General features: G+C 36.5%; 3 protein-coding genes across 3 annotated transcripts in view; all 3 read right to left on the bottom strand.

Moving 5' to 3' along the window:
* Nucleotides 1–8,970, bottom strand: part of atrn (attractin) — a 132,033-nt gene extending 123,063 nt beyond the window's left edge. Inside the window, exon 1 of the mRNA XM_056471480.1 lies at nt 8,524–8,970. Coding sequence (XP_056327455.1) covers nt 8,524–8,786 — 263 coding nt within the window. The 5' untranslated portion in view covers nt 8,787–8,970. The remainder of the gene's footprint in view (nt 1–8,523) is intronic.
* A 1,839-nt stretch (nt 8,971–10,809) lies between these two features.
* Nucleotides 10,810–66,357, bottom strand: eif2ak3 (eukaryotic translation initiation factor 2-alpha kinase 3). The gene is made up of 17 exons (XM_056470655.1): nt 65,877–66,357; nt 43,961–44,090; nt 29,133–29,327; nt 28,864–28,994; nt 28,358–28,655; nt 28,114–28,279; nt 26,926–27,066; nt 26,717–26,839; nt 26,397–26,623; nt 26,166–26,278; nt 22,687–22,809; nt 22,453–22,602; nt 18,034–18,721; nt 17,770–17,943; nt 16,178–16,279; nt 15,462–15,524; nt 10,810–12,754 (listed from the first exon to the last, which is right to left on the bottom strand). The coding sequence occupies exons 1-17, from the start codon at nt 66,170–66,172 to the stop codon at nt 12,575–12,577; spliced, it is 3,300 nt and encodes a 1,099-aa protein (XP_056326630.1). The 5' UTR covers nt 66,173–66,357; the 3' UTR covers nt 10,810–12,574.
* A 2,698-nt stretch (nt 66,358–69,055) lies between these two features.
* Nucleotides 69,056–71,390, bottom strand: part of rpia (ribose 5-phosphate isomerase A (ribose 5-phosphate epimerase)) — an 11,932-nt gene continuing 9,597 nt past the window's right edge. Inside the window, exon 9 of the mRNA XM_056471112.1 lies at nt 69,056–69,656. Within this exon, the coding sequence (XP_056327087.1) occupies nt 69,559–69,656 (98 nt within the window). The 3' untranslated portion in view covers nt 69,056–69,558. The remainder of the gene's footprint in view (nt 69,657–71,390) is intronic.

Below are 71,390 nucleotides of genomic sequence, written 5' to 3'. Positions count from 1 at the left end.
TTATCAAGTCATTAATAAAGGTCTATTATAAAGTCATAAAACAGATATTATAAAACATTCAGTAGGTGAAGACTACTATAAAAGCAATGCATATTATAAAATATCTACTGATATCCAGCTTGCCTGTGTGGCGATAATCCACAGTATATAAACTGAATACAATCTCCAGGAGCTTTGTTAACATTAAAAAACGCAGTTCAATAACACACCCACAATCCTGTGGGATGTGCATGAACACACTCCAGCAGACAGTTGTGGCAAACACACACCACTGAAACACCATTCTCCAAAGAGAATTGCAGTCTTCCACCCAGTCGATTAGATCATCGCTCAACAACGTCCCATCAGAATCAGTAACAATTAAAATCACATTGTGTATTTCCTCAAATAAAGCACAAGCACTCGATAATGGGCAAAAGATTGCTGAGCAATTGAGCTGTTGTGCTTTCTCCTGTCAGTTGGGCAGTTGTCTCCATTCAGCCTTTATGATGATGGATGACAGAAATGCCCATCTGCCATAAGTGATTTCAAACCTGGCTGTGCTGAGAATTAGACTTGCTAAGTGCAGACGGAGCTGCTGAGAGACGAAGCACTTAACGTGTGTTAACAGAACAACCCAATGTTCAGCAGAAACGCAGCGTCCGGTTTAAGAAGGCAATTTGGGACAGCAATGGATGCTTCATGTGTTTGTGGTTGCTGTTAAGGAAACAGACAGGCTTCTGTACTTCAAATGATCCACTAAAAAGAGACCATTTACTGAGGCAGATCCTGTTGCTGATAATTATGTTATGGAATTATGAATGGGCCAGCAAATTAGAAAACACGCAGCACACAACATTAAAGCTTTCATGCAGCATACAAATCCTCTCTTTTTGCCTTTTCAGACACAGGACTGGATTCTATTAATAGATACCCATTTATAGATTCCTGTTAATGAAAGAAAAAAAAAACAGCATGTTCCAAGACAAAGTTGAATCTTCCATAGTGGATCTTACAAATACTGTACACATTTTCAGGCTAGACTTATACAATGTTATACAATGCATACTTGTACATGAAAACGTACTGAGTTATAATATAATAACTATATAGGTTCAGGGGTATGTTTATGGTATAGTAGTTATTATTACCCATTTGTAAGTATTACGTACATAAAGCAGGAAAACGGCAACAAATTTTCTTACTTAAAAGTGTATTGTTAAGTAAATGAGTGGTATCATCACGTACTACTACCTGTCACAAATCCCAGCCTCTCTCATGGTGGATTTATCAACCAACAAAAAAGTGGCATATCTTCCAGTGCAGAGTGCCCAAACTCACTTACTCGTTTCATTCACTCCTTCAAGTGGACTATATTAATAGTGCACTAATGTAGAGAACAGAGAATGAGGGTATTGGGGGTGAATTTGAATACAGCACTGGTCCTCATAGCCAATCAATCTGCATGTTTTACATGTCTCTCTTATTTAGCACACCTAATTTAGATAACCAGCTCGTTAGAAGAGCTCCCTGCTTGAACTGTGCTCTTATTAAAGCATTTACAGAGCAGCATTGCCTGCAGTGTCTTCTTACTAAAGTCAAAGTGTGACATAATATACCTTCGCCATTCGTTAGCAAAAATAACTATTTAACATCCAGCAGAATTAGTTTTATGTAAGTAGTTGTCCATAAGCTGTGCTAACCCTCTCCTTCCTTTGTATTCAGGGTCAGATAAGGGCGAGTTGCTAGCGGTCAATGCGAAAGAACGAGAAGCCCCATAATGACAGGTAGCTTAATGCTCGTAAGGTTTACTCAAGTCTGGAAACATAATTTAGCTCCAACAAATAAATATATTTTTTGTTGTGTTCAGTGTTTGAATACGATTCTATTAAAGCACTTCAGTTTTCCACTAATTATTACATTTTTTAATTTTAAAGCAAATATCTTCAAAACAGTCAGTCTGTAGCGTATAGGGTGTGTTTCTGAATCTTCAGGTTAAAGTTAGTTCATGTTCCAGTTCATTTTGTTCATCTGCTTTGAATGTTTTTATTATTTATTTAAAGAACAGCAAATAACATTTTACAACACAAAAAATAAACATGCCAGGGGGTAATTATAAATAAAATACAAATATACAAATTGTACATATGTAATAATTAAATAAATACATTACAGAGTTCACAATTCTTTTAAAGTGGGTAGGCTTCCTTGTTTAAAGAGTCTCTGATGCTGCTAATATACAAGCATATTTCAGTGATCAATACCTTAAAACTTGGTTGCTTATTAGTAAATTAGACAGTAAAGCCAAAAAGTACATTTTCCCACAATGATAAAAGAGGTTTTGAACACTGAAAATTGTTAATAATCTTTTGCACCTCTTCCTTTTGACTGAGTATGTACAATGCCAAAATAAGTGTAAAAAAGTCTCCTTGTATTCATTACAAAAATACAATTAACATCAATTCCACTTTTTTGTGAATTTTTGTGAATAATGTTTTGCCGGATAAAGTCTGTGGAGAAGTTTATAGGATATTTCTTTAATTTTGTTTCTAACCTGATATTTCTGTGGTAACAGCCACACTTTTTTTCAGCAAATCAAGTCACCCTTTAATAAAGACATCCAATAAAACTTTATATAAGGAACAGTAGTGATTTATTTTTGGAAAAGAGTTCGAAAACCTCTATTATTACTCTTGGTATTTACTGTAAAACAAGTTTTGATAACATAAGATTTAGTAAAATCAAAAGACGATGGTCTTGATTAATACCACTAAATAACATATGGGGTCTCTAAAAAAAAAAAAAGAACCAATAACAGTTGAAAACTTGCAGGGTTATTGAGATACTGTAATAAGAAAGGAATTCATTGTAAGAAAAGTATACCATCTTTATTATAAAACTGACTAACCAAATTAATTTTGTTGTGAAAAAAAATAGCATTTGTATTAGTTGTCTATTATTCCAATGTGGGGGAAATTATGCTTGTATATTAATGACCTTGATAGAAGCACTTGTTTGTGGAAGGCAGATAACTTAACTGGAATTTTGTCTATATTATAATTTCACATCAAAATCAAACTAAGACCACCAATATTTGATAAAACATAATGATCTCCGCTTTGAGGTGCATACTGCACATGAGCGTACTCTGGCATATAACTTGAAACGAAGGACATTCATTCCGTCTAATTAATTTCACCCATGATTTCCTCTGTCCTTTGTCTTTTCATGGAAATTGAGGTAAGGATGTCGTTTTTTTTTTTAAGCTGGAGCAGCCAGGAACGCTGCAATAACAGCGATGAGACGACTCTGTCATTCTATCATACTCCGTTGCATTGGAACCGGATGTTGTGATACGCTGTTTCGCTTACCGGAACCAGGAAGTGTGAAAAAGGCCTATTCATAGATTTTGAAAACTAGTATGCGAGAAGTGCCTGGATGACCTACTACTTCCAGTGTGATTCTGTAGTGTGCATCGGATGGACGCTTTGCTATCTCATGATTCACCGCGAGAGAATTCATGAATGGGGGTAAAGCATGGTAGGTTACGTATTGCTGACAAAATGGCCAATGTAGTATATGTCCGAGTTCCATTAGATTTAAATTCAGTTTGTAGTAGATTTTAATTAAAAAATTGGAGACGCAGCCCGTGATTGAGAAATGCAGCTGTAAATCAATCAGTGTTCAGCAGCGAGCCTGGCTCGACTCTTTAGGTACCTTTACAAAGGGTTTCAAAAAAAGTGGTATTGTACAGTTTATTATTTTGACACAATATTTTTGGTAGCTTCTAAGGATGTCCAGATCCGATCACATTGTTTCTGACTCGATCGGAATCGGACATTACCTCCCAATCAATACTCGAAAATAAACATATATTTAGATATATTCTCATTATTTTTTAACACATCAATAGTTATGCGGTGGCACAGAGTTAGACCTCTTTCTTGACTTCACACAGAAGACAGCAACGTGTGCGGCAGGACATTGCTTTGTTGCAGAGACGCTATTGGTTAAATGCCGGCAAAGTAGAACAGAGAAGCAGCTTGAAGCAGTAAGCACAAGTATGTCTGCGGTCTGGAGGTATTATAAAGTTGATGACAATAAAATTGTCATAGCAAACTGTGAGATATGTAAAATTGGGATTTCCTGCCGGGTATTTTAAGTTGAGGTGCTCTTTATTTATTTATTTTTTATATTTATTGTTGCACTAAAGTCCAAAAGTGAAGAATTGATGTTATTTATTACTGGATTGTTCAAGCTACCTCACAGAAGTACTCTGTTTGTTAACAGAGTTGTTGAATGTTAAAATAACGTGAATTAAATAAAAATATAAGGAGCAACCTGGATCTGATTCTGTTTTCTCTTCTATATTCTTTTTTTATGTATTAGAAGTATCGATTGGATTTTGGTATCTGTAAATACTCAAAATCAAATGACTCAGACTCGAGGCCAAAAAAACCTGATCGGGACATCCCTAGTAACTTCTGATGGTGGAAAGTGCCTATACCGCACTGTACTGAACTGAAACATCCCACTCATTAGAAACAAGTCAATGATTAACATATATATAGTTACACAGTTATACTTAAGATATGAACACTTTTACAAATCATTGTACTTCAAATTACATAAAGAAATATGATTTCATCATGGCAAACACGCAGATCATACTTAGTGATGCCTAACCAGTTTCACTATTAACCGCGATTTAATTTGTCATGTTAATTAATAGTAAAGGCTTCTCAACACCGCGTTTCTGCACAGAACAAAACTGCTGCAACTAAACAAAGTTAAACTGTGCGCTAGTTTAAAGTTCCAAGCTTGTACGCAGAGGCTAATACCCACGCACACTGGATTAAATATGGCTGAGGCTATTAACTAAGGTCTGTTAACATGTTGCGTCTTCATGCTTTCCAGGTACACCTAGTTGAAAGAATGGCGCAAGTGCACCGTGAGTCACATGACAAAAACTGACCGGTCAGCTTCATACTTTGTATGGAATGTACACATTTCTGCTCCTAAGAGAAAAAATATAAAAGGAAAAGGAGGTTTAGCAGCCTTTGTCTTACATTTGTTCTCTTTAAAAGGGAAATACTTCGCTAATATGTAGCTTAGATTTATATTAGACAAATACTATTTTATATTTGTTCTTTTGATTTATTTATTGTTCTGTTATTTATGTTCAGTGTAAAATTATTACTTATGTTTAAATGTTAAAAACTATTTCCAACTATTTTTAAATCTAAAGACAAATGGACTATTGTTTGTTTTTATTATTTTGTGCTGTATTATTTAGTTACTGAGCAGCAATAAACAACACTTTAAAATATAAGAAGTTTTCATGTGATTTACTAAACTAGTAGTGTTTTGAAATTATTGAATGCATGATAATCGTGAAACCATGATTATTCCTCAGACTATAATCGTACTACCAAAATATATAATCATTGTATCCCTAATGATACCTAATGCTACTGGAACCAACATTAAGATAGCTAGCTTAATTTGAAAGCATCATGTAATCAAAGTCTCATAATATCATTTTATAAACGATTATAGTATTTATTATTAGCTTTCGAATTAGATATTTTAATTTTAATTTCAGTTTTAATAACTTGGTGTGATTTTATACATCTATTCATTTATTTTGCTTTATTTCAATTCCTGATTTTCCTAATTACATTTAGTTTTAATTAAGACTTGTTTACACCTGATATTAAGATGCATTTCTGTGGATCTGATCTCAAAAATAGGGGCCACTTTCAACCACTTCAAGTGTCAAAACAGACTGCATTCACTGCGAAAACGCTAACACAGCATTAGAAACCTACAGAGATTTGAGGATGTAGGAGTAGAAACAAAAGTTACTGCTTTCTATATTTCCAGGTGTCTCCTTTCATGTTCACAATATGTACTCTACATTAAAAAACGCACACACTTGTAAATATTACAGACTTTTGTCTCAAAGAAATCAGAAAAGTGGTCAAAGTAAACAAAAGAAACAGATTAAATCACCAGGTGTAAACAAGTCCCTCGTCTACTTGTGATCCGATTAACCAAAGTACATTTTAAAACCAGTGCAAACTGGGGCTTGTTTGTCAATGACAGCATTGGCTCTTTTTTGCGGTCCAACATTCATCCTTATTATACGTCACATCAGAAAGTCAATCTTATTATATTTTTATGATTATATATTGATATGTCCAAAAAGTAACATTAATTTGATTTGCATTAATAACAGCACTTTCAATTGAGACCATTTCGTTGATTTATAGCCATGGTCAAAAGGACGACAGGAACATTCCTGAACTCAAATACATTGGAGGATTTGTCTCTGCCTCCAGCGTGGCTTTTAGATTCATGATTGACATCGCATGATCCTTTGCCTTCAGTCTGCCGGTCTCTTCTCAGCCATTTGGAGCCTGATTCACCCCACATGACCCAAAGCCTCCAATGTAACCAGTGTCTCTGCTAGACTTTGCTCATCAGTGAGTCGCATCCCATGATAAAGCAGCATGAGGGGGACGTCATGAGTCAACCAAACCTTATACTACTGTTCAAACACCACGCTCATCTAATCTGATTTACGCCACTGTTGAAGAGTTACCAAAAACACTGAAAGCAGGGGTTGAACTAAAAGTACAACATAAGGATAAAACAAAAGACTTCTAAGGTCCGAAAAGAAGAGTTGACATTTTCAAGGCCAAATGGCTTGAGAAACCCAGTCTTTAATTTGCAAATTTACATTCATTAATTTTCCTTCGGCTTAGTGCCTTTAATCATCAAGGATTGCAACAGTGCAATGAACCGCCAACTTATCCAGCATGTTTTACACAGCGGATGCCCTTCCAGCTGCAACCCAATACTGGGAAACATCCATACACTCTCATGCACACTCATACACTACGGCCAATTTAGTTTATTCACCTGTAGTGAATAAACTGCTGGACTGTGGGGGAAACCGAAGCACCCCGAGGAAACCCATGCGAACACAAGGAGAACATGTAAACTCCACACAGAAATGCCAACTGACCCAACTGGGAGTTGAACCAGCAACCTTCTTGCTGTAAGGCGACAGTGCTAACCACTGAGCCACCGTGTCACCTGCAAATTTACATGAAACTATAAATAACTATAATACTTACTAATAATTGTTTGTGAACCAAATTTGTTTCTAAATTTAAGTCCACAATTAAGTGATAAATCATAATAATAACTGTATTACTACAACCCAATAATAAAAATGATAGTAAATTTCTTCATGAGAATCTATTCATCTATTAAATCGATTCACTATATAAAAAAAAAGTCTGTTAAAGTTTGTGTGAAACATAACATACAGACACTTTTAAGTTTGTTGACATACTCCAACTGAAACCAAATATTGAGCAGGGGGCGGGGTTTCCTATAAACTGACATCAACAGAGAAGGACCGCCACTCCAAATGTATAAGTAAATGGTCAAACTTTGATTGAAGATTACCAAAATATCTTTTTCCCCCAGTGGATTACCTTGCATAGATTAATAGTTCACCTAAAGAGTACCAATGTGCGCTAGCAAAATAAATATTTCCATTTTTGATTTGACTTTAAAGCACGATACAAGCTATAAAGCATCCCAAATAGCTACATGTTCAATCCCAACATTACACATTTGAATTTGAAGCAAAGTACTTTGTATAGAGAGCAGACTGTTATTCTTTTGATAAGCATTATTTCTTTGGGTTGTGCAGTTTAATTCACAGAATTTCTACAATGTTGTAGACTGTAAACTCGCAGACTTTTTTGGTCACATCCATAACGCATGCTCATTTTCCTCATTTCAAATGTAAAAATGATTGATCTTTTTCTGATCTCATAACTCGGTTAATTGTTTTAGGAATTAATAGACAGATGTTTCAATATAATGTTAACATATACTTTCTATGTGAATTTACGCTTTCAGTTTGTACTGCAAATGTCACATTCATAACACTGGAATTGCTCATATCACATTTTTGCTTTAGACAGACACATTTAAGCTTTGTTCTTTTTGCTTTTAAAAGTTTACTTTCATTTTTTTATAATTTCACTGATAATAACTATTATATTTAAGCACTATAAGTACTTCGTTACTAATAGAAATACACAGCCTACGGGAGAATAAACCAAAAACAAGCATTACAAAAAGCATTAACAGATGATTCTGTAACCACAAATACTGTAAGTTTAGGGCAGCTGTGGTGGTCTATCAAATCTGTCAAGCACTGTATACATGAAGTCTGCCTCAGACTTAAACTCTCCTGAATTAATCATATTTGGGGCCATCTTCTCACAGACAGTATTACACAATAATAAACAGAATAGGCTACACCTGACAGCGCAGGTCGTTTAAATCTTCAGAAATCCTCAACATGAGCCTTCCTTAACACACTGGCAACAACACACTCATAAACCGAGCTCCGACAACACTTCCAGCGTGTTGTGCGCGGAGCTCACCCATTACACACGGGCTCCAGTCAATGTCATGAGCCTAAGTTGTGAATCCCAGCCGGGAGCGTCTCACCTGAAGCGGCCGCCGCAGTGCTGGCATTGCTCCCCGACCCATCCCGCCTCGCACACACACGCGCCGCTGGTTGCGCTGCACTGGCCATTCAGACACGGCTTATCGCACTCCTTCGCCTCGGTTGCCGCGGGCAGACGCAGCAGTCCGCTGAGGGCTGTGATGAAGAGCAGAGATCGCAGTGCGGTGCCGTGAAGGCCTACATGAGCAAGGCCGACAGTCAGACTCCAGCCCCGGCCGAGGGCCCTCCGAACCTCCGCGGCCATTCGCGCACAAACAGCTGACGGTCGGCGGCGAATCCGCTGCTGGTGACGGGCGGATGGCGAGGCTAAAAGGGTGGCAGTATCGTGAGTTCTTGTCAGCGGTCCGCAGTTCCTTCGGTGGCGATTTTTTTTATCTTCACGTCTCGTTCACATCTTACCGATGCTTATCGCTGCAGCACCGAGTCTCATATTGACACCCGGAAGTGACGAAATTTCGGCGAGATGCGGAAGTGCGCATTGATTGATAAGGAGCGCGGAATTTGATTAATTTATTAAATAGCTATAATCAAATGCCATAATCACAGCTTGATCCTTGTGAATGTGAATGTTAAAGTAACTTTATTAAATCAATGTGACCTAAAGCAATAAAATGCGTTTTATTCAGTGCATGATATGTATTAGTTTGAAAATTAAAGACATAATAATAGATAAAAGTAAACGTAATAATCTGTAGCTCGTCCTAAAGGCCCAATCGTATTAATGTAAATGGTTTGACGATCGCGATAAGGCTCTTTATTCCAGATTCTACAATAGATTCTACATCAGTGTTGATAATCAGCTTAACAGCGCCCCCATCTGGATCTCATGTGCTGTAAAATACTGTTTTGGTTCGAAGACTTGTAATACATTATCCAGATTATTTAGACTAGAGTTTGTCGTGCAACACGAAACTGCTAAAAGCTGAACTTAATTCATTACATCCAGAGCCTAAAAAACATTTTGCCAGCGGACTTAAGATGATATGCTGGTTATAAATATTCAACCCCAAGAAATGAAGTTAGAAGTATTTTTATTTAAAGCAGACAAAATATATAGGTGAAACAGGTCTAAATAATACAACTAATGTAATTATCATTAATGCTACTTGTACTACGATTTATGCCACTAATTATAATTGTAAACTGTAAAGTAGTATTTTACAATAAACTGAAGTGGTACATAACTGTATTTATTAAAAATATCAAATAATACTACCAATTCCAATAAAGAATATTACTATAGAACTGTAAATTATAGGGGAGGAGGAGGGGGGTGTAGGGGTGGGAAAGTCTATTTTGTAATGATATAAAAATTGATTTCCTGTAATGTTCATGGGAGTTTTGTAACAAAAAATTAATAAAAAACAAAAATAAAAAAAAAAGAACTAAATTATTACATAATTTTAATTAGGTAGGCAAATAGAAAGTACTGATTAGAAATATATAATTTTAATTAGCTGATGTTATACTTATTAGCTGAGGATATACTTATTATTATTGTTGTAGTTGTTGTTATTATAATGGTTATTAGTATTATTATTACTACTACTATTTTATTAATATTGTTATTATTATTATTATTATTATTATTATTATTGTTGTTGTTAGTTATTATTATTATTTATTATTGTTAATATTATTGTTAGTATTATTATTATTGTTATTATTTTTTATTATTAATAATAATAGCTTACATAAAAAAGAATCATCACTAATACCACTAAACTGTTACTAATTATATTAGTAATTAGTGGTAGTAGTCATATAATATTACTATTATAATTTAACAACGGCGACACGGTGGCTCAGTGGTTAGCACTGTCGCCTCACAGCAAAAAGGTTGCTGGTTCGAGTCCCGGCTGGGTAAATTAGCAATTGTGTGTGGAGTTTGCATGTTCTCCCTGTTTTTGCGTGGGTTTCCTCAGGGTGCTCTGGTTTCCCCCAAAGACATGCAGTATTGGTGAATTGAATAAACTAAATTGGCCATAGTGTATGTGTGTGTAAATGAGTGTGCATGGGTGCATCCCAGTACTGGGTTGCAGCTGGAAAGGCATCTGCTGGATAAGTTGGCGGTTCATTCCGGTGTGGCGACCCCTGATGAATAAACGCACTAAGACGAAGGAAAATGAATGAATTGTTTGACAGGAGTTAGAGTTCTAAAATTATAAATACTATTTATAAAATGAAGTTATATATAATTTTTTAAATAAGCTTCAGATTTTTTTTTTTTTTTTTTTACATACAGAGAGGGAAAAAACAAAGAACACTTTTACAAACATCATAGAACGTTTATTAAATTCTGACTTGTAAGAAGTCACAATATTTCAATGCACTCCACTGGATGAAGCGCATTAATATACCTTATTTAAACCTCAACCAATCCAACGGACTGATTATTGTACTCAACATAAATAAAAAACAAATCAACATATTTACACAGACGGCAGGAGACTGGCTGGGCTAGAGAACATGAACATGGGATTTCAACAGAAAAAAAAAACCCCCTCCGAAGGACACTGAAGAATCTGAATGTCAAAACCAAAACGCTACAATAACAAAAGCATGAATACAGTGGATTTAAAAGCAAAAAGACAGAGCAGGGAAAAACCTGATGGAAGGATTTGCCACAGTGATCTTGAACAAAGAGGATCTTCACCGGGACGCTTCACAGATACAGCTTACGAGGTGAAGACTCGCAAAGTGGTCCCTGACGTGGATTACAGAGTGATTTTAAGGATTGCAGGTCATAATCTCATGTCCGTTCTGCAGCAGAAATCACACACACATACATACATACACAAACTGCTCTTTAACACCACCACAGATCCACCCCGTCACACCGGAAAGATCCACTCTCTCAAACAACTCTTAGGGAAAAAAAATACATCCAAAGAAGTTGAAAAACGTCATAAAAAGCAGTTACTATACAGAAAATTCCATCATATACAAAAGGAAATTCAGTCCTTCTAATCAAAACTGGTAAGAAAACAAAGTCATACAATCAGTAATTACCTGATATGTTACAATTAAGAGTGTGTGCTGAATATTTGGTCGAGGCGATTCCTCCAGAATCCTTATTCTCGTTGTGTGATTAGTCGAAGCACTTCTCATTCAGGTTGACTATTAATAGTATTATTCTTTTTGGTCACACTTATTTGCAATAAGCTTTCATTAGTTAATGTATTTACAAACAGTACCAGCATTTAATAATCATAATTCAACATTTACTAATGATTCAAATCTAATGTTAAATTCCCTTGACCAATGTTAACAACAGATAAATGAATTATAAATTAATAAATGAATTATAAATACTGTAATAAATGTACAGTTCATTGTTTGTTCATGCTAGTAAATACATTAACTAATACAACCTTACTGTAAAACGTGTTCACATTTTGTGTGCATGTGTGTGTTCAGTAAACGATTGAAAAATACAGTAAACTACCATTCTGGGTGCTAATGACGTGAAGTATTTTACAGAATGATTATTTATTTATTTATTCATTTTAAAGTCTCCGTCGGTTTTCTAAATCTCATACTGACCATCATTACAAACGTGTCTCGAAGTCCAGCTTAAAGGCAGTTTGAAGATTTCCCACACCGATTCCTCAAGTGATGCGCACGCGAGCCACTAACACTGGACGCAGCGAGTGGCTGAAATTGCCTCAGAACTTGTGCGTTCGGTCTTGAACGAGCACCTTTAAAGCCCCTCTCTTGCTCCGTATTGAAGCGTATTTACATTTGAGAAGAACAAAATAACGTGTACAATTTCACCCATTCAGAAAGCTCACGTCCTGTTTAAGACATGCCCAACGACGTCCAAAAGGCAGGTCATTCATCAGCAAAAAAAAAAACAAAAAACATCAAGTCTCCTTCAATGGTTGTTGTTGGGCGTTAGAATAAGCGCCAGCGGGACTTCCTTTGTGTCTCTGTTTATCTGTGTGTGGTTTCTGTTAGAGGTGGTGACTGGTTGTGTTTGTCATCCCGCAGACGAGGCACAGTATGCTTGTGTGTGTGTGTTTTTGAGCTCTAGTTTGAAGAGGATATCTGTCGCGAGGGTCGTCCCGCAGAAGAGGCGCTGTATGTTCGAGTGCGCTGTCTGATTCTGCAGGGCACCTCAAGCTCCTGGAATAAAGGGGCCTCTGTGATTTCGGAAGCCTCTGGTCGCTCTGCAGGCACACGGGACAGCATACAGCGCACCATCTGAGCCTGAACACAGACACATGCAGTGATATTAGTGTATGTGTAAAAATATCTTATTTATAAAAGAAGACTGAATAACTGCCAGAGCCCACTAGAGGGCCTCATCAAACTTCCAACAGGACCACTGAATGACTGACTTCAGTTTACATATGTTCACACTGCGAGAATTAGTGCTCAAATAACCTTTTTTTTCAGATCTGATATCTTGCGTAGCTGTTCACATTGTTGTTATAAATGTGGCCAATATCAGATTTCCAGATTTTACTCTCTGCAACTCTCACATGGTTGCCTACTGAAGCGAAGCAGGAATGCACCCGGTCAGTACCTTGATGGGAGACCACATGGGAAAGCTAGGTTGCTGCCAGAAGTGGTGTTAGTGAGGCCAACAGGGGGTGCTCAACCTGCGGTCTGTGTGGGTCCTAACGCTCCAGTTTATTGAAGGGGACTCTATACTTCTTAGTAAGCGCTGACTTTCGGATGAGACGTTAAACCGATGTCCCAAGTCTCTGTGGTCATTAAAAATCCCAGAATGTTCTTCGAAAAAAGTGTAGTGGTTTATCCCCAGCATTCTGGCCAAATCTGTCAACTGGCCTCTGTCCATCATTGCCTCCTAACCATCCCTATATCATAATTGGCTTCATCACTGTCTCCTCTCCACCAATCAACTGGTGTGTGGTGTGCGGTCTGGCGCAATATGGCTGCCATAGCGTCATCCAGGTGGATGCTGCACACTGGTGGTCGATTTGGAAATTCCCCCCAATGTGTAAAGGGCTTAGAGTGTCCAGAAAACGCTATATAAATGTAAGGAATTATTATTATTATTATTGTCAGATTATGTTTAATATGGTTATTGCCGTTTTCACAGACAACCGCTGTGTGTTTATGGACTTATAATGGTTGTTTTGCTTGTGTCTGAATCCTAAAATAATTTTTTTTTTTTTTTTTTGTGATCAAAAACACTGATAATTTAACAATGAAACAAGTAGAGAAGTTTAAAAAGCATTAACCTGTTGCAAGACTTGTCAGTTTTTTGTCAGTTTTTCTTTCATATTTGGTTTTTTTAATGTATTAAGTGGAATACAGCTATTTCAAGTAGACCTATGTATTTTATTCTTTTTATATATGCAATTTTACTATTGTGTCATTTTTAATCAAGCTGAAGAATCCTTTTTGAGTGGGGTTACAGGTTAATGGTTAATGTTTGGTTGGAGCACCAGTTGTCATTCAAATAATGTTCAAAATAAACAACCTTCAATTTGGGGGTAAAGTATCAGCAATGTGTGCCAGTATCTGCTATGCAGCTGAGGAGTAGATGTTTGCAGCATGAACCAGTACAGAATAATGACGCGTGTTGATCAAAAATTATGTACAAGTTACATGAAAGCCTACATAACAGTTCACACTGCGGTCGGATTGCAAAACATCAGATCTGATTTAATACCACATATGAAAGTGAAATTGGAAGGATCAAATTTCATGCGGTTTGGGTTGTTCACATGGTCATGGCGAAAATGAGTTATGTGAAAAAAAAAAGCAAATTTGGGCCACATTTGACTGCAGTGTACGTAGCCATACTGTACCGTACTGAAATCCTGTTTCTTTTAGAATGCACATTTAAAATACATTGAAGTTATGAAATGCAATCTTAAAGATCAAGTAATCATGAACAATATAATATTAATACATTAAAATAGAATTAGTAATAAAACACACAAAATAAAATGTTAACTGTACAGAATAGAAAAATCCTAAATGAGGTTCTGAAAAAATCTTGAAATCGTAAGATTATCCAAAATGTAATATAATATTACAATCGTTTTAATGTAATAAATATTTTATCTAATTGATTTCTATAATATAACATTTTATTCTATAAAAACACAATTAAGATGTGAAGAATCATTATTATTATTAATTTGTATTAAATCTATTTTATTAATTAATTTTAATTATTTATTTTTATTTATTTATTATTTTAGCCTTAATAGATTTTTTTTATTTTACTTCTTAATAGAAGTTTTTGTTCAGATACACTCAGGTACGTTGAAATGTATGTCATCACACACACGCACAATATAATAATAATAATAAAAAAATTTGAATTGCATATATAATAATGGATATAATAATATACATGTAATCTGTAGTCAAGTATCCCCTCTCAATACATATACTCTCACAATCCTTTTCAGGGGTGTAAAACTCAGTTCCGGAGGGCCGCTGCCCTGCAGAGTTTAGTTCCAGCGCTGCTTCATCACACTTACCTGTAGGTTTTAAACAAGCCTGAAGGACTCAATTAGTTTAATCAGGTGGATTAAATCGTAATAACAAGAACAGTCTAAATATTGTGTACAATGAATAAATTTATAAACTCAAAATAAATTCAACCCTTAAATTTAAAGAAAGTGAATGACTGGTTAAATTACAACCTTTGCTGCTCGCAGCACAGTTTTCAGTAAAGCTGCCTGAAATTATTGTGTATATGTATTGTACTAAACAAAAACAACTTATTTCACATTCTAAATATAGTATACTAGACGGGCGCATTCTGCTGCTGTGAATGGAAAACATTTTGGTGTTGTAATTGTAGTCTTGCACCTACAGGGGGCAGACGAAGTGTTGTTGATCTTTAGGATTTCCCAACTGAACGATCACTCCACCCTCACTGCAAAACACCCAGCAGTACATATACACAAACACAACACACACTTACTTCCAGGATGTTGGCCTTGCAGAAAGCAGCAGGAAACTGCAAGGCTCTGACCTCTGTGAGAGTCTGGAAGAAACACAGTGAGATGTTCATTATTGGTTCAAAATAATCAAATATTTGGTTCAATACTTTTAAGCATGCACTAACATGAGTTCACTACAATCAAAACTTCTTAAGAGTAAGATTAATACTTTTATTCAGCAAAGAAACATCAAAATGATCACCAAAAAAAGAAGAAAAATATGTAGCAACACAAATGGTGAAAAAAAATGCCTTCAGCAGCAAACAATTTTTTTCATCATGTGACACTAAAGACTGCTGTAATTGTGCTGACAATTCAGCTTTGAAATCATATCAATAATAAAATAAATACATTTGAACAGAAAGAGTTAAACCGTACTTATATTTCTAAATGAAAACTTCATTTAATCAATATTTTATTATTCAACATTATTTTATAAATGCACATTATGAGTATAATACAATATGAACATATTATAAAAAATATGATTTTATAAAATAATATTATATATAAAAATACAATATATATATATATATATATATATATATATATATATATATATATATATATATATATATATATATATATATATATATATATATATATATATATATATATATATATATATATATATATATAAAGTAGCAACAAACATATGCAGTGCAGTTCATCTGCATCCATGTATGTGTAGTCTTACCCTGACTCTCTCCATCTGTGTGCGGAATGGACAGAGGAGCTCAAAAAGAATCAGGCCAAGAGAATAAATGTCCACCTTGTGAGAATATGAATTCCCGGACAACTACAGAGAGGAAAAGGAAAGGGGAAAGAGAGAGAGAGATTATTTTTTTACATAAAGCATATTTCAAAGTGTATTTGGAAAAAACTACTTCTTGTTTATTACTGGTTGTCTGGATTTGTGTATATTCAGAGCAAAATGTACATTTGTTAACTAATGATGATGTCATAATGATGATAGTTAATATTAGTACTATTAAGCAATTTTTTTAATTAACAAAAAATACAAATGTGTTAATGTATGTAATTTTCTGCAAATACAGTTGAAGTCAGAATTATTAGCCCCCCTTTGAATTTTTTTTCTTTTGTAATACTTCCCAAATGATGTTTAACAAAGCGAGGAAATTTTCACACTATGTCTGATAATATATTTTTTTTCTGGAGAAAGTCAAAATTTTTAGCCTCTTTAAGCTATATATTTTTTTCGATAGTCTACAGAAAAAAAAAACATCTTTATACAATACCTTACCCCATTACCCTATATTGCCTACTTAACCTAAATAACCTAGTTAAGCCTTTAAATGTCACTTTAAGCTGTATAGAAGTGTCTTGAAAAATATCAAGTCAAATATTATTTACTGTCATCATGGCAAAGATCAAATAAATCAGTTATTAGAAATGAGTTATTAAAACTATTTTTTAAAAATGTGTTGAAAAAATCTTCTCTCTGTTAAACAGAAATTAGGGAAAAAATAAACAGGGGAGTTAATAATTCAGGGGGGCTAATAGATCTGACTTCAACTGTATAGGCTCTAAATGATAATACCCTTATTAGTTTTGAATACACCATATCAAACGTTTATTTAATTTAACCCAAACATTAATTATTATTTATTAATTTCCTCCAAAGCTACAGCACATGTATTCTGGAGTGCTAGAGGCAAAAATCTGAATCACTAATAGACAACTTTCTTTCTTTTTTTCAATTTTTTATTATGGATATTTTATAAACCAGCCGCTGTGGTTAGGGTGGCACAGTGGCTCAACGGTTAGCACTGTCGCCTCAAAGCAGAAAGGTCACTGGTTCAAGTCCCGGCTGGGTCGAATGGCATTTGTGTGTGGAGTTTGTATGTTCTTCCTGTGTTTGCGTGGGTTTCCTCCTGGGTGCTCCAGTTTCCCCTACAGTCCAAGGACATGCGGTACAGGTGAATTGAATAAGCTAAATTGGCCATAAAGTGTGTGTGAACGCGAGTGTGTATCAGTGTTTCCCAGTGCTGGGTTACAGCTGGAATTGCATTTGCTACGTAAAACATATGCTGGATAAGTTGGCGGTTCATTCCTATGTGGCAACCCCTGATAAATAAAGAGACTAAGCGAAGGAAAATGAATGAATGAATGTTGCAGTTAAGTTAGTTGTGACATTCTTAATTAAAAATCTCCACGCTTTATGCATAGCAGAATTGTAATTTTCCACTGTTACATAATGCTTGACAAAAACCAGCAGTGTTTTGGCATTGAGCCGTGTAGCATTTCTGCACAGTGATTGGAACTGACCTGTTCGGGGCTCATGTAGAGTTTGGTGCCCACTTGGCCAGTGTGCCGGGCATAGATTGGCATTGGTGTGAGAGTACTCAGCTCTTCATCGTCTTCCTCCTGATCCATGGCAGTGACCAGGCCGAAGTCTCCCACCTTCACCACGTCATCCATTGTGAAGAAGATATTGGATGGCTTAGAGAAAGAGAATGAAAAAGGAAAATGACTGAGCTGATCATTTTGAAAAAACTAATTTCAGCCAGGTTTCATTCCCAGCACCTCTACCTTAAGATCTCTGTGCATGAGTCCTTTGCTATGCAGGAAGTCCACAGCTTCAGCGATCTGCAGGAAGATGTCCAGACACTGAGTGTGTTCCCTGAGCTCGGGCAAAGACCTCTGAGCCATCCAGTCCTTCAGGTTCTCCTTCCTGCAGAGCTGCATCTGAATGTACAGGTAGACCTTCGGTGTGAGCGGGGGCCGCACGGCAGGACAGGGGGTGCTGGGGGCGAGACTCAGAGTTGTGGGCCTTGAAGGTAAGGAAGCAGGTGGTCCTGTTGACGTACTGCGCTGGGGTTTAGAGCTAGACTGTGAAAGGCACACAGGTGGCACAGGTGTACTTCCGCTGAGGTCACTTTCATTGTCCTGGTGTTCGCAGCCGGAGTCCTCGAAGACTATGTCGAAGGAGGAAGAGGTGCAGTCACCGTGGGCAACCGTGCGAGGAGGGCAGAGCTCGAAGGAGTGGGGAGAATCGGAGACCTCCATGATAGCATCTGGGTCGGCCTGACTGTCCCGCTCTGACATCATACTGTCCGGCCCCAGGCCCTCCAGGCAGACTTGGTCCCCGACGCACACGCTGGTGTCCCCGCCAGCCGCACACATGCATGATGAGTCCACGGGAGATGGAGTGGCCACTGGAACCTTGACCGAAAAAGCCTCCATGTGTTCAGGAGAGCTTAGCAGCCAATCAGCAGTGCTGAAGAGAAAGACACAAAGAATCATTTCCTATGATGCTCTTGATGTAAAAACTAATTTTAAAAAATCATTATGTAATGAATATTTAGTTCCATAATTCGACTATAAATGGAATGAAATTTAGTTTGAAAGACAATCAGTAGCCATGTTTCTATCCAATAATGCGAATTAAATGTATGCGCAAAAACTGAAATATCACATAAGACATGCGAATAAAGCAGGGTTTTCCATCCAAGGCGTCAACAAAATTGTCACTTCCTGATTAACTGGCGCCAAATATCAACAGTAAAAACGGAATTTGCTGCGGTAGGAGAAGCTGCGTGAATCATTTCTTCATTTAATAAATGACTTGCGCCTCAGAAGACAAATGCCGACACGCACGTGTGGTGAACGTGTGGTGGTGTTTGAAGGCATGAGATGTGGAGCTCAGACACTCTTGACAATTATGAAGGCAATTAATAATATAATAACACTAATACTGAAATGGTCAAGGCGTTTTAGAATGAGCAAAACAACATTTCAGATGTTTTAAAATGCGCTCACATTTTTATCACCACATGATCTCTTATAACAAAATCAGACTAGAATTTGTTCAGTAAGTTTTTACATCATAGTTTAAGCGCATCTTTTCTTGTCGAATAAAAAAAAAAAAAATCCTACTCAGTTATGCGCATACGTTTTTTATGCATATTTTCAAAATTTACGTGCTTCTTGGCGTTTTCATCAACTGATTTTTATGCGCATATCCAAAATGTATGCATGTTTTTTTTTTTTTTTTATTTAATGCCATGTCAGCAACCAAGGCTATTTTCATGGCAGGAACCTTTCAATAATAAATATACAATTTACAATCAACAAACAAATGAATACATAAATTAAATAAGATTTTTAGGATTGATGCATGATAAAAATTCTAAAATCTTTTCTGGTGTCACTTTGTTATGAAATGAACTCTCTTAAGGACATTTTTAACAAAGTCTTCTAGAATCATTAAAAGCAGGACAGTCCAGTAAAATGTGTTTTATAGTAAGGGGAATTGTGCAGTACAAACACTGAGTAGGGTTTTCACCTTGGAGCAAAAAACCATGGGTTATTCTTGTATGCCCAATACAACATCTGATAAAAACCACTTGATCATATCTAGTCTTAAAATGTCTTGAAATCCAACCTGAAATCTCACACAGAATTTTATGTAATTTATTATTTTCTAATGCATCCCATTCCTTTCCTACTTGTTTAAAATGTAAACATTGATAAAAGGTCTCATTTCTGATGGAGGAATTTGCCATTTGTTCACCACTTGCTTCAAAGAGTCTTTAGCAGCTGCATCATTTCGCTCATTTCCTGAAAGCCCGACATGTCCTGGAACCCAGCAAAAAATGATGTGATAAAATTGATTTTGTAGTTGGTGAACTTTATTTAAAATATTATCAATCAAAGGATGATCATTCGTTGAAGATTCCATAACTTGGAGGCATGATTTAGAGTCTGTAAAAATGCTAGATTTCTTTTGAAGGGCAGTTTCTATATACTCCAATGCTAAAAGTAACACAAATGCTGTGAATTCAGCTGTGAATATGGAGCATTCTTTAGCGCATATCCAAAATGTGCATAAATATAGGTGGATGGAAACGTAGCTAGTAAGTGAAAGAGTTTTGAATTAATTGCCATATCAGCTTCTCTGGTAATTTGATCTGGTGTTGCAATGAAATTTTATAAATAGCACTTTTCTATAATAATAAAAAAGTAGAAGTATAAAAAGACATCAACAGCAAAATATATTATACATAAGATATTACATAAATATGAATAAGATAAAAATCTAAAATAGTTTAAGGTTTACATTTGATAAAAATTGTACAATTTGTTTGAAGGATTTACATTTAAAAATATAATAAAAATTGTTGACTGATAACATTAACAATAGAGGTAGGCCTGTTACAATAAGGAATTTTTGTTGTGCAATACACTGTCAAAGAAATTGTTGCGATAAGCAATATTACTCTCATTCTGAGATTATTTTATGCCACTAGCTAGCTAGCTAGCTAGCTATATATATATATATATATATATATATATATATATATATATATATATATATATATATATATATATATATATATATATATATATATATATATATATATATATATATATATATAAAACAGCATAATAAACCAAATTGCCACTTTAAAATACTTATAACTTTTAAGGTTATTTAGATTCTATAATTTGTTTTTTAAAAGGTAAGTGTCCCATTCTATATACTATTTAACGTCCTATTAGGTAAATGTTCAGTTATAAACTGACACTGGTAAGACAGAATGTAAATGTCATGGTAAAATGGCTTTAACGTTATTTGTGAATTTGTAAATATATATTGCAACGGCAAAAATGATTAAGGTCATCTCCAAGTATTGCATGATAAGTCGATATATTGATTATTGTGACAGGCCTAAATAGTGCATTCCAAAAGTATATGTTTAACACTTTGGTTCCTGTTGCACTTGAAATTTTGGGAGATCTTCTTCTTTTGGAAGATGGTTGGGGGGAAAAAACAAAAACAAAACCAAACAAACAGATAGTTAGACAGTCACAGGTATATGGAGAGACAGATGGAGAAGTTAGTCAAACTGACAAGACAGAGAGCTAGCAAGTTTAAAAGGCAGATAGATGGATATTAGGCTACACAGACAGATACACTACTGGCCAAAAATTTGGGGTCAGTAGAATTTTTAAACGTTTTAAAATAATCTTCTCCTACTCACCAAAGCTGCATTTATTTAATCAAAAATACAGTAAAAATTGTAAAATTGTGAAATGTTATTGCACTATAAAATAACTGTTCAAAAGTAGTTAATCATTTATTTAATAATTTATTTCAGTGATTTTAAAGATGACTCTGAGTCACATGATCCTTCAGAAACCACTCTAATATTAATTATTATTATTAAAATAATAATTATTATTAATGCAATATTTAAAAAAAGCAATAATGACTGGAGTACTAATTTCATTTAAAACTACATACAATAGGAAAGCTGTTATTTAAAATGTTTATATTTAACAATTTAACTTTTTTTTTTTTTTTTTTTTTTACATACAACCAATACCAACCTGTGATGTATGTACCACCTTGAACAGAATAATTTTCTTTAAAAAATATGTAAAATAAAACCTAACCCTAAACCTTTGACTGGTAGTCTACATGAATATACTGAAAGATAGATGTATAAAAAAATTGTGCAAAACAAACAGATATAAAAAAGATAGTCTGACTGTCAGACAGATATATATAAAGATAGACTGACACACAGACAGATAGCTAATTATGATGAATTGTCAGTTAGACAAAAATATACAGACAGTTAGATAAATAGTTGTTAGAAAGACAGACAGGTAATTAGTTAGACAGACATATGGATATTTTGACAGACTTAGACTGTAGAAAGTCAGATAGATAGACAGAGACCTAGTCAGAAACAAACCATTGTAAAGACCGATGGATTTTTAGAGAGTTAGAAAGAGACAGACAAAGATGGATACAGATAGCTAGTTAGATAGAAAGAGAGACAAATGTATCGTCAGTTAGATAAAAACACAAAAAGACAAATAGTTTGTTAGAAAGACTGAGATAATTTGTTAAGACAGATATAAAAAAGCAGGTAATTAAAATCTAAAATCTTAAATATAAGCTAGGCTATGAGTCAGCAGGTTTATGTTGTAAAGCACCTTGCGTCTTTGAGCCAGCGTTTGTCCATGTCCTCCTGCCAGCCCTGAGGCGGACTCTCCTGCCAGGCGTTGAAGTAACGGATGATTCCTGGGTGTTCCAGCTTAGCCAGAGCCTTCACCTCTCGCATGACCTTCTCACGGGCCAGCTCCCTACAACCACAATCACAGCATTACACACAAAAACAGGCAATTGTTAATCTTTATGTACTGCCGGTGATTGGAGTTGACAGATACCTGTTTGGTAGACGGATCCTCTTGATGGCATAGTTGCAATCGTCCACCTTGTTGCGAGCCTCAAACACGACACCAAATCCACCACGCCCCAAACACTGCACTGGCTCAAAGTCTGTCAAGTATCTGATGTACACACAAACAAACACAAACTGGCTATGAATCACAAAAGAATGCTTTACAATGGAATAGCTGTGTGTTCAAATGAAGCAAACTTCAGATTGTCAAAACAGTATGTATAAATTATCCATTTACCATGACACTTGAAAACCATCAAAATTCAAACATCAAATAAACTGCACAGCAAGAGCACTCCAGTCATAATAGCTGTGTATTTACCCTTAAGTATTTAAAAAGTAAAGTATGATCACGATGCCATCTGTGCATTCCACACTCAGCAAATGCAAGCCTCTAATGTGCCATATGCAAACAAGTGTAATCTATTTAAAGAAATGGCTTTGACTTTCTTTATTGAAAAGAGGAACACCAACTGTAACTTTACTGTTTAAATGTAAAGTCTGCAATTTCCAGTACAGTGGTACACAAGCAACATGTGGCTCTTTGACCCAGTATACGTGGTTCTCTATCCCTCTTTCATCAAAAATATTTCACAGTATAAAAATGTAACCCTTACTAGATAGATACTACAATTCCCTTCTTATTGTAATTTTTTTACAGCAAAATGAATAAAAACTCTGTTAACAATAAAAGAACGTTACGATCAATGTGCAAGTGCGGCACTTTGGATAAACTTGAACAAACAACTTACTCTCCTCAAGCACGTAAAATCAAAAACAAAGTGATGGCAAAAGTGATGGGATATTGTGAGAGACTCATGTGAATGTCATACATACGGTGTTTGTTTCACTTCACACATTTGTATTGGGGTAATAGACACATCTCATTTTATGTTTTCCATGTAATGGTCTCATTGTGTACAGGTTTACCATATATTGTGGCCAATACCAAAAGACAATGTGGCATCTATTTCAACATTATGTGTGTATAAAAAGCTGGTATTGTCAGTAAGTCATTCCAGGTTTATCATTCAAACAGCCATGAACACACAACATCACTTAACGGACGAGCAGCACCATCTGGCCAAGGTGCGCCTTCAGGTCAGTGGCAGGTAGTCAGATGTTGCTAGTCAACTTGGTGTGTCTAAAAGTATCATCAGCAGACTTGCATCAAGACACAGAACTACTGGCAGAGTTCATGACAGACCCAGGAGTGGATCCCCACGAGTGACAGACCGAAACAATGACCAGTACCTAAGGACCTATGAACTCAGACATCATTATGCAACCGACACACAGCTGCAGGCCCGTTTACAAGATGTGAGGGGTACTAAGATTTCCAGACAAACCATTCACAATGACTCCACCGCTTTGGCTTGAATGCCAGACGACCGTTTGCAGGTGACTCCATTGACACCAAGACACCGCCGTGAATGTTTGCAGTGGGCACAAGACCATGTGACCTGTGGTCTACAGTCCTGTTCACTGATGAGTGCCGGTCATCAGCGTTGCTGGAGAAGGCAAGGTGAGCAATACGGGGTCAACATGGTCCCCAGAGTTTGCTTTGGTGGAGGAGGTGCAACAGTCTGGGAAGGCATGACCAGTCAGCGCAAAACTGATTTTTGGTAGATGACAGATATTGTAGATGGCTCAGTCACTACACGTTCTTACCTCAGAGACATCATAGAACCCATCATCATCCCCCAATTCTGCCAGCACACCCCCAACTTTATGTTCATGGATAATAATGCTCCACCACATTGTGGCATAATTGTCACAGTTCAACTTCAGTAAGTTGGAGTGCCTCATATGGTATGGTACTCTGACCTGAACCCCATAGAGCACATCTGGGACCAGTTGAAGCAGAGACTGGATGATCGTACCCCACCCCCACGTGACCTGGCAAAACTGTGTGTAACACTTGTGAAAGACTGGAACACATTGCCTCAGAACAACATCATGAGGCAAGTGAGGAGCATGAGACGTCACTGTCAAGCTGTCATTGTGGCACTACTGACATTGTCATTTTTTGTTATTTGGGGCTGTCCTTGTTATTGTCTACATTTTTGAGGTATGAAAATGAAAATGGTGTTTTTCACATAAATTGTTAGTAATATCAAAGGAAACTTATTCCAATAAAATTCAGAGCAAATAAAAAAAAAAACTCATGTAAATAACAATATCCCTAACTTATTGTGAGTAGTGTATATACACCTCAATGGCTCTTTAAAAAAAGGCATTTAACAAAAAAAACTTAAAAGGCTCTTTGCTGAAAAAAGGTTCCCGACCACTGTTCCAGTAGAAACAAATGAAGGCATGATGTGTTTGAGCAGTGATCGACATTAGCTAATCCAACATTAATCCAAAAAAAAAAAAGTTAAAACAAGCTTTATTTTTACATTTGTTACAGTTGAGCTTTAAATAATTGAACAGAATCATAAGACGTGTACTTAATTTATTTGCTTACTGTTTGACATCATGTGACATGTCAGCACTTTTGCACTATTAGGTATGAATTGTCTTACACTTTTATTGCTTCCAATTTTTACAGAGTTTTGTAAATTGTATATTCCCCTTTTTTGGCAGACATCTCAAACGTCATTCTAGGAATGTCAATTGTCAGGAACTGTTATCAATTTTTGATTAATCATTAACGTTGATGACTTGTTAAGTGGCCCATCTAATTTAAAATAAAAGGGTTATCACCATTTGCACTCACTCAATTTGTTCTAAACAAAGCAGAGAGGATTTCTTACTATTGAACAAAACAGGATATTCGGAAGAATGTTGGAAAACAGCAGCTATTGACATCCATCGTAAGAACAAAAACATTATGGATGTCAATAGCTGTGTTTTCCAGCATTCTTCAAAATATCTTCATTTTGTGTTCAAGAAAAAAAAAAAAAAAAAACAGGTTTGGAACAAGTAAAGAACCAGGAAAATTATGGCAGAATGTTAACTTCTCTTGATTGAATTACTATTGCCAAATGATATGCTAAACTGATTAAGAATCTGTTTTCACCTAGTATAAATCAAATCAAATTCGGAAAAGATAAGCTTATTGGTTACCATATTTGTATGTTACTAATAACTATGGCCAGATAGAATCTGTGGGGATTTTTGCAATTTCTGCACAGATTTTGGTAAAAAAAAAATATTAGCCAATAATATTATTGAAATTAATTTAAAAATTGAATAATATAAAATTAACACACATTTACACAAGTAAATAAATAGGCTTATTGATGGGCCAAAATCTGTATAAAACTGCAGATGTGGGCCTACTAATAACGTTAACAATTTAACTGGTAACTAGTAGCTTTTAACAGTTAAACATTTTTTACAAACAAAGGTAACCTGTAGTTATATAGTATATAGGTAATTTCTATGTGCACATGTTCAATGATGTGTATTCAGTGTATTAAGTGTATGTGTTTCAGTACTACCAAGTGTATCCTCAATTACCTGGAGACATATTCGCAGGGACGCATATCTGTGACCACAACTTCTTTGGGCTCTGTAACATCTGCTTCAAACTTGGTGTCAGTTTGGCACTGCGTCTCAGACTCCTTTCGTTGCTGCACAGATGAATTGAAAATGGTTCAACGTGTTACAATAAGTTACCTCTACAATAAGTTACCTCTACAATAAGCATGAGATCATTAGTGGGTATGTGAATACAGTTTATCCATTTACCCGTGCGTATGTTGTGGGTGGGTGGAAGAACTTGCGGACGATGTATGTGGTGGCAGCGATGCAGAAGAAGATGGTACCTAGAATCTCTTTCCACCACGGCAGCAGCAGCACAGGATCTTTCCTTCTCACCTGTGTGCCTTCGCCATCTTTTTTCAACAGAACACTTACTGCAGTCTCGTCACGTCGGTTTCGGTAACGAGGACTGTATGGAAAGTAGTATCCATTATCTGCAATGAGAAACAAAGAAAAAGGTGATGAAACCTCAAGTCAGAGACTGTCAAGCCAACTATCCAAAAAGCCTGAAGGACTCTAGTTCTTACCATATGGGTATTGCAGTATTGAAAGAGCTCCATTGCTGTACTCTTCATGAGAGAATTTATCATTATTCAGACATTTATCAAACTCTTCAGAGCCCACTAAGACTGGAGTGCGAGACGGAGAGTCTATGAGAAAACAGATGAGTTGTAGATAACGTCACTCTGGCTTCCGTATATATTTGAGCATGTGTGATGAGGTATAATATACTCACGGATGAGGGGTTTCCATTTGACTGTAGGTGGTGGCATCATGTCAGCGTCACCTCCCCAGCCGTTGAGAGCTTTGGATTTGGATGGAAACTTCTCAGAAATCCTCACAGAGGACTGGAGGTACAGTTGACCCTGAAACATCCCTTAAAATGGAGAAAGAAAACACATTTTTGACATAGGCAGTCTATTTCTCGAGACAAACTGATGATTTTTGAATAAAAAACTAATACACAAGTTAAAACAAGTTTTGCTCTTTGCAGCTCAACACTTGACCAGATTTTTGTCAATTATAAAATTGTAGATGCTTTCCTAGCCCCTGCTTTGAATCTGTCACAGACAGAGAGGAAATGTGCACTAGAAAGATTGTGTGTGCGTGTGTGTTTATGTAAATGACAATGACATATATAACAGCTCATAGTAACATGTGTTAGCTATCTCTTCTCAAATATATTGAAGAATGTCTGCTAGTTGATGGATCTCCATCAGCTCCGTTTTGAAGCACTCATCCTTGTTCTTGACATTTAACCGATAAATAAAAGCTCCGGAAGATGTCACAGAGTTACTATGGTTTTTACAAAATTTTATGGAAGCGCATTTATTTCTGCTAATGTATGTATTTAACTGCATCAAAACTGACTGGAACTACCAGTGAATTACACACATTTATTGTACACCTTCCAGCCAATCAGAATAAAGACTTTCAACAGTTCACAGAATATAGAGCTACATCTCTTTTACTGTGTGTGATTTTGAGATACAAACATGTTTTCTAACATATGTACAGTTGAAGTCAGAATTATTAGCCCCCTTAGAATTTTTTTTCTTATTTAAATATTTCCCAAATTATGTTTAACAGAGCAAGGAAATTTTCACAGTATGTCTGATAATATTTTTGTCTTCTGGAAAAAGTCGTATTTGTTTTATTTAAGATAGAATAAAAACATAATTTTTTAAAAACCATTTTAAAGTCAAAATTATTAGCCCCTTTAAGCTATATTTTTTGATAGTGTACAGAACAAACCATCATTGGCAAAGATAAAATAAATCAAATCAGTTATTAGAATATAAGTTACTATAACTATTATGTTTAGAAATGTGTTAGAACTGTTTAGAAAACAGAAAAACAGGAGGGCTAATAATTCTGACTTCAACTGTATGGCGTGTAAAACAAAATGTCAAGTGCATGTTACCCAGGTAAACGCTGGACTCCGTAGCCCCGCGGGCCTCCTCCATGATGTCATCATCCTCCTGAGTCTCAGTCTCAGTTTGGGAGTTATACGATGTGTCATCAAACAGGCTAATGGGTGTCACCTTCCCCCCTCCAACCAACCACGCAGAGGCAATGGGTGTGCAAAACTTCAGAGAGAAAACACAATGATTGAAATGTGTAATTGCCAAACCCAAGTTTTAACTGGAATGGATTGAGATATTTACCTGATGCTCCCAGATCAGCTGTCCTTCTGGTTTGGTGCTGAAGGCCATGACTTTCCAGTCCGGCACAGAAACCTTAATGACCAGGTCTAAGCCCTCTACCTGAGTGTGCGCTGAGTTTGGGTGCGTTTTAGCATGATTTTTGGTTTGTGCGTCCGTCTCCTCTTGGATAACACGCTGTGCTTCACGTTTGACCTCTCGCCACGTTTCTCCACTTGGTGCCTCCCCCTCCAAAAAGTTGAGTTTGGACTGAATCTCAGGGACAAATTTGAGCTCAAAGTTTCCCACGCTGAAGTTCCATCTAACAGAATACAAAATACAATTGACATTTAACTGAGACCGCTACTAATCTTCAAATGTTTTTCAACAAGCCACTGCCAAGCTGTGCATTGTTGACACAAGCCAGCGTTTCATGCATCTAATCTACCTCTGCTTCGTTTGTACAATCAAAAGCAAGGTCATACGAGGCACTCAACAGAGCGCGAGTGAAGCCTGTGGGTGTTTCTTACTTCTCAAACCCGTTGCGAGGCCTCACAGCTCTGACAGTTTTCTGCGTTCTCTGGAGTAACAATACGTCCTCTGGCTCTCCTTCCTCGTCCCCCCACCGACTGCAGCCCACCGCTGAACAAATATACTTCAACTGCACAGAAAAGAGCGGGAGGTTAAAGCTGACAGCCAATACCATGATATGATAAAAGAGTTTGCAGTGTGCCAAAACAGCACATCAATCATTTATTGCTGTAAAAAAAAATTCTGTTTCAACAACTGTGTGGATTACCTTGCCGCTGTATGCACCAAGGCCGTACGTGGTGAGGGATTTGCCCCCTACAAGCACAGTGTCCTCTCCGATGCGGTACGAGGAGTCCAGCAGGGACTCCACACTGAAGGGAACAGCTTCCATGCTCTCTCTATCCCTGTTCCACTGGAACAGGGCTCCATCCAGAGAGGGAATGAACATTTTGTTGCCAAAAATCTGCAGAACAGAAAGAGATCAAAAGAATCGTATTACACTTGTGGTCAACGAGTAGAAGGGACACGTGATTTCATTTAGTAAATAGTTCATCTTTTTGATTATCAGCAGTGGGGTGGGTACAATGAGCAGACTGTGATGGATAGAGACAAGGGGACAGCCAGCTCGGAGTCTTTGACCAATCAGCTTAGAGTCTGTGTGTGGCATTATCACACTGTATTCCATTAACATTTGGCACTCTCTGTACTGTTGTCCGAAAAGTTACGCAATCCTTAAAGGATAAATGAGCACACACACACACACACACACTGATAAAAAGAAAAGACCATTATATAAGGCTAATGTAACTGACCCTAATCCAAAAAGTGATCTCAGCTCAAACAGACATACACAAATGTGGGCGGAGGGGTGAGATCACCAACTTCCTGTTGTGCCTAGTCTAACCTTGACACCTGGTATGCACCAATAGGATGCTGAAGCACCATGAGAAACCAACCACCTGCAGAATGAAAACAGTTCATGTGATTGGTTGAGAAATTAAGGTATTAGCTCATCTGTCCGTCACGCCTGACTGGGCGGAGCTTGCAGTGATACTGAGGATAAGAGGTTTAAAGTGTGTGTGTGTGTGTGTGTGTGTGTGTGTGTGTGTGTGTGTGTGTGTGTGTGTGTGTGTGTGGCAATGATGACTCATCACTGTGCTACATTCAGTTAATCCATCATGTGATCTATTTGTCTGATCTCCAGCTCTACAGGATCTTGACGCTGGGTAAGACTTCAGTCATCCTCAGCCTAACATCCTAAATCAATGAACAATTAAAGCCAATCAATTAGAAGAGCATGGATTTAACCCCAGCCAAGCTCCAGAACTTCATTAATGACATTAGCTGTTACAGTTCTATTCTGAAAATTGACAGTGTCAGCTACATCTACATCCATTTAAAAACTGGTGTGTGTGCAAAAAGAAAAAAAAAGGGGGAAAAAAAAGAAAATGAGAAAGAAAATGTCTCCATAAGGAATTAACATTAATTGAAAAATCTATGTCATTTAATTGGATTAAATTAATGCAATAAAAAAATTACTATAAAAAAAGAAGAAACAGACTAGGCAAAACTTGACACTTGTAAATTTGAGGGGAATTACTCCATAAATGTTAAGATACTTGTATAGAAAAAAATATATTGTAACAACAATGTAAAATTGTATATTTGTTTTGTATCATATTGTTAAGTTCTTTTAAAATATTTTTTCTTGAAAAATAAATAAAGATCCTATTACCCCCTAATGCACCTAAAGACTTGAACATGAAATTAAATGGCTTCAGAACATGACTTTTAAATATACAGCAAGGAGGGTTTTATGACTCTCATGAAAGACAGTCCAGCTTTTAAACCTCTTTAACTACAAGTTGTAAATGTAAAAGGTCGGTACTTTTTACAGAGTGGGTAATTTAACCTCTACACTACAGTATTTCAATGTCAGTGTACTCTGGTATATAAACAAATCTTGCGTTTCAGCAAAATAGCTAACACTAACATTAGATACATTTCCCCCAATGCATTGAATGCCAAGGAGGGCTGAAGGAGCAGGGTAATAGCCTGCTATTAAAACTGATCTCTTACAATCTGGCTTATTGTCTGCATCAAGCTTGGTGTTGACTCACTGAATATGCCCTAGAGGCGGTAGTTTTGATACATGCTAAACGTTTTGATGGGCATCAACAGCTAAATCAAGGCTTCATTATTTCTGTAGGAGTAATAAAACACCCTCTTTAATTATTAACCATAACAGCAGAGCGAGAATAATAACCTATGCAAAACTATGCTAATTTTTCAAACAAGTGATTTCCTAACAATATACAACCTTCATGTCGCACAATGACACCAGTCATCAGCATCTTAAATCCTTTAAAACGTTTTTAATATATATATATATATATATATATATATATATATATATATATATATATATATATATATATATATATATATATATATATATGCAGCATCTATAGAACAGGACAGCAAATTTGACGTTGTTCTCTCCTATGGCTGCCGTCATCAGTCTCACACAATTTTTTTTTCCTTTTTCTGAAAGTCTTTATAACACCATCGTGGCGTTTTTCTTTTATTATTTGAGCAAATAGGATTGTAAAAAAAATCTTTGTTGTATTCTCCCATTTACTCCAAGTTTTCCCAACTATGACGACTTCCGCTACTGAGAAACCCGGAACTGTGAAAAGGGTTTATTAATTACATATTTTTAAATGGTAATATTTAATTTAACCATTGAAAAGTAGGTCAATTAAAATGATAGACAGGAAGAATTTGGGGGGGAAATTAAACCAAATTTCTAGACTCAAAGTTCTAGATATTGTAATGCTTGTGGCAGGAAAAAATAAATAAAAAATTGTGGACGATTCATAATTCTTGTGTTTTTGGCATAGAAAAACTGTCCTTGGAGGTTTATAAAATTATAGTTGAACCACTAACAAGTTCCTTCAAGAGCTTTGAAAGCTTCCTTGCTGTCTACAGAGGGTGAGAGAGCTCTTGTTTTAATTGTCATAAAAAAATACCCTTACCTTCATTCCGAAGATCTTATTGGTTTGTAAGGACATGAAGGGGAGTAATTAACAACTGAATTTGCACTTTTAGGTGAACTATGCCTTTAACCCCAGAGATAGGGCCCTATCATACACCTGGCGCAATAAGGCACAAAACGTGTTTGGCGAGATTTGTTGCTGCTTTCAGACCAGTGCAACAGCATATAGACTTTGTGGTCTATAAAGGAGGTGTGTTAAGGCGCATTGCTGGCGCGTTGCTATTTTGAGGAAATAAAATAGACTGTGCCATTGACCAATTCATAGCTGGTCTAAAGTCCAGAGCAGAATACATTAGTTATGCACCTGTGCTGGTCCAAATACTTACACATTATTTAATACACACAGGTTGTACAGTCATACACAAATATTTTTGCATATGGAAAACAATTAAAGGATTAAAATGTTTCAAAAATTATTATTTTCTACATAAATATAAAAACCACTGCCTCCATGCCTTCTTTATTCATGACAATTTGCATTTGTATAATAATAATAATAATAATAATAATAATAATTATTATTATTATTATTATTATTATTATTATTATTATTATTATTATTATTATTATTATGCATATTATTAATAATAAGCATATTTATATTTGCTTTAATTAAAGGGTTTGAGACGTATGCATCACCATATGGGGCATAAGAATAGGACGTGTTTGGATATAACTCATCTACTCAAACTAAATTAAATATGCAGGCTAATGGATGTCTTCAGTGGAGTGCTTACAACACCGTTTCCTTATCCATGAAAGGAAAGGAGTAAAGAGTAAAAGTAAAGTAAAGAGAAAGTAAAGAGGCCGAATGTAGGAGGCTCTTTATTTATCCTCACTGCGGATGGTTTGTTTAACTGTTTTCTCGCTAGTGAAGCGATCAGTCTCAAAGTCCGCAATGTAAATAGCAAATGTGCCATGACGGGACACAACTGACTCTTAAAGGGAATGGGAGATGAGACTCCGATTGGTTTAACGCACGTTATGCTCAAAACACACCCATAACTCATTAAGAGAATAAGCACAACCCTGTGAAAAAGTGTATTTTTCAATCCTGAAAATAGTAAAAGTGAATTCAAACATGCCTATAATGCTTTTGCGCTATGCGCTTTAGACTTTGTGCCTAGACAGATAAAATATCCATAGTGACACACAGAGTAAAAACCACCGTCAAACTGGATGACTAACTGTTATCCTTCTAACCAGCATGCATCTGGTCACCTCAGTTGTAGGGTCAGACACACCAAACCATGATATCAAACTGACCCCCCACAGATGGCCAACATGACTCCAATCCTCAGTTCGACTGTGGGCAATGATTCCTGGAATCTTGTTTGACACATTCAATTGGAGAGATTTAGCTAAAGGCGATCTGGCCCTTGTCTTAAGGGATCACAGCAGGTTCGAGTATGAAGTGTGTCTGTGTAGGCAGGATATCCCTCTGTACTCGCTGACCTCCCACAGACGATAGCGCTCCACTGAGTCTGACACATAGCATTACATCAAGCTAAGCACAAGCCCTTCTCCATTCCCTGCTCAACGGTAATCTCTCTGACTCCCACACAAACACAACATATCACTTCACACTGCTTCTGGCACAGAAATCACTTTAGTGCACCCTACATACAGTTTAAAGTCAACTGCACACTTAGGTCTACGGATGACATGCTATTGACGAAAAACAACAACTTAAAACATTTATGGTTTACTCAATGTTCTGGAGACGTTTAGTTGTGACTTAGAAGACCAACCTGAAATGCCACGGTTACTTTGTTTATTTTTTTAGGAGGCACACATACTACTTAATTTTCACTGTTAGAAGGTATGTGTTCACAACAAACACAGATGTAGCCCAGGGGTGTCGCTAGCAACTTTGGGTCCTATGCAATGATATGTGAAGGTGGGCCCCCTTTACTGAAAAAGTTAAAGACCGGGGTTGGGTCATTGACGTAAGTGAAGATGGGGGGTTCTTTTTCAACTTTATTTGATGGCAAAAGTAAGTTTGAATAGGATGAGCGATGGTATACTGTTTTCGGACACTCAAACACCTTGAACTGCAGTAGGCAGGGTTGTAAATGTGTCAATCTGCTGGAAATACCCCTAAAGACAACAATGCATAATAAACATCTAGCAATGAATATTAACTTGTGATAATAAATATTAAGTTGTGCAGCATAGGGCTGGGCAATTTGGCCTAAAATCTAAATCTCGATTAAATTACCATTTTAACTTGATTACGATTAATGAAAAATTATTTTATTTAATTTTTTTGGCCTCTGTGTCGAGTTTATTCACAGGGTTTTTTTTTTCTGAATGCTACTTTAAATGAGATCGTTTTAGCTTCTTGTATATTTATTTTTATTTTCATTTTAAATTTTTGTATGGTAATTTTTTTCTATTTACCGCAGGCAGATACCAAAGCCCCTTTAAGGCAAGTAATTTAACTCGTCAACCATCTTTGAAATGCCTCTCGGGCAGTGTGCTCGGGCATTCTGTCTGAATGGGGGAAACATCAAATTCTCCAAAACTGTTAGCCTAGCTTACAATTACATATTTTGAATCACCAATAAAATGCAATAATATTAAACATTAGCCATCTCATAAGTTTCGTTTATAAAGGTTTGAATCAAACAAAATCTGCATTTTTTTCAGGTTGCCCAATCTAATGTGCATGCGCACTCGGAAGGAACGATATCATGACACCAACCTCATTTATGGCCATTCTACAATATAACATCCTCTGGATAATGATCGTCTGATCATGATGCTCTTCTGAAGTAATTCACAACTTGGTCTTGATGGTGAATCTTTTCCAGAAATAAAGGTGACATTAGAGATTACCATGACAACACAGGGCATAGACATTGTCTCTAGTTAAAATTTCTTATTTCTCTGAATTAAAAGATTCTTCTAAACATCTGGGATAATGTAAGTGCATAGGTTTAAATGTATAAACATAAAAATATAAGATGTATTTACATATTTTAATGGAAAAATAATCTTACATATTGTTTTTTTACATTTTGGTGAATTGATGGATTTTTTTTTTCTGCCACTCACAGTTTGGAGTGGAATTGTGGAATGGTTTGGAACCATGTTTTCATAGGTTTTCAAATCAGACTGCAAAATGCCAAATCATGCAAAATCTCATACTAGAAAAATGTTTTCTTATGAGATCTTATTTTACTCCATAATGAAAATACGTTCTTTGAAATATCAATTAGACATTTCTGAGGGGGAAAAGATATAAAACGTCAAACTGCTGATCCTGCTTTGGTGTTATTTTGCCTCTTTTAATGACAGGTGAGATATTCAGGATTTCAGTGGAGTGCCACTCTTAAGAAGTTGACATCACCGACATGTACCCAAAGAAAAAAGAAAAGAACTGCACCAAAATGACACTTCAAAGAATTGTGTGCTCGTAAAGCATTGAGCTGCTGAGGAAAACCTCACAAAATCTTTCACGAACATGTCAGAATCATATTCCACCTTGAAGCCTAAAACTGAAGCCTAGTTTAAAGATAATTAAGTTTTACCACAGTAATAGAAATAAAATAAAAAGAACAGATGACAGGTCAATGAATTATTGAAAAACAAATGCACAACTGTGGAGGTAAAGCACCCAAAACAAAGCGGAGAGGGCATTACACCTCAGGAGTAATGTATTTTTCAATAATTCAATGGCCTGCCATCAATTATTCTGCTTATATAATAGTTACCATACCTAAAGACATCTTGATACATGAAATGAATGCCTATAATATTGAAAATAATGTTTATTATGATAAACACTGATAAATGTAAAGAAAACAACAAAAACATTCTGATCTTTAAAGTCATTAAGTTTACTTTATAAGCAAACTATAATAACAGTGTTTTCCAATGACCTCATATGTGAAATGCAGAGCCTGTGCATAATCAACAAATGATCCGAAGCTCTCTTAAGAGTTTTCCCAATGCTATCATTATGTTAAGAGAAAAGTGTGTAGCATATATATATATATATATATATATATATATATATATATATATATATATATATATATATATATATATATATATATATATATATATATATATATATATATATATATATATATATATATATATATATATATATATATATATATATATATTTATTTATTTATTTATCTATTTATTTATTTAATCTAAGGTTGCACTCTGCTGAGTCTGAATGTTTGTTATCAGTATATCACAGGAAATGTATTTACAGCCACTGATCTCTGTACTGACTAGATATGATTTTGATTGAACAGCTATATTACTATTACTTACAAACAGAGGATATCACTGACTGAGACAAAACCTAGGAGAACCTAACGTTGGATTAGTTTTTAGGATATGTGAATATAAATTACTGCTGTTTTAAGACACAGATAACACAAGATAATATAGTAAAGAACTCACCAAGCTGTCAATCAGTCACTGAACAATATCAGGTTGTCAATGAGAATTGATCAGTTTAGTTCTTGCAGAGTGGCAGAGACTTTTTGGCTGATTAAGCATGTTATATCTGCATCCGTCAGCATCACTGAGTGAAAGGGCAGGTTCGTAGGCAGGGGGGTTTGGGTGGTTCGAAAGACCCACCCCTCACTGACAAAGGTCCAGAATTTGTCCAATTGATGAGCTCATTTGTCTAATTTTGAGTGCTATGCCACCATAAATAGTAAAAATAACCCAGCAAAAAGGGTTTCAAGACAAAGCCGAATACTCTGTTGGCTGTAGTTTCAGTGTGACTTTAGCTAATCAGTTTTGGCCAATGCCAACAAATATTGTAATTTTACAATCTGCCAAAAGAGAAGTCATCTTTCACTACTGCATTGTTTTCAAACAGAGAAAATGGTTTACGGGTAACTTTTATTCTTACTCTTGGACCTTATTCTTAAACAAAAAATGATATAAAAAGGTGTGAAGCACCAAAAGTGGACCATGTTGAAATTTATTTGAATATTAATTTGGCTATTGTTATCCGAGAATTTTCAAATGTACTTTTTGTACAAGAGAGGCTAGAAAAATTGTGAAGCCCTACATTATTATTAGGGGCAAAGCACCGAAGTTGCGCACCTGTTGTATCCGTTCTGTTTCTTCTTATTATTCTTCCGGCTTCTTTCGCTCTGGGAGTCTATGGCAGACCTATGAACGGTTTGCGGCATTTGCACAAACATTGACACACTGATAAACTAACTCTCTAGCGCCACCACTTGCCCAAAGTTTCACGTATGTTTATCATTGTAGCTCATTGTTCAAAAGTTATAATCAAAATAATTTTTTTGTCTGATTCCTTTGGCTCAAACACACCCCATGTCGTCATTTTCCATCATGAAAATTTTTGCCATTTCGAATTTTTTGAAAAACCTAAAGAAGTCGTCCTAGGCCATTTGTCTGACTTTCGCCAAAATTGAATCACATGATCTACAGAACATGCTGACCCAAATTTATGGAATTCAAGTTGATTAGACAAACTGTTTTCCAGAGGTGTGAACCTACACTGGTCACGGTTCGGTTACGATTATTATGCCATCGATTCGGTTCAATTCGATATCTTGGTGCATCACGGTGCATTGACGATGCTTTCCATACACAGTTTTACATTTTCTTCACAGCACAACAATTCTTGTATTAAAATGTATAAATAAATTTATATATTATTAGTAATACAGACAGATATATAAACCGTATCTTTAAACAACACAAGGATTTATAGCAAATAAACAAATATAAACATCCTGTTTGCTTGTCTTGGTCACACGCTCAAGAGAAAGGGCTGCGATTAGGGCTGGGGATCTTCACAGATGTGTGACACTGATAAACGGGAGCGGCAATAACAGCTGATCCATGATAGACACGGTGGAGAAAACTATGCAAACAAGCGCTCGTGTCTGTATCCAGAAGTATCGCTGTAACAGGCTATAGGAGAGGAAAAGTCACACCCAGCAGGTTAAATGGGCCACAGTGAGAAAGAGAGAAATGGAGTTTACTTTCATTCTCTCTATCGCAGTCAAATAGGGGCTTCTGTTGTAAGTGTCAGTGAAAGACTGTCCAGCAAACACACAAGCAGTGAAATTGTGCACAGCTTTTGTGTTTTTAAGTAGTTGAGGCGTTGTAAATACTTGCGCTTGCCTCCCTCGCCATAGTAAGCTACAGTGACATAGCGCATATGAGATAAATGACATCAGTACACAATAACCGGGTATGATTATTACCGTACGTTTAAACCGAAAGCGGAGAGAGCGGCAAAGTAGCCGGAAGTCATTCATTTTCAATGAGAGCCGGCAGCAATAAGCGGCGAAGAGCAGCGCGGCTCATGTCGTCAGTGCTGCTTCAGGATATTTCAGCCATATGGACACATTAGACAATTAAGTGGAGCAAAGCCACACCAAATGCAACTTGATCTTCCATTGTTAAATAAATTTGATAAGAAATGCGCAACATTTTCACGCTAGAAAGCATGTTTTATGCAGGAATGTAATTGATATGCTGCAACGGCTCCTTTAAATTCGAGATCAACGTACCGAATTTTGACGCTCTCGCTGCCGGAGCTGAAGGCAGAACGCGTTGTCGCCAGGGCGGCCAGAGCAACCTTGGACACTCTCACCGCTTTCAGTGTGAACGCACAGTTACTGAACCGATACCGAATTGTCTGTGTCTGCATCGCGGTGCACCGAAGAAACGATTCATTTTGACACTCTTAAGGTTTCCGATTAATTTGCAAACAAACCTAATGTAGAGATTGCAAAAATGAACTTGAGACGTGTTATGACAAACATAGTCTGAGATTATCTGCAGCGTTTCAGCGCACTGCCCCTTAGTGGTCCAAAGATGCAAAAAAAATCCCAAGTCAAATGATGTCTGATTTTCCCAGGTCGGCCATTTTGAATAATGTCAAAAATTGCTATATTTTATGGACACATTGGCAAGTTGTTATGAAAATTGGTATGTGTCTTCAGGACTGTGCCCTAAAGGTGTTCAAAAAGTTGTCGCAGCGCCAACTTTTGGTCAAACATTATAACAATATTTCTAAAAATGCTAATAACTTTTGACTAGATTTGCCTATTATTATGAAACTTGTCTTGATAGTTTCTCATTGGGTTGTTCTGACAATAATCAATACCAATCATGCCCTAATTAACTGAACTTCTGTCTGCCATCTAGCCTAAGTCAAAAACCTACTTTTTCAAACTCAATCTCAGCCTACATCGTTTGGCTGATTTGCACTAAAATTGACTCAAATTTGACCATGCAGACAAAAAGTTATTGAATTTGTGTCGATAGGTGTAACAGTTTTTGTTTATTGCAGTGACAAATGTGATGGCATGATGCCAAGCTACATCTGAGGCTGTATCTCTGTGATAGTTAAAGATAATGACATCAAATTTTAGGTCTGTCATAGTCCTATCACACCAACCACACCAACATTAAAAATTTGGTGACAGCGCCACCTAGGGGTCAAGAATTATTTCACTCGAATCATCTTCAGACCATGTAGACCAAAAGTTGCCGTATTTGTTTATGATGTGGCCGCTGGGCTGCTTGGCCCCGATAATTGCTGCTTGCAGCTATTATTATTATTATTATTATGTTTTAAATATTTATTATTCAAATGGCCAAATTCTGACTGAGGAAAGTTGAATGTGCTGGCCAGTTTGTTATTTGCCTTATAAAGAAATAGACAAAAGTTTTTCCATTCAAAACTTTAACAGATTCCTATTTTTTTTTTTGTTTTTTTTTTTGTAATGCTACATGCTGTAAAAAATTAGCATATTAAAAGTTAATGTCATATTTCTTGATTCTAAATCTTAAGGAAACATTTTTGGTATATCAAAATGTGTGGTTATGATGACTATCCAAGTCATCATAATAGTGCTTAAAATAGTGCCTAAAATGGTGCTTAAAATGATCAAAAAAAAAAATTCTCTCATAAGCAAGTAGAAAATTAGGTGAATAACTGCAAAAATGTCCACTTTTTGAGAAAATAAAAACCACAGCTTTCAAAAGGCTGGGTACGGGCCTGAAGGGAGAACTCAAAATGGCTACATGACAATTAATAAGTATGTTTTATTAAGAGTCCTAGTTTCGATTTCTCTTTTTAAACAAAAATGACTTTGATACGTGCTAAAATAGTTAATTATTCTCAAACAGACTGTACCTGCTGGTTGGTACTATAGTCTTTGTGGTGTGCTCAAGTGAAACATTTTAGACACACATGGCATGATCATAGACTGTAAAATATACGGAGTATCCGTATCCGTGACGTCACCCATAGGTTTCTGAAGAGCGCAAAAGAAGCCACAAGTAGGCGCGGCCAACAGTCGCCATTTTGTTCGCGCGTCATCGCACCCACGGCGGGATACCAAACAAGGGCAAAGAGGCGGAGAGTGGATAAGTTATAAAAAAGTTCACCACCCTCACAGTTGTCATGGAGGGTAATAATAGCTATTTGAACCAAAATCGTTCTTTGTACCAGGCTGTAAACACCTTTTTTTCTGCTGTAAAGTTGGCCATTCTAACAGTGGGCTCAATTGCACTTTGCTCTATTATGGAGCCAGGACTAGCGGAATTTTGATGAATTGCAGTTTCAGTTACTTCCGTATTGGCCTCCCGAGGGAGAGCGGGAGGTTGCCGCTTGGGCATGATGCGACAGCACAGTTGGCTTTCATTCCAACTAGGTCTTTGTTGTGGGTTTGGTACATCAGGACATCATTTGGTAGGACATAATACATGGTGCAAACAGCTTTTAGCGTAATAAGAAATCAAAAACTGCATTTTATAGCAAAAAATTGATTTTTGGTATAACTTTAAGAACTTAATTCTGGTCTACAGCTCAATCCCAAAAGTGTGTCAGTCAGCTCCTTTACTGCTGCATTCAAAACAAAACAAAACCACCACCAAATAGTGTGCAGAAACACCGGCTTCTCGGCTCATTGGATTAAAGTGCCTTAATTACAACTGTTCACTCTAAAGATTAATAGATGGGAGGGGGTGTATGTGTATGTTTGAGTTGGTGGTTGGTGGGGGGGGCATTCTTATAGATGACATCATCCCACACATAAGGCATTACCTCATTCTTCAATCCTCTCAGCATGACTCACACCACGCTGTCAGTAGCATGGCTTTCCACCCCCATCCCTCTCTTCCTCATTCCTCTCATCTTTCTCTTTCTTCCCTCCATCACACCTCCCCCCCTTGTGTTGTGACAGCGTGTTTCTGCAGACAATGCTGTTTACTGCTGGCCTCTGCTAGTGTTGAGGCATGCTATAGGTGACTGTTTCCTACTGGCGCCATGGCGAGGGCCAATCAGAAGGGGGCAGACTGCTCTAATCACTGTGCAGAATGCCTTGCAAGGCACCGCTTGGGCCAATCAGAATGGCTGGTTGCTAGGCACCCAGAGGTAAAAGGGGAGGGGAGAGGACGATTTCAGCCAATAAAGAGGTTGCTCCCACAGCAGCCAGGCATTTCAGGTTACCGCCAACCAGACTGGGGTCAACACCATCACTCATTATGCTATATATACGCACACATATTACAGAGAGTTAAAAAAAAGGGGGGGGAAAGTGGAAATATACAGTGACAGCTGTAATTTATTAGCATGGATCAGATGAATGTGTAACTAAATAGAATATGTACAAAGAAGTCTGTTAGTGGAGCACTACGGTTTTCTTAGTGTGTTTATGTAAATGTGTGCATGCGCATAAGTGCATCGCTGCCAAACGCTCTTCCTTTAGGCTAGTCTTCGGTCTCTAGTGAGTACGAGTCTGTGATCTGAGTGTGTGTGTGTGTGTGTGTGTGTGTGTGTGTGTGTGTGTGTGTGTGTGTGTAACTTGTTTCAGATCCAATTTCCTTTGGGCCATGTCTCATTCTCTTCTGGGGTAAAGAAGTTCAAACAAACATTGCCTTTTCCCACACACACAAACAGACAAATATGGCCAATGTGCAAGTTTGGGCAAAAGAAAAAAAAAATCTTGTGTTGCATCACTATGCAAAATACTACAAGAAAGAAATTAATACTTTTCACCAAGATTACCGACATGTAAACAATTGGTGGTTGTAAAGGATTAAGACTGGTATATACTTAATGCATTTGTTAGTTTGCTTGAGTGTGTGGGGCGACTGTGATGTCATTAGCGGTGTTTGCAGAGGTTTGCTTTGGGTGCGCGTGAAATGATTTCAGATGGCGGAGCGCAATTTTTTGATACGAGCGAACAGTTCGACCAGCGGCAAATTTTATTTGAGTTGAATATGAATCACTTTGAAGAGGTTTTGTCTGAAAGGAGAAGTGGGTAAGGAAAAAAGTTTTTGTTCAAAAGTTTTGAAAAACTTGAGGGAGAAGTTTGTTAACACCAAAAACAAAGGCCATGGCAAAAGTGGAGACCCATATGGTTTTAATAAACAATTACAGATTATGTTTTTCCACCATTCATAGGTTTTACACTGATGTATACATTACAATTTAGAATTTAAAACATTTTAATAGCTACAAAACTAAAATGAAACAAGAAAAAATGTTTCTTTGATAACTGGAAAAGAATATTTGAACCTCTCGGTTTACAATATACTGATACCCTGTTTTTAGGCTTTATTGCCAATAATGGTCAGGATCGTTGGACCATTATTGCCTTTTTAGCACACAAGTAGGACACAAACTATAGCCAGACAGTACTGTTTGAATTGTGGGCTAAATAAAAAAGTCAGTATTTTTTAGTAAGAGTACTTTCTTTTGCTTTTATTCTTTCCATAATTAAAATATATTTGTATAGTAGCCCATGTTCTGTTGTCATTCATATTTTAATAGGTAGAACTGTCCGAGATATGAACCAAAGCAAGTAATGCACCAAAATTATATTTAAAAAATCTTCAATGTTTATAAAGATTTTTATAATCATTACAATAATTTATAAAAATAATAAAATGTATTTGTTCAAAATAGGGTTGGGCGATGTCAACCAATTTGGCATCGTACAATGTCTAATGTGAAACATTCTGATGGACGATGGCTTTGCCATCATAGGCGGTAATGAATTAATCATTTATGAATAATTAATTAATTCATAACTAATTAATTATTTGTAGCCTACATTTTCAACTACATGGCCCGCATGGTCTTTGTTTTACCCATAAACAAATCCTAAATAAATAAATAGTTACACACAAATTACCACCTGTCAATCACTTTTTCCGCAAAACTCTGGCATGAATAGGCAGAGCGATCTGAGTCGTTATAATGGCGTCCACAAACTTGGTCGGTAAAAAAGGTGCACAACCAACAGAAACCAACCAACAGTATCTGAGGTGTTTGCTAAAATTACTAAGTACAAGCGTGAAAGCGAAAGATTGAAGCAGTGTACTGACGCTGTAACACGTTACCTGATAGATTCAAAAGACTGAAGATTTGTTAGATAGAGACAAGATTAATTAAATGTCACGTTTAACAACTACAGTGAGATGCGATTCAGCGGTACATCCTTGATGACCTGCCCGACGTGCACTGCTCTCTGGAGCTCAGACAAGCACATGACAGCGTGTGTGGCTGTGTCTGTGTGTGGTTCATGTGATGTGTGTTTTCAGTGGATGGAGGGCTAAATACTAGGTAAAACACAGTGTGGATGTGGATCATTTTCTTTCTAAAATGCCATTTTAAAACTAAGACCTATTAGTGTAAACGGGACCTAAGTGTGTATTTTTTGCAAGCGGGTTTGCGACGGGGCGGAGCGGAGGATCGGCGATGCCAGCTCAGCATCGTGTTGTCTATCGGCGATGGACGATGGCATCGTCTATCGGCCCAACCGTAGTTTAAATTTTTGTATGACGTAGTTCTGGAAACTTCCTACTTCTATGTTTATCCATCTGACTTTACGATGTGTTTTTTTGACCGCCCCTTGTCGCTTTAAACGATATCACAATGATGAACGTGTCAAGTATAAAAGCCTCGTTCGTTTTGTGAGGTGCACGCAGTCAGCGGAGGTCCATGAAGCGGCACCAGGTGAAAGTGTAAATCAGTCTTTAGCCTGTGTTTTTGATACCTCTGGTTTGCTGAGGCTTGAGGATACCAAACAGCCTGAGCCCACGTCCAGGTCCCACTGCTTGCGCCCCTGGTTTAGAGGATCCAGAGCTGCGATTCTCCCATCCAGTGTGCTGATGATCACCAGAGCCCTGTCAAGCACACAAACACACAGGTTCACATACAGTACACTGACAAGGGTTTCCATAAGGGTCAGGAAAACATGTCATGTGTGATTATGTTGTTGAGTACTGCAATAACAATATTTCTTGCAATAGAACATTTCCCTAAATAAATGCACAATATATTGTTTTGTTTATACTGTTATGGTGATGATTTAATTTCAATATATTGTGTAGCATGGATGTTCTTTCTGCTGTGGTGACACCTGATAAACAAGGGACTAAGCCAAAGGATAGTGAATGAGTGTGTGTAGTCCTCTATTAGTAACAAGCTGTTTTACAACTGCCTTCATGTTTGAAATGGCTTATTAAAATTATGGTAACTGTATGTCAAGTAAAAGCTAAATTACAATAATGATTACTGCTATAATGTCACAATTAATCAATAACTAATGGTCACAATATAAATACTGTACTCTTTTGTCTAAATAGTAGTGCATAATCAAATAACGCAAGGCATAAACAATCCGTCTTTGGGAGTCAACAAAAATGCTAATTCTTTCGAGTTTGGCTGGGTATTGCTCAAACATTTTCGATACAATATCGATACTATGAATTCAAAGCCTGTTCTTGAATGATACTTTTATTTCCAATACAAATTTAATTGCAAGTACACATCTCTCTTTTTCACAGTCAAACTCCTAAAAACAAAAAGAAACAAAAATGTAGTCAAAAAATAAATCAGTACAAAAAGATTTCAGTTAAACAAACAATTGCAGGTCAATAGGTGAGGTTCCCTGCTGCATTCTTAAGGTTTTTAAAGGATTAACAGTTCAATTTTGCATATCTGGTTGATCAGGAGACCGAAAGCCTGCATCAAAGAGGACATTTGGTTAATAAAGTAAAGATTATTCCAGATTATTACATTCAGATTTGCATTGAAATACATTAAAGCCACATTATTTGAAAAAAAATTTAAATAAGGTGCAAAGCCCAATGAATCTGTTCTGATGATGAAGCCATGTGACATGTCTAATGTGATGTACATACATCCTTTAATAACATGTATGTGTTACATTTACATTAACGTTTGTGTTAATCACAGCTGATTTCATGAAATGTGGACATAACCAAAGACATTTGGTTCACAGCTGTATTGTACTGACCTTAATTTGGTGATACCAGGCACGGAGTGGACTCAAAAAAAAAAAAAAACAATGAAATAGGGCTGCATGATATTGGAAAAATCTGATATTGCAATATTTTATTTTTCTGCGATAAATTTTGTGAATATCGTTTTCACAAGAAATGATTAAATCACATTAAATTGAATAGTTTTTTGGGGAGTCTAACATTATTCAGGTACAGAAACTGAATAACCATAATAGAAAAAAATGGTTTTCTTACTTTGTCTTGTTTCCAGTACAAATATCAAAACAATTCTTAGAGCAAGTAAAAATTAAAAACAAGCTAAATCATCTGCCAGTGGTAAGTGAAATTATTAGATTTTTCTGAGAAACAAGAAAAAAAGTTCTTATTACGTTTTTCACTTACATAAGTCAGATAAATTCCATACAAATACAGTGATTAAATACAATTTTGTATCTCTTGATCAACTATAATTCAGCCTCAACATTGCATAGCTCTACAATGTGACTATTGTGGATGCACACATTGCGATATCGATGCTAAAACAATATATTGTGCAGCCCTACAAAGAAACATTGAAATGATGTCTAAACATTTTTAAAGTATTAATGAGTTCAGTAGAAATTAGTTTAAACCTAAAGTCGTAGTCCAAATAAAACTGAGCTTTTTATTCAGATTGATTATTCAGATTATATATGGGTCAAAGCGATTGATATTGTAATCCATTTGAGAAGTGGGATAAAGAGTCTCTCTTCTCTTCTAAGAGCAGACACACACCAAGCCGACGGCAAACAACTAGCACCAACAAAACCCAACTGTGTTGTTGCCTCGAGTTTGCTCATGTCTAGACCAAATAGATGCATGTGAACACACCATAGGACGAAATCTATATGAACACATTCTGCGCATTCTGAACTCTCGATGCACGCATGCAAAGCATAAACAAAGCACCGTTTAGTACCATTAGCACAGTAATTGTCAATTATCAAAACCACAAATGGATTCGCTCCTTCAAATATGTCTGATAATATATAAATCCAAATGTTTGCAAATATTTGAGAAACGTAGCGAAATTACAGCTTTGTGTTTCTTGACGTGAATTGTTTACTTGCTGTCACTACACTACATCCCACGTGCTAACCAACGCTCTTTGGCAGATGTTCTGACACCGATTCTACATGCTGAATCAGGCCAATGCGATCCAACATTAACCCGACAAAAGCCTATGTGTGTAACACACCAAACCAACTAGCCGAATCAACAAAGCCAACGGCCATTCATCGACTTAAGTGTGTCCCGGCCCAAAATGTGCATTAAAATGAATCCAAAAGGTTGCCAATTTTAAATACACATTAAACATGAATAATAATGCTCTCTCTGCTTTGGTACATTTGCCAAATTCAGTTCAGAAACATTTTAAAAATGCTGGCTTGTGTCTTCAGAAGACAAGAAAGGTTTTGCAGGTTTTTCGTGACTGTTGGAACCCTGATAATGACAATAAATTAAATCTCTCTCTATCTGCCCTATGCAGCAGTAATTCACCTGTATGCACACACACAATCCCTCTACCAGTCAATACAAATTTGTGAATGACCAGCGACTCACAACACAAGTACAGTTTCCAATCACTAAATTAAACACATTAATAGAACCAGCACACTTGCTTTACAGAGGAGAAAGCAGTAATATTGAGATGATTGAGCAGCCAGTCACCAACAAAAAGCCTGTCTGGAGCTGCTAAAGATACGGTAAACACAACTTGGTGGCATTTAAGCACAAAAATGATCTGGGCGAGAACAAACTCAAAACAACGAAAATGATGCACCAAAAAAAGATGAATGTGGAGCTGCTTGTTTCATTGGTATCTGAACATAAAGAACTGTATGATGACAAAAACCACAAAAATGCTGACAAGAGGGAGTTGTTATGGAGAGGAATTGCAGATCAAATAGAATTCAATGGCAAGTTTCATTTTAAGCAAATTTTCTTTCATGGCTTGTAAGTTAATTAAGTGCCATTTAACATCAGTGAATGATTTTTCTTGTCTACTCTGCTGGGAAATCGCCTGGGAAAAAATTGAAGTATGTAAAAATATCTTGGTAAACACTGATAAGTATGACGAAATCATCCTGGTGTCCTTTCTTTATGTGAAGAAGTATTATTTCATTTGTGTAACTTATTTGATTTGTTGTTTTAAAACTTTCAATATAGTTTTGCTGTATTTCACAAATAAATGTGCATCAGTAGCCTAATAAAAGCACATATTTGCATCTACTGCATAATGTCTTCCGTCTATTGAAAAAGTGAGGAAATTGAATTGTGAAATCAGTATAGAGTAGGAATGCAATAATTTTAAATTTTGGTTGTACGCTTATAGTCTGAGGAATAGTTCTTGCTACATGAGTTTCAGTACACTCGCGGCATTTTTGGTACGCCTAGAAAGCATACGCACATCACGTCGTTCACGTGTGTGTCGCTCCCAATATGCCATTATAACGAACTTGAGCGGCAAATAAGCAATATGTGAACGGCCCTTTGTTAATAGCCTCAGCCCTAGTTAATCCAGTGTGCGTGCGTATTAGACACGGTACACAAGCTCGGATTTTTAAACTAGCGCACAATTGGCATAACTTCGCTTAGTTGCAGCAGTAAGAAGCCTTTAAAAAGCCTGTTAAGAAGGTTGCATCCATATCATGAATTGACTAAAATAATGAATTGAGTGAATTGTCACATCTTTAAAAACAACTAACTGAAACAATATCAGTGTACTGATTAAAAACGTACAAGATTTTCTGACGTGTTAAAAAATGTTTCAATGGCATGCACATTCACTTGAAATGCACTAATAGAGAAATTGCAGCAAAGTCCATTTTAAATCAAACCAACCCACAATGTCCACAACCGAATCTCTATTATTTAAACAGTGTGCAGTGCATGTCAAACCATCACAAACTTTTTTGTTCTTTTTACTATTTGATAAAAGCTGAAGGCCTGAAGTCTGAACAGGACACTTCATGGCTAAAGTGCCAGGGAACTTTTTAATGGAAAGGAGCAAAGGCACCTGCGGGGTATAGAGCAGGACTATGAACAAGAGAGTCACTTTGATCAAGTCTAAGAGAGTTAACACATCCCTCCAGACATCAACACTGATGAGGTCAGAATTTAAGGGCACTTCAGTTCTGCTCATCCCAATGCTCTGGGCTAACGCCGTTTATTCTCATTCTCCAATAGGATTGGAGAGCAGTGCTATAGCAAAGCACTCCTGACTGGCTGGAAGCCCCCTCCAAAAATATGAGGACTGATTGGTTGTTGCTAAGCAGTGGGCATTGTGAGAATGAATGAGGACACTATGCAGGTCCCGCCCAGCCAAAAGAGTGATTGAGGGAAAGAGAAAAAAACTAAAGAGAGAGAGAAAGAGAGAGCAGAGAGAGAGAGAGAGAGAACATGGGTGATAATAAAAGGAAGAATAGCAAATCCTATTTTCAGCATGCATAAGATCAAAGAGCAAGTATTCCACAGGCGCTTTAACCTCAGGAAAAATTAAAAAGCAGAAGGGACTAAAACAGATCTGCGAGGAAAAGCTGTAACATTAATCAATAGTTTGTCTGACACCAATAGAGTTTTGAAGAAAATACTGTAACTACAATTAAAAGTTCAACAAAACTGTGATGAAAATAAACTATTGAAATTCTTTCACCTTCCTCTTTATTTTTAGTGTATGTTTACTTTTACTTTCTATTTCTAGTCTTATTTTATCATTGTAAGCTTGCACATCTTCATTTTTGAGATTGTCTGTTTTCTGTTTGTCTAATTCAATCATATGACTTTTCTTCCATTGCCTCAGGCTTATGACTTTCAGCAAGGCAAAAAAGATTAAATGATCATTTTAAAGTCAAAGTAGACAATAATATTTTCAAGAAAATAAACATAACACAAACTCAAAGTGTGTGAGGAGCTTCACTTCATCTTGCATTTTTAAAAGTTTTTTTTTCATCTTTAAAAGTGTGCAGAACAGTAAATGGCGCTCGCCCTTTTGCCTCCCTCAACATTATTGCTGTAATGCTGTTTAACACGCTTTGCACTTTACACACAAACACATACTTAAGTGTGTGTCCACACACCTGTGATCCCTCCTTCCCTCTCACTCACACTCACTCTCTCAGCTCTCTCTCTCTCTCAGAGGAAGTCAAGAGAATCTCAACCCAGACCTGATGTAAACAGACTGCATGGAAGGAAGAAAAAAAAAAGAAAGAAACAACTAGGGTATCTGAGGGGTTTGGTCCAATCACAGGAGGCTTTCCTCCTCCCACAGCCAATCGGGGCTTAGATGTGTTGCTGCACTTTCAATCAGAAACCACTCCTTTAAAAAAACACCAGCCAATGGTCATAAAAAGCCCACTGTAACCATGCCACAGCAAGCAGCTCTTATCAGCCAAGTGTGAGTTAGCAAGTACCACTGCAAAAACACACACACACACACACACACACACACACACACACACAATGGGGGCATGGGGAGCACGTGGCCAAGTTGTGAAAACAGAGGCACACCCCTGCGGAGAAGCCGCAGAATTCTTGACAGGTTAACTGAGAAAAGTACTTTGTGCAGACACAATTGTTCAACACAGACAGCATGCAGAGATCTGATACAGCAATTAAGCATACAACAATTTGATGATTCAAGCAGCAGTTTATTCAAATAAAAAAAAATTTTACTGGCCCTCCTGACATTTAAGACTTTTTGCAGAACAAAAGACTTTAAGTCTTTTTGTTTTATAATGTGATAGGAATGTGTAGGTTCTTAAGTTAATGAAATTAAGTTCGAAAGGGGGTGAAGGTTCACAAGCTGCAAGACATTAAAGATCCCATGAAAATAAAATAAAGTTTTTTAGATGTTAGTATTGTTAGTTTTAAAGATAACTATAAGCTAGTGTGCTTCAAAACAATGACAACATTTGCATTTAGAAGACAAAACTGATAACCAATGTTATGACAAAACATGTAAAGCTTGTAGGTTGGAGTATAGATTTTTTTCAAGTCACCTCAAACTACAGTTTCTCAAATCATTACCAATCAAATGCTCTATAGTACCTGACATGCCCCGCCCCCTTCAAGACACTTCTCATTTGCTTTTAGGTGCATTCGACTTGATGCAGCGCTGCGCAGATCGATCGAAATCTGTCTTAAAGCGGTGCATGCTGGTTAGAAATGTTGTCTGGATTGATGCTGCGCCGACACCACATGACTTTCACATGTGGCATAAAAATACAGCGACAGCGTTCCGAGATCAGACGACTGATTCAGCTGGTGCAGCATCTGAAGAGCGACTGCTGGAGCTGCGATGATGACACCGACATTACACGATTGGGCGAGTTCACTGCATGACAACAACTACGTGGTTTTCGGGTTTATTATTGGACAAACTCAGATTCACAAATTTCAAAACAAACAAACTTTTCATACCCTCTCCATCTTGTGCACGTCATGCTTATTAAAAGACTACAAATATTTTACTGCAGTAATCATGTTTTGTTAAATAATCTGGGTCTAAAGGCTAGATTGTTTGCACAGTCTGTATTAAAAAAAGGTGCAAATTAAACCTATTTACTGCATTCAGCTCCATAAACGATTTAAATAATATATTTTAGTGAATAACCTAAATATTAACTCAAATAAGTCTTACAGACCTGACATAAAATAATTATCATCACCATTGATCCTGACACTCCTATAAAGGTTTCTTAAGAAACAGTTAACAAACTATTTATTAAATAACTATAAAACGATTTATATGATGATAAAATATAGGTTTCTTTCCTGTCTAGCCCTTTATACATAAGTTTTAAATGTGACTCTGATACCCTGCTCTTTCTGGGAAACTTCTATATGGCGCACTTATTTTAGGCATGTCCTTTTGTTCAATCTTTTTGGGTTAAAGTGCTTTTTTGAAAACGCTTTCATTATCCAAAATAATCTCAATCATTGTTTAAGACTTTATCAAAACACCTTGTTTTGGGGTTTTACACTAATATCTATTGTAAAGTTTAGATCTATAAATGCAAATAAATGTAAACCCCCTTTTAGCATATTCAAGCAAGAAGTATTAGCCTAAAGAGTGATGTTTAAACTCCTAGAATTTGTGCTTATTGCTTTGTATTTAATAAGCCTATTAATTTTTATGTTTATATCAGCCTCTCATTTCCCCTTATTTCTCTTATGCGTTTGTAATATATTTAATTCATAATTCCCTTGTTGTTTAAAAATGAACTATAGTTTGTAGAGACTGTACTGTGTTTTATTTATACTGTAAATCTTTTGTTGTTAAAAATGAAAAATGATGATGACGCCATGTGATCCAGCCACAAAGTGTCCGGCTGTCCGGCTCAGTTTTCAATTCCGCCCCCGCCTGCGCTCGGCTAATCTCGCTGATCACCGGTTGCAGCCATGGAAGTGAAGGCGGAGCCAAAAGCTGTGACAGCGGAGCATGGTCAGAGAGTTAAACAAGTTCATAGCCTTTATAGTTTTGCTTTATGATGAAATTTGTCCCCATGTCTTTCGCTAAATGAGTGAGAGTTTGAGCTATTTTTGCAGTAACATTCCAACCAAACACCAGCAAAGAACTCAACACAGTTGAACATTGCAGAGGTGTTATTGCCAGAGAAGAACAGACAGTCACAGGATGCAGAAGTATAAATGCTCACAATGAAAAAAAATCTAGCATTGCGATATTTTTAGATTTTGCTATATGAATACAATTTCACCAGATGATTTAATCTCTCTATCTGGAAAGAATTTATAATGTTAGATCATTCTGCAGTGAGACAGTATCACCATAAATTCTAATAAGCAATCTATAAATCTCCCCGACACATTTTCGTTGTGGTCTGTGCTATTTGCAGTGCATTTCTGTATTGTCATGTGTTGCTAGCGTTTTCATGTACGTGCTTAGTCAGTGATTGAGGATTACTATTTGCATCTCAATAAAATCTAATAAACAACCAATAAACGTTTTGGGGTCCCCCGATACATTTTCCCTGTGGTCTGTACTATTTGCAGTGCATTTCTGTATTTGGACATTTTGTGAGTTTTTGCACATTTCATGCATAACAATCTATAAATACAATCAAGAAAAAGATGCAACAAAAATAAAGTGTTTTATCACTTCCAGAGTCTAACAGTATTCAAGTAGAGTAGTTGGATAATTCATTAAAATGAATCGTTGTCAAAGTCACAAGTGCTACAATTTCTTATGCCTGAATGGTTTTAAAATCATAATACAATTCCAGGCATCAAAAACAAATGCATGCATATGATAAATTATAATAAACTCAACATGGCATATATCTTGCGATGCGTCTATTGCGAATGATCGCATTGCAATATCAATGCTGAAACAATAGTGCAGCCCTAGTGCAGAAGTATAAATCAGGCTCAAGTGTGGCACATCATGCATTGTTATTGACTGGTGATGCACCAATGCATTAACATACAATAAAAAAAATACTAAAAAATAAAAACAAGGAGACAAAACACGAAAGATAAAATCTGGGTCCAAATCTTGTTTTAAGCATTTTTTAAGTCAAGTGTAGATTTAAAGCAAATGGAACTCTGCAAAGAGCATTCAAAAACACTTGCATTCAGTTACAGACAATTTTTATTATGAAATTAAAGTTAGTTGCTAGTGTAAAGCAGTGGAGGATTCAACTTAAGATAGACCAAAAATAAATAAATAAATAGAATCACTAAGGCATATATGTTGGCTGATATGTCTTTTTTTCAAATATCAACATCTGCCGATACATTTTTCTGTTTGGCAGGTGTGTATGAGGTGGGACTTCTATATTGATGGCTTTGCAGCTGAGCACATTCAGTTCATATTCTGCCTTTGTAGCCGATACAGTTGTAAGGATAGAAGTCCATCTAATAATCAGATAGAACTGTTCAACAAAACAATTAAAATGTAAAAATTAATTATTACAATTGCTTTAATTAGTAATAATGATGTGCAGTTTAATTTTACAAACTTTGCAAACTTAATCAGATCCAGCTGAGAGATCTTACAACGTGTGCATTTGTATCCCACATGATCGCGCGTTCTCTGCATGATGGTCTGTTTGTGCGGATCGCAGGCTGACAGGAGAAGAGTGGGGATGTGAGATCGACAAACCTTAATTATGTACTTAAAATTATTCTGATCTTTAATCATTTAATGCTCTGTACTATCGAGTTCAACTATAAATCTTTGAAACCCCAAAAAAATAGAAACGAGTCTTTTGTATTGCTTTTGTTTTATTCATATTCTGGTTGAGTAAATGATGACATTGTTGATTTTTTGATGGACTTTTATTATTCTGACAGCTACCATGATTATATTTATGGACGCATAAAACATGGAAAAGGTAGGTGAATAAGTAAACAAAACAGAAAACCATTACAGTCCAGCTGATACAGTAAATTGCACATGCATCTGACATGTTTAAGCATAGTGTTAAACAAAACAAGAACCTTAGGAGAAGACATTTCTTAAAAAACATGACATCAAGACTGCAGAATACCAAAGTGAAGGGGATTTTCTGCTTAAGTGAGCACACAATAAAATATAGCACTGCAGTAACATGCAGAGCCCAGTTTGGAGAGTTACACAAAGCGCTCTGCAAAGAATTTCAAGGTATCGTTTTCCCCAGGCAACATCCGCAGTACACAAACACCACGTCCATAATCGTGTATCTAGCAACATAAAAGCACTTCACAACTTTCAACCCTTAAGATGTGCACCACAACGAGAAGCGCATTCTCTTCAATACTTGTTGAATGTTTGGTGGACCATAAAACTGAGTGAAAGTGTGTGTGCGCTTATGTGAAAGAGAAAATAAAAAAAAAACATAAATAAAAAATTAAATAGACGATCAAAATTTACAGGCAGTGTTTACCTAAAATATATAATATATGGCAAGGGAAAATCTGTTTTATTTTCCCAAACTGAACTGAAGCTTTATTTTCCTTCAGGACTTTTTAAATGTATAGTTTTTTTGTGATTTTGAAAATTCTGGTTACTTCCATGATATTGTTGTGAATTTTTCGCCCTACTATAGAAATCGATTGGTAACCCGCATTCTTGAAAATATCTTCTTTTGTGTTCAGCAGATGAAATGGTTTAAAACCACATGAGAGAGAGGGAATGATATTTGAGTGAACAATGCTTAAAAATGTATTATTTTATTAATCCAAAAGCAAATTAAGTGAATCATTAAATAAAACAATACATTTAACAATATAGTTAAGAGTTAACAAAAATAACTTTTAGCTACCCTAAAAAATTTGTTTATTAAGAGTTTAACGAAAATATCACTTTTAGCATGCGGATTTTGGAAATATCACAACTAAAAAAATTTATATATCAAATATACAATGTAGTGCTTAACAAAAACAAAACAAAAAAAACGAATTCAACAGAATTAACAACACTATTTTATTATTACGTTTTTTTTTTATGTAAAATAAAGCAAAAGTAATAATTGTAAAACAAATATATATATATGTATATATATATTTTTTTTTTTTTCCGTAAAAGAACGTAGAGAAAAATATTTTTTTCTGAAGAAAAAAAAACAACCTGTTTGCCCTTTCTGGCAGAAGTTGGGATCTTTCATGGTTTTTTGTGCTCCCTGCAGTTGAAAAACCCCTCTTTGGAGTTGCAAAATGCACTTAATGAGGAAATGTTTATGATTTTTCATTAACACATTCACATAAATGAGTTACCAGTGTTTTGGGAGTTACCAGTGTTTTTAATACAGTTTTGGAGCATATTGCAATGTAAAAACATTTCTTAAAAAAAAAAAGCATAGTTTATTATTAGGCTATGCTACATTTGTAAATACAGCTGATGTAAAAGCATTTTTAAATGTTTAAGATTTATTTAGGCTACTGCAGAAAAAAAGAATGCTTTCATTGTAACCGAATGCGTATGTTTATTTAAATATTAATTTTATAATAATTTAGGTGACTGACTGTTGGCATGACGATGTGGATGATGTAACGTTACCTTTAGTAGCTAGACAGTCAAAAACTTTTCATTTGTCTTTCTGCAGTTAATGCACTTTTTAAAGTTACTTTCACAGCCAGATTGCTTCCGTTTCTGCTTATACAAGAAAACAACTTGTTGCGTTGTTGCAACGGGCATTGTCGCTGTGTAGTCTGGAAATACAACCCGTTTGGTTCGCTCCACAAGTTTACGACCTGTGTGTGCGCCCACTGGAAGAAGGTAGAAAAGGTTGGTCAATTAAATTAAATTGGTCTTTCGCCAATTAGTGAAGTTTTTTTCCCTCTCCGCTGTCGCCACTGGCTTGCATGGTTCAGGATCTGTAGAGCTGCGCATCGTTGGATTTGCTCTTCAGTGTTTGGACTTTCAGTATTGATTTAAACCACACTGAGCTAAACTGAACTGAACTGAACTGAACTTAAACACTAAAAACTGAACTACACTGTTCCAATTTACTATGACCTTTTATGGGAAGCTGCTTTGACACAATCTACATTGTATAAGCGCTATACAAATAAAGGTGAATTGCATTGAATAAATTATGCTACAGTAAGTATTGTTTATTCAGCAATAATTTTCCAGTACCAACAGCTGAAACGTTAACATCAGAGCTTATCAACCCTTCAGTCTTTTATAATGTAGCACCGATACCGATAAATACTGAGTTTCGGTACCCATCCCCAAATATATCTACTAAAAGATAGAAAATGTTATTTTAAAAAGTGTATTGTAAATAAATCATATGAACATTTTCATATTAGCCAATGATATTACTGAAATTAATTAAATATTTGAATAATATAAATTTACACACATTTACACAAGTAAATAAACACTCAATGATGGGCCAAAAATCTGTGGAAACCTACGAATTTCTGCGAGCGCAGATTTAGCGTGGGTCTACTAACGAGGTATGTTTGTTATTGGTTTTGTATGATTTAAAGGGTAATGTTATTTGGTTGTTTTGTTGAAGTTTGGTGTTTGTATTTAATAGTGTTTGTTCCTCAGCTGTACGATTTATTAAGTTAAATTGTATTAGTCAAGATTATGTGATTTATTTATTATATTATTTGTGACCTTAATGTGATGATTTGGGATTCATTTGATACTGGAATACACTGTTGTAGTTTATTGTTGTATTTTTTTTTGTTCTTACGTCTGGTATACGTCTGATGTCTTCCAATCTGCCTTCCATGTTGAGAACCAAAGAATTGATGTGAAAAATAAACCAGTCAGCAGAAATAAAGACTCTTGCTCATTTGTTGCTGGAGGGAGCTACAAACTAAAGTTAACTTTAAAAATTCTCAAAATATGCCTGTAATAAAAAGGTTTGGAACAACTTAAAGAGTGAGTGAACTAGCATTTAAAGGGTAATGCCACCCATTAAAGAAAGTTGCACTCATTATACCAATCTATTTGTGGTGGTCTCTTTCATCATGCAGAGTTTTTCTCCATCTATTGATTAAAGCATTTACTCAGTGTGTCTGAGTGTGTGTCTGAATGCCTAATCTGTCCTCTGACTCCATGTCACGTTCTGACACGCCCAAGCTGCTATCACCATGCAGAACTATAAGCACTTCTGCCATCTCAACTGACCTTGCTAAATAGAGCCCATCTTGCACCAATTTGCACTGAAACTCCACAGAGAAGCACTTCTAGCTAGTATTTTAGATAAAATGATACTTAATACATTATGGGGCACGTTATTGATATTAGAAAAGCTCCTACACATGCAAAAACAACACTATATCACACCAACTATACAATATCACATAAACTAATTCCAGAAGTCATGATGTGCAAGTCATTGTCATTTCACTCCTCTTTAACTCTCATCATCTCTCCCTTCTGTTTCTCTCTCTCCAACATGCGCGGTGCAGAGAAATCAAAACTCTGTCACATGATGCTGCCGTCTTCCTATTGGACAAGTCCTGGCCTTGATCTAGGTGGCTGATTTGTTGTTGCTAAGCAGTGAGGAAATCAAACTACAGGAAAGCCAAGCTCTTAACTCCTGGGTCCTAAAGCCTCCAATTTAGAGTCTCGATGTTCCCCCCGTTTTACTTTCTCCCTCCTCGTCTCCCCAATCTCTCCCTCTGCCACACCTCTCCCATCTTCCCACCCATTGCTGCAGTGCAGCAAGGTGTGTCCTCTGCAATGAAGAAACAGCATTAAAGAATCAAACCATAAACAGAGGAAGAAGAAATCTCTGAAGTTTAGAGTTAGTGTCACCACATGGCTAAAAGTAACCACATGGATTCCCCACCTTTGTTTATTTTATAGACTTGCACAACTTGAGATATTTCAAAAGCACTCATGTGGAAAAAAGTTTATATTAAAACATTTTAATAGAGTTTGTTGGGAAGTCTGATTTATTTCAGAGGGATAAACTTGTTTTAGATTATGAGATCACATAACATTAATCTGACAGTCTCTTGCTAGTTATCTAACCATCAAGACAGACAAAAAAGCAGCCCACGACAACAAGCACACGAACTCTACCCTTTCCTTCTCTCCTGCTCTCTCTCTCTCTCTCTCTCTCTCTCTCTCGCCCAACTCAAATTCTGAGCACTTTTTCCTTTCACTCGTCTAATTGGCCAGCAAGTTTGCCAGCTCAGCTCTTCTGATTGGCTGTTGCTAAGCAGTAGGCAGTTGGAGCTAGACGTCTGGCAGAGTTTGCACCAGGCAGCTGAGAAGCGGCATCACCATGTGTGTGTGTGTGTATCAGTGAGGGCACCTCGAGCGAAGTGTTCCTCCCAAAAGGTCCCTCAGGAATCACCAGGAGTCCAAAAATACACACACTGAGGTAAAACTGAGCTACATTAGTCTATCGCCCATACCTGGATCATGTTCTCCAAATGGAAACACCAAAAGAAAGAGGGAAAACAATTAAGTACCACAAACTAATAGACTGAAAAGCTCATGTTTCCTACAGTCTTGTAAACAGGTTATTTACTAACGGTTCCATGAAAAACCCATGGAATAGGTCCAACGCGCAAAAGGTATTTTATAATATGACATGTTCTTATATTGGGCAGGATGGTGGCACAGTGGTTAGCAATGTTGCCTCAGAGCAAGAAGGTTCAAGTCTTGGGAGGGCCAGTTGCCATTTCTGAGTTCGCATTTTCTCCCCATGTTAACACAAGTTTCATCCGGGTGCTCCAGTTTCACCCACAGTCCAAACACATGCGCTTTAAGTGAATTGAATAAACTAAACTGACTGGTGTTTAAGTGTGTGTGTGTGTGTGTGTGTGTGCGTGCGTGCGTGCGTGCGTGCGTGCGTGCGTGCGTGCGTGCGTGTGTGTGTGTGTATGAGTGTGTATGGGTGTTTCCCAGTACTGGGATGCGACTGGAAGGGCATCCACTGTGTTAAACATATGCCGAAATAGTTGGCAGTTCATTCGAAGGAAATTAAATAAATGGATGAATGAATGAATGAATGAATGAATGAATGGTTCTTGGATTTGTTCTTCACACTCAGAAGTAGAAACCAAATTGATTCTTCCATGGATTCCCTCTGCAAAATCAACACCGTTGTAAAATGTAATGTAACCCACCCATGTAGAATGTAATCTATGCTCTAACAGTAGTTTGTGAAATGACACTTGGTTGGTTTGTCTAGAATAGTGGTTCTCAGTCTCCCCAGAATCTTGCACCACTGGATTAGGCAGTCTGTAAAAATGTAAAAGTAAAAAAAAAAAAAGTTAACTAAGTTAAAATTATTGTATTTTGTAAAGATGCGCACAAATACATAAACATATACACATTAGTATTTACTAGGTAGAAATATATATTTTAAAAGTAATTTATAGTAACAAAAGAAAATACCAAATTAAAAGTTCAAATGATTCATTTTAAAATAAATTGAAATATTTACTGCTTAATACCAAAAGAGATCTATGTATACAATATACCAAGAGCTGGGCGATAAAATCGGTATCAATATTTAATGACCAAACACCACTGTCAATAAAAAAAAAAGTTTGGTATGTAGTTCCAGTATAAAGCACTATAGCTTTATTAAAATGTTGCTGCTGAGCGCGTGCCTTGGAAGGAATGCCAATAAGCTTGGGGTGTAAGTTTGTCATTTCCAATGGAGGCATTCAATTTACACGACGGGCACATGAGTGCAACACAGACACTGTGTGCAAGTGGCACATACATGACACGAGCACATTTTCCAGGTACATCTAGCTGAAAAAAAAAACAGAACTTTTCCGGATCCCGCAAGCACACCGTGATTCATGCAAGTTGAAATAACTAGGCATGGGATCCTAACCGTTTTCAAGGTATACCGCGGTTTGAAAAAGTCAAGGTTTTAAAACTGCCAAAATTTTCTGCTATACCATTCCTCAGGTATGTGTAAGGTTTTTTTTTATGTTTTATGTCAGAAAAGAATCCAAGATGCCATTTTAAATGGTAATGAAATCTGAAAGCAGAAGTTATTAAATAATTATTTAGCCTGACATGTTTACTGCTCCAAAAGATTTTAAAAAGTTTCTCAACATCAAATATAGTGTGTTTAAAGGGGGAAAAAAGTTTTTTACCCAGACATTCAAAAAGAACATATTTTAGAGCAGTATTCAATATCGTAAAACCGTGATATTTTTATCCAAGGTTATCATACCGTCAGAATCTTATACCTGCCCATGCCTAGAACCAACCAATCTGCTTCACACCTTGTATGGAATATACATATTTCATAAATAATGGTAATCTAATTACCTCAAACACAAACACAGCGCACCCAAACATTGCAGTGCTTTTTACTTTTCTCCATAAGCTTGCATTGGAGCTGCAGCGATGGTTTGTCCATTTGTCATCTTCTGAGAAAATGGTTAATGGTCGCCTAGTAACAAGAGACGGCAGGTGAGCGCAAGCTCAAAGCGCATGAAAATAAAGTGAAAAATAAATAAATAAATAAACAAAATAAAAAAAATAAAAAAATAAAAAAGTGAAAGAAACCACACGCTTGCATTTGTCACTTCAGGTCAAAATATCAATGCACGCGAAAATGAGTGCCGTATAGCAGCAGTGAGGAGATTGTAAATGAAATAAAAAAAATGTCGCCGGAGTGGCTTTTTGGTTTCTTTTCTTGTGCATCTCACCCACTGCCACCCCATCTGAAAGGTTTTTTTTTTTTAGCATAGGGGTAATGTAGTTATCCAACTTCACAATTTGTAATGTTGCAGTATGTATTTGAATAATGATGGAATAATGATTGTTTACGGTTTTTGAGGTTTACTGCATCATTATTATTGACATCTTACAGATGCTGTTCTACCTTTACCATTGCACACACTTTTTAACATTTTATTTACCTACATTTTATATTTTATTTAAAAAGTTTGAGTCTCTTTAACACGTTTATTATATTATAAAGAGATCAGATATTTTGTTTAAACATTTTAGTTTTTGACTACTAAAACTATTTACCTTAGAAATGTTGATAATTTAAAATAAAGTGGTTAATTAAAAGAATCATAATATTACTAAATGTATTGTTAAAAAATTATCGATACCGAATGATATGAAACATGATATCATGATCTTTTTTGCAATATCGCCCAGCCCTAAATAAACCTACGCATTTTTTTTTTCTGCCACCACTGAACTGGCTAGACTAAACAACAGACAAGAGTTGACGAGAGCATCTTTATCTCAAGTGTTCCCCACGATCTCTGCTTTTGTTGTGAGTAGATCTCTCCAGGGTTAGACTCCCATTTGCCAGTCGACCATGCTGTGCAACACATAAAACTGTCCCAGGAGAACACCATCCCCCAGTAAAGCTGTTCCATGTCACGGGGAAGGCCTGAGGGTGTTGATTATCGTCGCCTTGTTACTTAGAAGCGAGCGCTAAGGTTTGGATCGAGCGTTCATGCATTATCAATAAAGGGCAGACATTTGTTTGTTTATTCATATGCGATCGACGGTTGCTTGAACAGCGCACATAAATGCATGAGATGGTTTGATATGGAGGATCATTGGGGGGGGGGGGGTGCAGAGGTGCGAGCGGGTGTTTTATCTTGGCAGCAGGTGTGAAGGCAGCTGCTACTCTCACCCCTGTAGAGAAACCCAACCAATGCAGTGTTAAACACACTGCACACTATTCCCTCGAGTGTGCATGACACATATAACTATGCCACCAGAAACAAAGACCAGCCTCTCCTTCCAGTGATGTATGACTACTGTCAAGATAAAGTCCTGGCCACTTCACATTAAAGCAGCATCTCTGTAGTAGCTAGATTTTTCTTTTTTTGTTACATGTATAGATAAAACATCATAGCGCTGATCATTTGTAATGCATCATGTAGTGCATGGAAAGTAGAGTTTGATTTAAAAACAAATGCTTTTTTCCTGTTACTGGGGAAAAGGTGTGTGGTTGCTGTAGAGTGGTAAAGGACATGGAGGTTACTTTTGAAATAATTTCCCCTATAAACTGAAAACAATATGAGACTTTTCTTCATTAGGCTGTAAATATGTAATGAGGTCACAGTACTTTATAACACGAGCAGCCCATTCAATTTATCAACTGTAGAGCTGAGGTGGTCGCACTTACTGCCAGACGGGTGCAATTAACTGCTGGTAGTTATGCTGCTATCAGCAGTACCAGACCAAGTGCATGTCTCATTCATAATTTTACACAATAAACTGCAGATTTTACTTTTGTGCCTTTGATTTAAAGCCCTAGCTCATGCAAAATTTAATTTTTCACTTTCATGTGGTTCCAAACCGACATGATTTAGACTAATTAACTAGGTGATCTAGACATTTATGCATACATTTATAGGTGAATTAAGTCTAGGGCTGAACAATATATCGATATTGCAATGTGATCATTCGCAATAGACAGATCACAAGATATATGCAATGTTGAGTTTATCATAATTTATCATTTGCAAGCATTTGTTTTTGATGCCTGGAATTGTATTATGATTTTAAAAGCATTCAAGCATAAGAAATGCCTGAATGCCTCTTGTGACTTAAATAATGATTCATTTAATTGAATTATTTCATTACTTGACATGAAGACTGTTAGACTCTGGAAGTGGTAAAACACTAAATAGAAATATTATGTCATCCGGTGAAATTGTATACATATCGCAATATATAAATCGCAAAATTTTAAAAAACTAAATAAAATAAAATTGCAATTCTAGATTTTTTCCAATATCGTGCAGCCCTACTTGGACTAATTAACTTGGTGATCTAGACATTTATGTATACATTTTAGGGGAATTAAGTCTAGGGTTGTACAATATATAATTTGAACATTGATATTGCACTGTATGTATCCGCAACATCTCCAGCCCACCTCCCATATTGTTCTGTTTCCCAGAAAACTTCCGGAACCCCCACCTTCAGCTTTTTAGTTCAATCTCCATGCGCACCAACGCGCAACCATCTTTATAGCTGCTTCCCAGTTCGCACGCACCTCCATTCAATAAACTAAATTGGCCGAAGTGTTTGTGCGTGTGTGAATGAGTGTGTATGGGTGTTTCAAAGTGTTGGGTTGCAGCTGGAAGGGCATCCTCTGTGTAAAACATATGTTGGATAAGTTGGTGATTCATTCTGCTGTGGAGACCCCTGATGAAGGGGAAGCTGAAGGAAAAAGAATGAATGAATAATAAAAATAACAACAAGGATGTTTGTAAGCATTTATATCAGGACCGATTTTTTGCACCAATCTATGCGCATCATTAAGCCGGATCTTTTATTTTATGTCAGCTGTCACACAGGTGTTGTAAGCAGAGAGTGCAATGTGACAGGAACACTGCCTGCAGTAAAAATACGAAAGCAATCTAACAGCAATGTGATAAGTAGATCTGATACAGTACCTAAAAAGCTAAACACTCAACCCAAATTATAACGATGTAGTGACGAGTGTTTCCCAAAACCCCTAGTTTCTCTGTCGCAGATCCATTGCTTGAACCACGTTAGTTATAGCGTAAAACTCTCATAATGATGCTCTAAACGGGGTGGTAACAACTTCTTTGGAGAAGAACCCTTAAAGAAGATCACTTAGAGACTTTCAACCAACACACACACAAAAAAAAAAAAAGTTTATGAAGACAAATTGCAACTTCAAAAAGCCTACCATTTACGCTGTCAGTATAATAACTAATTTCTGATTTTGAAGTGATTTAATTGGTAGAAAAATGCTGTATTAAAGCGTTTAACATCATTAGTGCAGTGTCTGTTTTCAGATAATAGAAGCCCTCCCAGTGTGAGGTGTACCACTTCCAACTCATGCTGTTTTGTAGCTTCAGTTTACTCATTCTGTATGTTTCTCATGTCCATATTCACCAAAATCAACACTGCACTGCACAGTGGTGCTGTGAAGATCGTAATGTCACTGTATCATTTACTTTGCATATGAAGTTTGTGAAGCACATGACATCCGTGTTTATGACAATATTTAAACTTCACTTGGCATGCACTTATGGTGCTTACATTATTGCAACTAAAAAAATAAATATATAAATCACCATAGACCACCTATTGTAATATGCATATGGATTCTATGAATAGTAACTCACATCAATGTGATCAAATCACTGTTTGAATGAGAGTTTAATTGCAGTTTTTTTTCTACATTTCAACACAGCAGGCACTTGTTCTTGCTAGTTTTACTACAATCCTACAATTTAAAAGGAAATAAAATTAAATACATTTCATTCATTTTGTTAAGTGATAAACACATTTATTTTTTTAATCCACTTTTTTTAACCATTGCATAAGTTGACTACATAGTCAAGTCTGCAGTGGATTTTTTAACCCTTTAAACATGCACCTAGCACCAGGAAAATAAAAGTAGCTTATTGGGTTGGGACTAACAGTTCCTCGTCTTTAAACAACTCAGATGATTAATGATAAAAGACTGTGTTGACAGATTAATAATAATAATAATAATAATAATAATAATCAAGATGGACTAACCGTTTATTTAAATTAAATTTCATTTATTTATTATTTTTTTTATTATTTTAATATATAAAATCTAATCAAATCTAACTTTTAAAAATATGTTTTGGAAGTAGAATAAGGACACTAATAAACCATTAAAACTCTAATAAAACATACTGCATTGTTTATTTTTATTTATCGTCATTAATTCAGTGCCAAAGAGGTCAAAAGTAAAAGAATGTCAAAACTATACTTAAAGGTTCCGATGTAAAAGAGCTGTTAATATTTTACATTCAAAGGTTTTGAAGTATTCGGAGCATTCAAACTATCTACACCCTGAAATTCCTGATGTGAGATTTTCTTTTGCTCATTTTTGTGGTATTTGACTCTTCAGGATGTAATCATTAAGTTCTCTGAATTTTACCTGTAGTTTTTCTAAACCTATAGATGTCTGGGCTAGACTCTGATCTTGCAAACTTGTGCTGTTTTTAGAAAAATCTTCCATGAATGGGAGTGCCACATCGTTGTGACAGCACGCCCATGGTAAAGCAAGGTCTGACACTTTTTTTTTTTTACACTGCAGTAAAGCAGATCATGAGTTCTTCAAGTCCAGTGACGTATCTGGAAAAACAACATATCCACCAAATTTATACAGGAAAACAAATCTATATTGCACTATCAATATATTCAGCTACAGCTAAATAAATACTTCATTTGGGGAAAAAAAACTGACACAGGCATTTGAGGTCTTGTTTAGAAAATACCTTTGAACCACAATACAGCTCCAGGCACAATCTGAATTTAGATTTAATGCCAGACCAGTCCTAATCGACATTGACTCTTTCTAAGGTGGGGCAGACAGGGCAGAGGGCTCGGATGCGGTAACACACTCTGAAAGGAAACTAAGCGGCGCAGAGCGACTAACTCCAGCCGTAAACAAAAACAAAACATCCGGAAAGTTTGTGCGCGCGGGGAGAAGCGTCTGGAGCAGCGGTTTATGAGTGCGTCAGCTCAGGCTCCGCTGCCTCCAGAAACCGCAGTCCACTGATGGACATCGGCGGTAGGATAAACAGCTGATGTATGAAGAAAATAATATTCTGCTAATGCTGAAAGTTCACAAGACGACTCTCCTATAAGGATCCTTTCAATCAAGCCTTCTCAACTTCAAGTGTGTTTACAAATAATATTCAAGTCGTTCTCCATCAGGGTGACACGCGTCTCACGCCCCCATCCAAAACACTGCATTGACAGAAGCCACCCCTTACGATGTTTCAACAGTAAGACAAGTTAGTAACTCCAGACAAAAATAGTTATGCGTATATGAACACGGTTGTCGATATACAAGGTGTGATCTGCAAGTTTATAAACACAGAGATAATCGCTCTGCACTCGGCTGTCACCTGTATTTCCATGGTAACAGAAAATGTCTCCTTAACTTGTTATAAATATGACAACGTCGAGTGAGTCAACTCTCACGAGAGTCACGAGGATTGTGCGGTAAATATTTGCTCATATTTACTGTCTATATTAACAAGTGATATAAGAGGGAGAGGTCGACTCGACTGCTGCAAACATCCGCCCATCACGAGCACTACTCTGAAGAACTTCGGTGAAGTTGAAAACACTGCTTTGAAAGCGACAGGAGAAGCTAAAGCGGTGTCATGCAACAGACAAACAGGAAACTTCTGCCGTGATTCGATGAAAACCGCTTAATGTTAAGTTACCTGCGGTGCTTGTGGAAGTTTGCGTCGGTGTCTCCAGACGGTTCTTCGCTGTCTCCGGTCGAGCCATACTCGACGTCCTCTACGGTCACTTCTCCGATGCCAAGGGCTCCTCCGACGTTGTCCAGGGGCCGCTCCATAACGGCAGCATGTTCCGCCGCCTCGGTGTTCGGCGTCGGGGCCACTTCGACTTCTCTCTCTGAGAGAGACTGAGTTTGCAAAGTGGCCGTTAACGTTCTCAAAACAAGCAACAGCAGAAGAGATATGCACACGTTTCCAAACTGAAACCCCCTTTCCATTGGGACAAGTGGCACATGAGTAGTTAGGCAATCACATACCAAAATGCTGAGTGAATTTAAAAACTAGTCTATAAAAGGCGTTAGAATGAAACTTTTGCGTTAGGCTATTAGATCTCTTTCTGTTGTTCTCTTTTAACGTAAACATGCACTCTACAGCACCATGTTATTCTCTTTATACTTGACGTTCGCCGTGCCGTGGTAACATCAAGCCCCGCCCCGTACCCACACGCTCATTGGCTGCGAATAGAACCAAATCCCTGCAGTGGGCGCTGATTGGTCTGAGCGTTTGTCAATCTTCACTGCTCGTCTACTAAGCAGATTTTGATTGCTTCCTACAGTGCAGTCAGTTGACGTGGTCTGCGCTCCATGTGGTTCGTGTGATTGGACGATTTTCTTGTCACTCAAAAATAGAGGCGGGAGGAAAGGCAGCCTAGAGCGAAAGCTGAGCGGTTATGGCCGTTTTTAGAAGTATATTATTGGCTACAGCGGAGAGCTTTAGCCAATTACAAAGTGATGTTGAAACAAACACGTTTCATTGGTATGTTTACGGAAGCCGCGAAAGAACTCTAGTCAATTGATTGGTCAGAAGAGCTGTCAATCTACACCAGCGCTACTGTGATTTCCACCAGAGGGGCGGCGCTACATTGTTTTGAGCGCATTTGATTGGGTAAAAAGTACAAGGATGGAAATACCGACGTGGCTGTTTGTTTGCGGATAAAACGTAAGGTCATGTTTGACAGTTTCATTTCCGGGCCTTTTAAACACCCAAAAAAGTTTGATACTCGTCCCAAAATTTACTAAGTGCTGCATTTTACTTTTGTTTAGGGTTTTAAAAATTATATAAAAATATGGCGACATTTATTAGGCTATAATAAAAGTCTAACAATCACGTCACACTTCAAATAATACATACACAATACTTTAAACAACTTCAGCATACCAGTTGAAAACATCCACTTTTTCTAGTCATAGAGACTGGCCACTTCGCCGTAAAAATGGCGCCATCTTGTGGCGTGTTAAATAACGTCCATGAATAACGTTAACCCGTGTTTAACTGGGCCATACCAATTTAGTAAACTGTCAGATACAAAATTGCACAGATAATATTTGATTGGTCCGGGTTTTATTTCCATTTTCAACATTTGAAAACTTCAGTAAATCACAGTAAAATTGGAACGAGTAAAACAAGCTGGTATTTGAAGAACTACAACACCCCAAAAGCAAGTCACAGTGACCTCTGTGAAGAGATTTCATTAGCAGATTTGAAAGATCAATAAATGTACAGGAAAATAAGGCTTTCAGTTGTGCCACCAACTCACTGCTGCTTTCATCCCTGCATTCATAGCCACAGGCACATCAAGAAAATTATACAAAAACAAAATCAATATCAAAAGCAGAGTGGCATTTCAGCCCTTCAAAAGTGTATTTTGTCCAGGGGCAGAATGTGCTCAAATAATTGATTACTGAACTAAACTAACCGCTACGTGCAACCAAAGGCCACAAGTTTTGCTTGAGGTTTCATGGTGAAGTTTATGAAAACATAAACATAATCAGACTCCAAATGATAATTCAAAACAACAGGAAACATTAAAATGGGTAGTCCACTAAAAATGAAAATGTTGTTAATGTGCTCACCCTCTGGCCATATTTGTGTGTTTTTTTTTCTCGCGCTCTCTTCAGAAGAACATTTAAAAGATTATATGCTAAAAATGTGATATTTGATGATTCAGAATAATAAAAAAAGTATGTAGGATTATAAAAAACAGAGGCAAAGAAAGTTCAGGACCATGGATTGTGATGTTAATTTGAGGTTTTATGAATGAAAACGACTGGTCTGTGACGCAAAACATTATTACTTCTAATTCACACAGCTTTGGTAAAAGCTCCAGATAGTTGTGAATGCCCTCAGGACTGTTTGCTCTGGCTGTAAGTTAATGTTGTAAATCAGTGTTTCTCAACCACGTTCCTGGAGGACCACCAGCTTTGCATCTTTTCCATGTCTCCTTAACCAAACACACCGGATTCAGATCATCAGCTCATTAGTAGAGACTAAAAGACCTGCAATGTCTTTGACAGACAAAGGAGACATCCAAAACATGCAGTGTTGGTGGTCCTCCAGGAACATGGTTGAGAAACACTGTTGTAAATAATGTTAAGTTTCTTGCATGGACTGATTCTTTTTCTTCATGCATTTTCATAAGGCCTTCATTTATTGTCAGGAGCCACAACGATTATAAATAGTTTTAGGGGGGTTTGACTCTTAACGTGCCAGTAGCCTTGCAGCTGAGGTTCAGCTTAAAACAGGCTTTATGCAAGTTTCACCAAGTCAAATTTAAGACTTAAGACATTTTAAGACCATCAAGAATTAAATTTCAGATTTATATAGGGCTAAACAAGTTTTTTTTTTAATGGCCCAGATTTTCTTTACTTGCCTCATCAAAATATTAATTCCAAATTAGTTATTTCTTAGCCACATATTTTAAATAACTTGTCAAATCAAACAGACCCTACTTGTATACATACATTTTTTTCAACATTAAAAACCTATTAAAAAACTTCAATAAACTAAATGTATGCACAACAGACTGCTATAATATTAGCTATAAAAAGAGTTTTGCTAAAGTTTTATTGAGATGTATCATTGGTGACTGGATGAGTGTTGGATCGACTGGGTAGCTTTACATAAAGGAAAATATAGACCTGTTTAAAATGATTTAAGACCTACAAAACAATATTTCAGTGAATTTAAGACTTTTTAAGGCTTTTTAAGGTTTTTGAAATTTAAGACCCAGCGGACACCCTGTCAAAAGTCTTCTTTAATGTTCTAGTGAAGAAAAAAAAAAGTTCTGGATGACCTGAGAGTAAATAACCAATAACTGTTCCTTTTTGGGTGAACCATATATATATATATTTAATGATCAAATGGGATGTGGGTAAGCATCGTTTTATACTTTTCTTAAGAGCTGCATGCACATTCAAGGCAAGCAACTACTCTTTCTGAAAAAAAAAAACTTTCATTGATAGAGGCACAGACGCAAGTCACAGATTTCATGCATTTGTACAAACATCTATGCAAGACCCCATTCAACTACATAAAGCACAGAAGGCAAACAGACACTGCAGATGTATGATCAGCCAGACTGAGGATTGAGGAAGTACAAGGAGAAACAGGAACATCTAAAAGTGCCTGAGGACCTAATGTTGCACTGGTGTGTACATTGTTTTTGCATTTGATGTGCACACCAGACAGAGAAGTACCGATCTGGTGGATTCTGTAACAGTGTATAAAAAGAACCTGTAGGGAAAGAGCTGCCAGAGTCTGTGTATCTGAACGGCACTTGAGGTGTGCAGGCTGGTCTGAAGCAAAGAACAGAGGAAGAATCTTCTTAGTTGACAGGAGGATCTCGAGTCTTCACACTTCCGTCCTCCATCCCGAAGTACACCCGCTCAGCCATGCCCACAAACAAACCCGTCTCAACCACTCCTTTACAATAGAAATAAATGCAAACAAAAGAGAATAAATAGCATCAATGTGGTTAGAAAAATCACTACTATAACAAAGAAAGAAATGATTTTTATTAAGCAAAGACATTAAATTAAACCAAAGTGACAAAAGAACATAATAATCTTAAAATTAAGTATATACATGTTTCATGAGCGCCAAATAAGCAAATTAGTATTATTTCTGAAGGATCATGTGAGACTGTAGTCAAGTAAAAATCTGAGGATTCTCAGGAGGAAATGGTTTACTCTTTCAAGTGTTCTTTCATTGATTCATCTGCAGTGTTTTTATTTATTAATATGTAATTATTTTCCTTAAACATTAATAATTAATTCATATTTCTTTCTGCTCTTGCAGTGCTTCCTATGTTTACTTTCATGATTGTTTAGTATCAAGAGATGTTTGTCTTCACGAGGAAGAGATAAAAGACGGTCTCCATTTCAAGGTTTTTAACATCACAGGGGGATGTTGCAACCGTTTTTTATTCCTTTTGCTTTGCTATCAGGCGGAGTACAGGACTAAATTCTGATAAAGTACATAATGAAGGTTATTCAACAACCCCCCCCCCCCGAACAATTTTAGAATCAACACTTCTTTTCCTGCTTTCTGCATTTCCTTGACCATTTCTACCAGCTTATCAAGACACAGAGTATCAAATATCCTAAATTAATTTACAAAATATTTTATTTGAGCAAAACAACAGAAACAGAATTTTAAAATACATCAGAATAGAAAACAGTTATGGAAAATTGCAATCATATTTCACACAGGGTTCTTACACCGTTTCCAACTTCAAATTCCAGTACTTTAAGCACTTTCAAGGTGCATTTTAATGCTTTTCCAGCACCTAACAACCGCAGTAAATTGCGCTTATATTTGCTGTATGTACTTTTCCACATTTAAATCTATAATTTGTGCTATTTTACAAAACACAATATAACATTTTAACTTAAATTGTTGAATACTTGAGCATAGATTTATAGGGATAGTTCACCCAAAAATGGGTTCACCAAAAAAAATAAATAAATAAATAAATTCTGTTAGTGGATGAAGTATCTTTAAGTTTGGTCTCTTTCTACCTAAAGTTGATATCTCAAAAATGAGCTAACAGTCAGATTTTGTTTGGGTGTAGTACCAAACTTGCAAGACCAGACGTTCATAATATTTCATGTGCATTGCTATTCAAAATTCATGTAACAAATTGAATCCTTATGAGTCTAAGAATATCCTTGCTGCAAATTATTGAACTGTTCCTATGTCAACTGTTTTAAAAATCAGTCACCAAATATGGAAACCATAGTTTGTAAGCTTTCATCAATTCATTCATTCGTTTTCTTTTCAGCTTAGTCCATTTGTTAATGCGGGGTCGCCACAACAGAATCAACCGCCAACTTATCCAGCATGTTTTAAGCAGTGGATGCCCTTCCAGCTGCAACCTAACACTGAAAAACACCCAATACACTCTTGCATTCACACAGATTCACTCCATCCAATTTAGCTTATTCAATTCACCTATAGAACATGTCTTTGGACTGTGAGGGGAAACCGGAGCACCCGGAGGAAACCCGAAGAACATGCAAACCACACAGAAATGCCAACTGACCCAGCGGGGACTCAAACCAGCAACCTTCTTGCTGTGAGGCGAACGTGCTACCCACTGCGTCACCGTGGTGCCGAGTTTATCAATATTACTTTTTATTATTGTCAATATTACTT

This window comes from Danio aesculapii, chromosome 13 (assembly GCF_903798145.1).
Source record: "Danio aesculapii chromosome 13, fDanAes4.1, whole genome shotgun sequence".
Lineage (NCBI taxonomy): Eukaryota > Metazoa > Chordata > Actinopteri > Cypriniformes > Danionidae > Danio > Danio aesculapii.
This window is presented reverse-complemented; position numbering and strand designations above follow the sequence as displayed.

Coding starts and splice junctions, on each gene's coding strand:
- eif2ak3 (XM_056470655.1), bottom strand. CDS start 66,172: ATGGAAAGGGGGTTTCAGTTTGGAAACGTGTGCATATCTCTTCTGCTG. Junction 26,279..26,396: donor CACCCACAACATACGCACGG/GTAAATGGATAA, acceptor TCATCTGTGCAG/CAACGAAAGGAGTCTGAGAC. Junction 22,810..26,165: donor CCCTGCGAATATGTCTCCAG/GTAATTGAGGAT, acceptor TGTGTACATCAG/ATACTTGACAGACTTTGAGC.